The sequence below is a fragment of the Barbus barbus genome (genome assembly GCF_936440315.1).
Source record: "Barbus barbus genome assembly, chromosome: 8".
NCBI lineage: Eukaryota > Metazoa > Chordata > Actinopteri > Cypriniformes > Cyprinidae > Barbus > Barbus barbus.
Window position 1 is genome coordinate 1,481,545 of NC_136736.1, and position 72,089 is coordinate 1,553,633.

General features: G+C 36.9%; 1 protein-coding gene across 1 annotated transcript; it reads right to left on the reverse strand.

The window, feature by feature from the left end:
* Positions 1-4,931: 4,931 nt before the first annotated feature.
* LOC306873399 (uncharacterized protein) lies at positions 4,932-36,957 on the reverse strand. Its single transcript, XM_079422661.1, has 12 exons — positions 36,920-36,957; positions 33,600-33,669; positions 19,859-19,900; positions 9,118-13,143; positions 9,008-9,039; positions 8,827-8,904; positions 8,501-8,690; positions 8,125-8,241; positions 7,805-7,986; positions 7,544-7,705; positions 7,235-7,395; positions 4,932-5,691 (listed from the first exon to the last, which is right to left on the reverse strand). Exons 2-12 carry the CDS (start codon positions 33,619-33,621, stop codon positions 5,544-5,546), a joined length of 5,160 nt encoding a protein of 1,719 aa, XP_079278787.1. The 5' UTR covers positions 33,622-33,669; positions 36,920-36,957; the 3' UTR covers positions 4,932-5,543.
* Between the last annotated feature and the right edge of the window lie 35,132 nt (positions 36,958-72,089).

Here is a 72,089-nt window from a genome sequence, read left to right on the forward strand (position 1 = left end):
CCTCTTTTCTCCATGCAGCTTTGATCCTCTTTTCTGGATTTATTCCAGCAAAGTATCTAAAGAATAAGAGTAGACAAGTTTCAATTCTAAACGTTTTCCAGTGTATGATTTTGATAAGTCATACATACTGCATTTATAATAAGTGGTTTCTAATATGAGGCACATTAAAGGGTTACTCCACCCCAAAACGAAAATCATCACTTACCCCCATGTTGTTCTAAACCTGTAAAAGCTTTGCTTACACACTAAAACCGAATGCTTAGACCAAAGCCGCAATACCTAAACTTCTTGTAGCATACCTTAAACACATTGTAAACTTTGCACTTTGTTTGCAATTCTATAACACACTTATTGCGAAACACTACACACGTTTTCTTACATTAGACACTTTGTTCAAAAACGAAATTACCTGTTATCATTGGGAAAACAAAATACAAAACTCATCTGTCAATTGTAGGCACTTACATACACACCTGAAAACACTTGCACAGAAAACAGAACACCAATCGGTCTGAGCCTTAGCACTACAAATAGGCCTCAGGTAAGCCATTTTGAGAACCTTGCAAGCATGGAGGCAATGAGAGTCAGAGTAAGAGGAGGACAAAGAGAGAGAGGAGTCGGACGTGGAAGAGGACGAGGACAAAGACGAGGACCAGTATCAGATGACATCAGGGGTACTCAGGTGGACCATGTAATAAATCATGGCCTGTCCATGAGGGAGGCTGGGCAAAGAGTCCACAATAACCTCAGTTGCTACACAGTAGCATCGATAATAAGGACATTCCGACTGGAGAACAGGTATATCTTCAATTTTCTACTCCAGATTGTACCTACTGTATGTGCCACATGATTTTGTATCATATTACAGTATTACTGTACTAACTGTACTATACAAAAATGGGTAGTGCTGTGAAGTATATGTAAAGGAATACCATTGTGATGTTACAGTACTGTGTACAGTTTGAAAGTACAGTATGTGAAAAGGAACCTAACCAATGACATCTTGTGGTGGCATTTCCTACAGAATGTTTGGACACCCTCCTCAAGGTGGAAGGGAACGGCTCTTCACTCAACAACAAGAGCTTGCCATCATTGAAATGGTGCGAGAAAAGAATGCAATCTGACTTTGTGATTTGCAACAACGCATAATTGCAAATAGAAATGTATTCAACAATATCAACAGGGTCAGCATTTCTACACTAAGTTGCATCCTACAGAAACATAACTTCAGAATGAAGCAGCTATACAGGGTGCCATTTGAGAGGAACAGTGTCAGGGTCAAGGATCTGCGCCATGATTATTTGCAGGTATGTGTCACTTTACTTTACATACTATATATTGTGATGTGGGAATGAGGGTTTATGCTGCCACCTGCCTTGCCTGTAGCTTGTAGTTTTTGTCTATACTGACCCAACCCAGCCCCTACTTGTGTGAAAATATAGACATTGTAGGTACTGTATGTGTTTGCAGGAACACTATTCAATATTTTCTGTTACAGACAGTTCTGGATTTTGATGCCAGCGAACTGCCACATGAGTTCAACTATGTGGATGAGGCATGCTTCAATCTGGCCAAAACCAGGCATCGGGGCCGTAACATAGTTGGACAAAGGGCTATTGTAAATGTCCCTGGGCAGCGTGGGGGAAATATTACCTTTTGTGAGACAAATAGTTTCCAAAGAGTCCTGCATCACCATGCCCCTCTAGGTCCCTACAATACAAGACAGATCATTGCATTTCTAGATGTACTACATGCAGTTGTGCAGGACAGACCAGCCCAGGTTTGTTGTCATCTGGAATAATGTTAATTTCCACCGGGCTGCTCTGGTCCGAGATTGCTTCAACAACCATAACCATTTTACACTTTTATACCTGCCCCCTTACAGCCCCTTTCTAAATGCAATTGAGGAATTATTTTCTGCGTGGCGGTGGAAAGTATATGATTGTCAACCACACGCAATGGAAGAGGCATGCGGAGACATTGAGGTGGGATCAATTCAAGGGTGGATTCAGCACACAAGGCGATTATTTTCTTGTGGCCAGATCCGATCCATAAGCCCCCCAGCCCCCCACCACACGCACACACGCACACACACACACACACAAACATACACATACACACACACACACACACAAAACAAGTATATATATATATTTTCCTCCGATACCAATTTATCCAGTAATTGTTTTGTTTTTTTACTTTTGTTTTGTTGCTAAATTTGATGATTTGTGATTCTGTTTTTCTTTATTTGTGTAAGAATGTTTGTTTTTTGTAAAAACTCTTATTTGATTACAGCAGAAATTCTACTCTTGAATTTTACAGAAGAATGAATCTGAGAAAATGACAATAAAAATAGAAACACAAAGACTGCAGTGTTTTATATAAAGCCCATCAGTGTGTTGCTGGTGATCTGAAAGAGTAATTCAAATGGTGCTTGTGTGTATGGTTTTGTTGCAAGAATTTCATTTTTAGAAAGGAGTGTTAAGTTTTGATTGCAGTGTTCCATTTTGGCAAAGATGTGAGTTGTTAATCTCCAAGTGCTATGTCTGATTGGCTTGTGTGTAGAGTTTTGAAATAATGAGCCAAATTCTGCAAAAAGTGTGTAAGCAAAAGCTGTAACACAATCAACACACAATTATGCATGTGTTAACACTAAGTAGCAAAATTGATGACACACATCAGAATCACAGGTATAAAAAAGGGCCACAGGTGATCATTTGCTTTGGAAAATGGACCCTAACGGTGAAAGAGCAGAAAGAGGTGGGAGACAGAGAGGAAGAGGAAGAGGAAGGGGCCAAAGAACATTTGTTCCTGACGAAATACGGGCAACACTAGTTGATCATGTGCAAGGGATGACCATGAGGGAAGCTGGCCAACAAGTTCAGCCGAATGTGAGCCGATTTACAGTCGTGTCTATCATTCAGTCATTTAGAGAAGAAAACAGGCACCTGATATTTGCCAAAGTCACTGTGCAGTAATCTACAGGGTTTTTATACTATTTAGACATACAGTTACAATAGAATTTAGATAAGAAATCCTTCATTGTTCTTCTGTGTACAGAACTGTATCATGCTGTAAATCCTTAAACTTATAACTGTCAAATTTATTTGTTGCTCAGTATTAGTTGTTCTTCTATGTGTTGTATTTTTGCAGAACAGAGAGGCGACTGTCTGGGGGGAGGCAGACAACGTTTTCTGACAGAGAACCGCGAAACTGCAATTGTAAATATGGTCATTGCTAATAATGCAATTAGACTGCGTGAAATTCACAGAAGAATTATTGAAGATCAACAAGCCTTCTCAGAAATTGATCGTATAAATATTTCTACAATTGACTGTATCCTGCATCGTAACAGACTTCGAATGAAACAGGTATATAGGGTGCCTTTTGAAAGGAATTCAGAGCAAGTCAAGAATCAGCGAGTGCAGTATGTACAGGTACTAAGTGTAACTCACTAATGTGTTATTTAGTGCTGTAATTTGATAATGTACTCTTACAGGTCAAGTTATTCTTATTACTTACTGTACACATGTACTCAAAACATATTTTTGCAGAACATGTTTGAGTTTGATGGCAGAGACACCCTGCATGAGGAGTGTGGAACATTATTGGACGTCGTGCCATTGTGGAGGTCCCTGGTCAGCGTGGGGGCAATGTGACACTGTGCGCTGCCATCAGTCACCATGGGGTTCTCCACCATCAGGCAACCTTGGGCCCTTACAACACACAACATCTCTTGGATTTGAGCCCTGTTCCTGCCCAGAGATGTGATGCTGAGGATGCTGATCAGTGTTTTTCTTTTTTTCTTTTGGAGTGTGTACTGTATCTGACAGTAAACAGTTTTTGTTGCATACTGAGTAGAGTTCTTTACACTTTTTTTTTTTTTTGGAAAGTGTTTATAAATATTATAGTCCTGTAATAAAAAATAAAAACCATTCTAAATGCTTCTCCTTTTATTTTATTGTACCTCCACCCTTCCACTGATTCCTGATTACCAGTAAGAGGTTTTAGTAACAATGTTTTGAATAGATTTCACTGGTGATTTCTAGGAAGTGGAGTAGTCTGTGTATTTGGCAGGTGTGTGCATCATCTGAGGCCAAAGTTTGATTTTGACTGAAGATAATTTGTTTTTGACTATAACTATTTGGTTTTGACCTGGATTTTTGAGGTTTGTGCAAGTTGGTGTGTAGTTTTGAGATTGTGTTTATAGTTGTGAGAAAATGGTGAATTGTTTCATGAATTGTGTGTTAGCAATTGAGAAAAACTGTAATAAACAAAAATATAATTGTGCAAGATTTACAAATTCATAACTTTACATTTAAACAACCATGATGACATACAATGTTAATTCATTTCCCTTTACCATGCACACAAAATATTTATTAGGCAATATTTGCATTTGCATTTGCACATGTAAAGCATTTGCAAATATTTACTTGAAATAAGTAATGTTTGATTATTATTCTTATAGGAATCTGTAAAAATAAGCTTTTCACCCTGAAACAAGAAAATTGTTCATATTTTTTTTAAGACTAAATAAAATAGATTATGAGGTTTACATCAATAGTATTACAACAATAAAATAAGACACTCACATAACATACTTTTACAGAGGAACAGTCATCTAATGAACAGTTGTCTGAGCTTGATAAAATAAAATATAATTGTTTTTTTTTTTACAGTTAAAGCACATACAGTTAAATATAAACATCATTATGCCATCCACCAAAAAAAAAAAAAAAAAAAAATATATATATATATATATATATATATATATATATACTGAATTCGATTAAAATAGTTACTTATTTTTCATCAGTAATATTGACAGCTGTAATATTAAGAAACCTGTATAACATATTTTAATATCATTTGCAGAAAGAAGCTGAGACTAGAGGCCAATTCACACTGAAAGTAAGAGAAACATTTTTCTGGTATTGTCTGATCACTGTGTGTTACCACGTTGGCAGCTGTTGGTGTTGGTCGGCTCTTTTGTCACCGACTGAACATGCTGAATTGATGTCTCACAGTTTGCGGAACACAGTATTCACAGTATTCATAAAACACTAGCCACAAAAGTACCCAGATGACCTAATACTTTCGCAAAGAATCTGAAATTCTAATGGACACTTTACTGTCCACAAACCATGGAAGGAGTTATGAATAGCAGGCAAATGATACAACTCACTGCTAAAATGGCAAAAAAAAAAATTTACAGTCATGAAGTTCTCAAATGTACTACCTACTCAGACCTACTCTGTGAAATATTCTGTCTCTGCCTGAAAATATCATTTTCACATGGTCTGTGAGAGATGTGGGGAGTGAAGGTTCAGTCAAGAATATACTTTATAGCAGATCTAAAATAGTTTGGAGTTTAGGAAAAGTATATCTGCATTTAAAAATAATAAATTTCACCTTTTGTAACACAAATATAAAAGTGGACAAATCGTCAGTTATTTTAGTTATTTTCAATAATAGGTCACTTATTTTTTTTAAAGAAAATCATTCATTAAAATCATTCATATGGACCATTTTCACCCCCTTTATGCATTTGTGTTGTTTTTTTGGTTCATGCATTCTAGGGTTAACATGATGTTGTGGTTCTCTGTGTTTTTCTGGGAGACTTTTGATGTTGTTGGATTTGAGTACACAGCATGGACATTTGAAGAACTTTGTGTACTGCTGCGTAACCTGGACAGGAATGAGATGAGAGGAGCTGAGTGATGTCATGATCAGTTTAACCTCTGAAACTTATGAACCTCAGTGTTTTTTTTTTTTTTTTTTGTATAAACAGAAAAAGTGTTTAAGAGTTTAATTTCTTAAGTAAACACCAGCACAACCAGGGTTTATCATAGCAAAGGCAACATATCATTGGAATTCTGTGAGGGTAGGATGGGCGCACTGGAGACTTGGGTAAAGTTGGTTTTATATTCACACATTCACAATATTCACACATTTCCATGTTCAATAACTTTCAAATTATATGTGCAATAAAGTTATGTTTTGCTAATTCTAATCAGCGACATCATTGTGAACCTCTAAATTTTTTTCACAAAATGGACAAGTATTGTTTTAATGTCATATTTACTTGCAAATGTCCACTGAATGTCCAGTGTAGTGTGGTTAACAAAGTAATTGAATACAGAAGTGCGAATGTGCCAATATAAAACCAACTTTACCCAAGTGCACCGGAGTTGATGGCGCTTGGAAGAAATCCTGACACTCTAAAAATGCTGGGTTATTTTTTTTTTACCCAAATGCTGAGTTCAGCCTGTTGGGTCATTTTATTGGGTTATTTATAATATTTTTACCCAGGTGCTCTGCTCTGATTTATTTTAAAAATGCTTGTTTAACAAATGCGTGCAATATTGTAAGCTATGCTGTATTCACCCAAATAAATTATATTTGTCTTGTTTTTTTGTCCAAGAGTGTTCTTGCCTAATAGTAAATGTTTATCTTTTGATCATTGCTGTTGCCTATAGTAATTCTGTGTGTGATTTTTAATTTCCAGCCCATTTTAAGCCTGCAATATAATAATGTTTAAACAATAAATTAAACAACCCAGCATGGTGGGTAAAAACGTTTAACCCAACCAGCTGGGTCAAAATAACCCAGCATGTGTTCTGTCCAATATTTACCCAGCGCTGGGTTGCCAAATAACCCAAGTTGGGTTGTTTTTAACCAAGCATTTTTTAGAGTGTAGAATTAATTCTGACTATGGCTTGTCCTGAAAAACGAAGACAGTTTGACGTTCATCGTAGATAAGTCACACTGCAAGACAAAACTTTCTGACACTGCTAGAACTTCTTTGGCGGTCAAATTTGATGAAAACAGCCATTAATTGGCTGTCAATGAACATGTCAAACCAGCGGTCAATGACTACTGATTTTAGCCTAGGATTATAAGAATCTTTAAGATTTTCAAAATTTGTCTCAGACGATCAAATTGTGGCCAAAATCGCACAGTGCACTGGGTTTAACAGATTAAACAAACTTCCTCTGACATTCATCGCTAAAAGTCACAGATTACCAAAATGAGAACAGGACCTCAGTGTATCCAGGAGAAACCAAGAACTACAAACTGAGAAAGTTTTTAAATAGTATTTCAGGTGTTAACTGTATAATTTGTATGTAACGTTACATTTTTATGAGATAGCACAAATGTTACATAGGCCCTGAGCTATTTTATTTCCTAAACCAATAATAGTAATAATAATAATAATAAAAACCCTCACTCTTCCCTGCTGTAGCCTTCAGGAACCAGCCAGATGCAACCACGTATACAGTCCAACACAGGACTCCACTTATATAGGACATAGGTCAACAGGGCCAAACTGAAGACCACCAGCCCCACGATCACACACCCCAAAATCACCAGATCCATCTGTGAGTCGCTCTGAGAAAACATGTCAGAGAATATGAGTGCCAAGTCTGTGCTGCTTTGTTCACTAGAAATGTTGATCACATACTGTAGATAAGATTTGAATTATGTTAGTGCTTTCAATGCTTCAATATTTTGAGTTTTGACTTGTTCTTTTCCATACCTCTGGTGGGCGGCTGCTGGTTTGAATCAGAGCGAATGTTGACAGATGAACACAGGAACACACAGTGTAGCTGCTGTTGGTCTTTAAAACAGAACAACCATCTACAATCCACTCGCTGATATTCCAGTACACACAGGACAGAGAACCACTGGGATCAAACTCCTGCAAACAGAAGAAGAAAATATTAAAACACTGAATATTAGATGTTTTTAGATGTTAATCAGTGCTCAGGTTGGACAAAAGCACATCTCAGTGTCTCACTCTGATGTGTCTGAAGGTGAAGTTGACTGGTTTGGTGAGTTTAGTGTTGGTGGTTTTGGGAAGAGTAGCTGAGATCACAGTGGACATCATGGTTTTAATCGTGTCATTTGATGTGTTGAAGAAGTCTGGCTTCAGTAGTTTCTCCATCGTGTTGTAGCTCATGAAAGCCACAGCAGCTGATCCTTTGAGACAGAAATAGAAGGTTACATGCATTAATATGTAAAAACAACAACAACAACGATTTAAAAAGGTCAATGTGGTTTAGTGGTAATGGTACAAAGTCTCATAATTTTTAAATCACACAGAAACTTTTGACATACGTTCATTGTTGTTCTTGGCGATCCCAATGAGATCGATGTCTACAGAAGAATTTGTTGTGTCAAGTCGAGGGATTTTATATAAGGTGACCTGTGGTCCAACCATGAAGACTTGACCCTCTTATTAAACACAAAAGCAAAACCCTGTCATTGATTAATACCATAAATGCACCGACTTTCAAAGTACTGATCTTTGACATCAACACATAAAGATACAGTGAGTGTTTCCTGCTCTCTTATAAACGTTTACAACTGTACAAAATGAAATACATAATGCAATTGCATTTTTGCTGTCTAACTGCTCTCTAGACTAAATACAGTCACTGATATCATATATTATCAGAATTTTATTACTGATAATAATGGTGTCTTCACTTACCTACAGCAGCAAGAGTAAAACTGACACTGTCACTCGTGTCTGTCGGCTTCACTAATGTAGAAATGAGTTTCTCACTGGTTTTTAACATGCGGTTTCCATAGGAGGCTAGTTCAGTTGGGTTTGTTGATGATAATGACTTTAAAATCTTCTCTGAAGTGTTGAAGGCCACAGTCAAAATGTTCATCACAGTCTAATTTATTGATCAGATAAATACAATTATTGTACATATAAATGCCCAGAGAGTCAATAAGACAGGACTTCTATGTCAGTCATCTACTCTCTAGAATTGATTAATTTATTTTATCATTTTTCTCTTTAAGACTTACAGCCACAGGAAGCTCTTGAGCTGTAATGTTCTCTATCTGCTCAAGAAGATTTTGAAGACATCCTTCTGAGGTCTGACTCTGAAATCAAAAATTAGCTCAACAAATAATACTGAAGTACGAAGTGAAGTACTTAATATGAAGTACACTCTGTGCACTGCATAAATAGAAATATTCTGCTTACTCTGCATTGATTCGGCAGTGTGATATTGAGACCTAAAATGAGATAACTCATCAATACAACATGAATATAGTAAAATCAAACAACACATTCTAGTTTAGAAACATGCTCACCTGCAGTAGTTGGACTGAGTGTGGTTGTGAAGATGGTAGTCTCACAGAAGCAGGAAGACAAAGTGCTACTAGAGCATGTGCAGGTGTCCTTATTACCAGTGCAGTTACAGTTATTATTCCAGCATTGGTTTTGGTATTGGTTCTGGTTTCTGTATCTCTGGTATTTGAAACTATGCTTTCTTGTGTTGCAGTACATGCGATACTGAGCACCAGTGCAGATGTACGTGGCATTATAAAGCCCACAGTCATAGACCGGACTAACGGCTGCAGGGATAGTGATGTTATTGCCGTAGTTTGTACAGAAGCAGGAGGATGTGGTACTAGAGGAGCATGTGCAGGTGTCCTTATTACCAATGCAATAACAATTGTTATTTAAACAGTGGTAATGATTTATAAGGTAATGGAAATCATGTAGACTTGTGTTACAGTACATGCGGTACTGAGCACCAGTGCAGATGTATGTGTCGTTATAAAGCACACAGTCATAGACTGGACTAACTGCTGTAGTGAGAGCAGAGATATTGCCATAAGTCTCACAGAAGCAGGAGGACAAAGTGCTATTAAAGCATGTACATGTGTCCTTGTTACCAGTGCAGTTACAGTTATTGTTACTGCATTGGTATTGGTATTCTATTTGGTTTCTATATCTCTGGTATTTGAAACTATGCATTGTTGTGTTGCAGTACATGCGGTACTGAGCACCAGTGCAGATGTATGTGTCGTTATAAAGCCCACAGTCATAGACTGGACTAACTGCTGAAGGTATAGTAATGCTATTGCTAGAATTTGTACAGAAGCAGGAGGATGACGTACTAGAGGAGCATGTACAGGTGTCCTTATTACCTATGCAGTAACAGTTATTATTTAAACAGTGGTAATGATTTATAAGGTAATGGAAATCATGTACACTTGTGTTGCAGTACATGCGGTACTTAGCACCAGTGCAGATGTATGTGTCGTTATAAAGCACACAGTCATAGACTGGACTAACTGCTGTAGTGAGAGCAAGCATATTGCCATAAGTCTCACAGAAGCAGGACGACAAAGTGCTACTAAAGCATGTACAAGTGTCCTTGTTACTAGTGCAGTTACAGTTATTGTTCAAACACTGGTATTGGTCTTGGTTCTGGTATCTCCGGTAGTAGAAATCATGCATACTTGTGTTGCAGTACATGTGGTACTGAGCACCGGTGCAGATGTGCGTATCATTAAAAAGCACACATTGAGAGACTCGCAATGGACTAATTGCTGAAGGTATTGTGATGTTACTGCTGTAACTCTCACAGAAGCAGGAAGACAAAGTGCTGTTAGAGCACATACAGGTGTCCTTATTACCAGTGCAGTTACAGTTGGTATCCCAACATCGGTACTCATATTGGTTTGGGGATCTGTATCTCTGGTAGCTGAAACTGTGCATTTTTGTGTTGCAATACATACGGTACTGAGAACCAGTGCAGATGTATGTGTTGTTATAAAGCTCACAGCCATAAGCTGGACTAACTTCTCTCATGAGAGCAATCGTATTGCCATAAGTCTCACAGAAGCAGGAAGACAAAGTGCTACTAGAGCATGTGCAGGTGTCCTTATTACCAGTGCAGTTACAGTTATTATTACTGCATTGGTATTGGTATTGGTTTTGGTTTCTATATCTCTGGTATTTGAAACTATGCTTTCTTATGTTGCAGTACATTCGGTACTGAGCACCAGTGCAGATGTACGTGGCATTATGAAGCACACAGTCATAGACCGGACTAACGGTTGCAGGGATAGTGATGTTATTGCCGTAGTTTGTACAGAAGCAGGAGGATAAAGTACTAGAGGAGCACGTACAGGTGTCCTTATTACCAATGCAATAACAATTGTTATTTAAACAGTGGTAATGATTTATATAGTAATGGAAATCATGTAGACTTGTGTTGCAGTACATGTGGTACTGAGCACCAGTGCAGATGTATGATGTGTCATAAAGAACACATTCATAGACTGGACTAACTGCTGTAGTGAGAGCAGAGATATTGCCATAAGTCTCACAGAAGCAGGAGGACAAAGTGCTACTAAAGCATGTACATGTGTCCTTGTTACCAGTGCAGTTACAGTTATTGTTTATACATTGGTATTGGTCTTGGTTCTGGTATCTCCGGTAGTAGAAATCATGCATTCTTGTGTTGCAGTACATGCGGTACTGAGCACCAGTGCAGATGTACGTATCATTAAAAAGCACACATTGAGACATTCTCAATGGACTAACAGCTGTAGGGATAGTGATGTTACTGCTGTAAGTCTCACAGAAGCAGGAAGACAAAGTGCTGTTAGAGCACATACAGGTGTCCTTATTACCAGTGCAGTTACAGTTGGTATCCCAACATCGGTACTGGTATTGGTTTGTGTATCTGTATCTCTGGTAGCCGAAACTGTGCATTTTTGTGTTACAGTACATACGGTACTGAGAACCAGTGCAGATGTATGTGTTGTTATAAATCTCACAGCCATAAACTGGACTAACTTCTCTCATGAGAGCAATCGTATTGCCATAAGTCTCACAGAAGCAGGAAGACAAAGTGCTACTAGAGCATGTGCAGGTGTCCTTATTACCAGTGCAGTTACAGTTATTATTCCAGCATTGGTTTTGGTATTGGTTCTGGTCTCTGTATCTCTGGTATTTGAAACTATGCTTTCTTGTGTTGCAGTACATGCGGTACTGAGCACCAGTGCAGATGTATGTGTCGTTATAAAGCACACAGTCATAGACCGGACTAACTGCTGCAGGGATAGTGATGTTATTGCCGTAGTTTGTACAGAAGCAGGAGGATGAGGTACTAGAGGAGCATGTACAGGTGTCCTTATTACCAATGCAATAACAATTGTTATTTAAACAGTGGTAATGATTTATAAGGTAATGGAAATCATGTACACTTGTGTTACAGTACATGCGGTACTGAGCACCAGTGCAGATGTATGTGTCGTTATAAAGCACACAGTCATAGACTGGACTAACTGCTGTAGTGAGAGCAAATATATTAATATAAGTCTCACAGAAGCAGGAGGACAAAGTGCTACTAAAGCATGTACAAGTGTCCTTATTGCCAAAGCAGTTACAGTTATTGTTAACACACTGGTATTGATATTGGTTTCTGTATCTCTGATAGGAGAAATCATGCATTTGTGTGTTGCAGTACATGCGGTACTGAGCACCGCTGCAGATGTATGTATCATTAAAAAGAATACAGTCCAGGTCTGTGACTGGACTAATTGCTGCAGGGATAGTGGTGTTGTTTCCATAATTCTCACAAAAGCAGGAGGACAAAGTGTGTCTAGAGCATGTACATGTGTCCTTATTACCAGTGCAGTTACAGTTATTATTAATGCATTGGTATTGGTATTCGTTTGGGTTTCTATATCTCTGAAAACTGAAACTATGCATTTTTGTGTTGCAGTACATTCGGTACTGAGCACCAGTACAGATGTATGTGTCGTTATAAAGCCCACAGTCATAGACCGGACTAACTGCTGCAGGGATAGTGATGCTATTACTATAAGTCTCAAAGAAGCAGGAGGACGAAGTTCTACGAGAGCATGTACAGGTGTCCTTACTGCCAATGCAATAACAGTTATTATTTAAACAATGGTAATGGTACCTGTTGTAATGGAAATCATGTACAGTTGTGTTGCAATACATGTGGTACTGAGTACCAGTGCAGATGTACAGGTCATTATAACGCACACATTCATAGACTGGCTTAACTGCAGTAGGGATAGTGATGTTATTTCTGAAGTTCTCACAGAAGCAGGATGATGTATTATAGTAGCATGCACAGGTGTCCATATTACCAACACAGATACAGTCATTACTCAAGCATTGGTATTGGAATTGGTTTTGGTATCTCTGGTAGTAGAAATGATGCATTCTTGTGTTGCAGTGCATGCGGTATTGAGCACCAGTGCAGATGTAACTTTCATTATAAAGCACACAGCCATAAGCTGATCTAACTGCTGCCCTTGGTTCAGCAGTAGTGGTGGATATTATACCTGAGGATTAGAAAGATGTGATCAAAATCAGAAAAAAAAAAAAAAAACAACCGGGTGAATTTCCTCCATAGTTTAGCACATTTAAATTAAAGGGATAGTTCACCCAAAAATGAAAATTACCCCATATTTAACTCACCCTCAGGCCATCCTAGGTGCATATGAATTTCTTCTTTCAGACAAATGCAATTGGAGTTATATATATATATATATATATATATATATATATATATATATATATATATATATATATATATATATATATATATATATATATAAAGTTCCAAGCTTTATAATGGCAGTGGATGATGGTTGATATTCAATAATCCAACAGAAGTCCAATAAAGTGCATCCATCCATCATAAAAAGTGCTCCACATGGCTTCAGGAGGTTAACAAAGGCCTCATGAAGTGAATCGATGCATTTTTGTAAGAAAAATATCCATATTTAAAATGTTATAAACCGTAATCTCTAGCTTCCGCTAACTGTCCGCACGACTATGCATATGTAAGTTTAGCGTAAGCTTTGTTGAGACGTGATGAATGCGGAAGCTCAGAGGAGAGCACAAAACAAATCACCGAACATGAATTAGAAGTGCAATACAAGGATTTGTAAAGAAAATATCAGAGGATTTCAATATCAGTTCAATATATTGCTCCTGTAAACAACATCTTGAGAAACTACACTGTTAAAAAATGCTGGGAAAAAAAGACAAATTTTGACAGTAAAATACTGTTTTCCATTAAATTCTGCATTCTATGTAATATTTGTCTTTTTCAAGAAAGTAGTCTATTGCAATAAACCAGGGGTGCCCAATCCTGCTCCTGGTGAAAGACTGTCCTGCAAAGTTCAGCTCCAACTCTAATCAAACACACCTGCCTTTAATTTTGAAGCAATCCTGAAGACCTTAATTAGTTGCTTCAGGTGTGTTTGATTAGAGTTGGAGCTGAACTTTGCAGGACAGTCGATTGCCAGGAACAGGATTTGGTACCTCTGCAATACACTGTGAATTTACAGCCCTCAAAGTCGACACTCAGCGACTGTCTCAAATTGCATATTACTCCCTCATTTACTATTCTCTACATGAGTTTACTAATATAGTCCACCTGACAGAAAGAATCCAGACACTGATGAGCACCTGCTGTTAACAAGCAGATTCACTGAAAGAAATACAAGAACAGAAACAAAACAAACATAAGACCTACAACTGACTTCAGCCACAGCCTTAGATGAAATCAACTTACGTTTTAAACAACTCCACAAACAGCATTACCAGCGTCACCTACTACTAACCAGACTGACTTTATTTCTGTCAGAGAAGTTCTAATTGAGAATTACAGAGGTTTGGATGTTGATATTTTATTGTATTGTTTGATGTTACGATTGTGGAGATATTCTCACTGCCTTAAGCTTCGGATGTCACAGATCACATGGTTATGACAAAACGAATCAAGCTCTGGTGCAATGCTTCACTGTGAGATGTTTTGGTTTTTGATAAAAAAAATTAAGCCTCTGTGCCAAACGTCACATCATTCTTAGTAAAAGTAATTTTTTGATTTGATTGTTTCACTATTACACATTAAGTGTTTGCAGTTTTATATATATATATATATATATTAGTGGAATCAAATTAAATAAGTTCACAGTACTAACACCGTAAAAATACTACTTTTTAAACTTGAATGGTTTGAAGCAGTCAGTCTCCCAATTGAAATGAGCATATTCTCACCGGAAATTACGCTACACCTCCTGCGTCATCTGGAACGCCACTCTCTCATGTACGTGCTTATGAAAGTTCGCAAAGCTAGAGATTATGTTTTATAAAGTTTTAAATATGGATGTTTTATAAAATATTCTTACAAAAATGCATTGATTCACTTCGGGAGGCCTTTATTAACCTTTATTTATTATTTAGCACTTTTTATTATGGATAGGCACAGTTTATTAGACTTCTATTGGACATTTTTTAAGTAATACTCTGATCATATACACAGGATAGCTTGAGGGTGAGTAAATTATGGTGTAATTTCCATTTTTGGGTGAACTATCCCTTTAATGTGAAACACTTGTGTCTTACAATGGCACACATTTCTTTAAAGAGTTAGCAAAACTTCACTGTTCATTTGTTTTGATACATTGCATCTATCTTTTAAAATGTACTAAACATTTTGTCATGACATGGTAGGTCATTCAGTGTCACTGCTCTGAAATTATGGAATTCGCTACCCTTTACACTTTGTAACTTATCTTCTTTGTCTACCTTCAAGACTCAGCTAAAAACATATCTGTTTAATTTGCATTTTGGATAATGGGGCTATATTTGGGCTATATGTTTGTATTGTGTTTTGGGTATGTAAATGTTTTGTATAGCACTATGAAAAGTGACCTTGAGCAATGGAAAGGCGCTATATAAATAAAACTTCTTCTTCTATTTTCTAAATATTTCATTTATACATGTATGTATTTTGCAAGTGAGATTAACTTGTGTTAACTTGCATTCCTAATAGAGACAACTGTGAAGATTTTTGGCAATGACTAAGTACTGAGGAACGAATGTAACCAATTGTATAACATATTTTATAAAGTTCACAGGATCAACAGCAGAGCATGTGAGCGAAGAGGAGCGATGTGATGCTCAGCTCAATATTCCGCTTTGTGGGCGTGTGCTCATGGTCTAAACAAACGCTCTGCTAATGTTCCGCTCACGCTTACCGGTAAACCAAATCCTGCTCAGATCACGCTCTGACATATAATTTCTTCAGTAAGCCTAATAATTTTTTTTCCTGTTGATAATGAAATTCTTGAATAAATGTCTCAATTAAAGCCGTAGTCTGATAAGCAGAGCCGATCCTCCCAATAAGCAAAGTACGCAATCCGCGTAGGACCCCCGAAACACCAGGGGGCCCCCTTGCTCTCAAACATGATTTAATTTTAGTTTAGTTTTTGAATTTGGCCAGCGGTTATGAAAACATGAATGTTCATTTATTTTAATGCGGTGCACTGTTGCCCTTTCTATGTAAAAATCTGTCAAACCATGTAATGTGAATGTCATACAGTCTCTTGCTCGAGAATTAAAAAAAATAATGATTTGAAAGCGTACCAAATCACAGAAGAGACACTGTTTCTCAAGTGCTTTCCATGAGCACGATTCGAGACAGAGTGAACACGGACAAAGGCGTTTCATTCATTCATAACTCGCCCACCACCTCCATCTCCCCATATACTTTATTTCCATGAAAACACAGCTTCAGTTATTGTGCAACAGAACATTCCCCTGCAAACAAGCCTGCACTGGCCCATTACGGGCAGCCCTCACTTAGTCTCCAGCAAGCCTAAGCGCTGTTTTATTGAAAATAATAAAGTTTGAAGTCACCTTTATGGAGGTAAGCTCTTGCTTTAGTTGGGTTGCTGACCCTTGACTTTTTAACTTAAGTTTTTTTTTGGCTGTTGTAACTGTGTGTTTCTGAAGCAATTTGTTATAGCAAAAGTTGTGAGAAGACAAGCTGATCAAATGGTGATGGTTACTTATCGATGATTCAGTCATCATGCAGTGTCCTGATTCACTGATCTCATCCAGAGGCTTATCGCAGAGAACATTATTTAGGTTTAATAATTTCACTTTATAGTAACCCTAAAATACCACAGCTTGAAATTCTGTTCTGCTTTATTTTGAATGTTTTTAGTTATTATGCAGAAGTTCTTTGAAATAGAGCATGTAGACTCACACAGATATCAAGATTCAGCATATGCACCTCAACAATGGTGACAATCAACAAAAAGCTTGTTGTGTGATGTTCAGAGTTGATCTGAATATTTTGTTGACTGTCACCATTGTTGAGGTTCATTCCCTGAATCTTGATATCTGTCTACATGAACCCATCCAAATAATTTTGGCATAATGACGTGTAATACTTTCAAAATATTAAAGCAGGACAGCTTCATGAAGTTGTATTCTAGGGCCACTGCAATGTGAAATTAAATCTAAATAATGTTCTCAGAGATCAAGCCACTATGTGATGACAAAATCATCAAATCAGCTTTTCTTCTTGTAACTTTTGCTATATTCAGAAACACACAGTTACAGCAACCAAAACAACACTTAAGTTAAACAGTCAAGCGTCAAGACCCCAACTAAAGCAAGCGCTTACCTCCATAACGGTGACTTCAGACTTCATTATTTTCAATAAAACAGCGCTTAGGCTTCCTGGAGACTAAGTGAGGGCTGCCTGTGCAGGGCCAGTGCTAAGGGACCAACGTTTTGCCAATGAGCAAATTATCAGGGGCCCTACGCTGGCAGCCCGTAATGGGCCAGTGCAGGCCTGTTTGCAGGGTCAAAATGCACACAAGATGAAATGCACATTAAATTTCACAAAATACATCTTGCTTATCAGGCCCATGAAAATCAAACACAAGATGAAATGCATTTATAACAAATAATTATTTAGTGGTGTTAATAAAATAAATCAAAACTGCGGGGAAATGCGGTCTATTAAAATGTCTGTCAATCTTTACAGGATTTTAGAATTTAGAATCAGAATCAGAATCAGAATGAGCTTTATTGGCCAAATATGTTTACACATACAAGGAATTTGTTATAGTGACAGACATTTAGGCTACTTTTAGAAACATTAGCTTAGACCAGTGGTTCCCAACCTTTTTTTCAGGGGACCCCTATTTTAACATTTAATTTTTCCACCAACCCAACCCAATATATATATATAGTAACAGTTCCCCCCAAAATAAAAATTATGTAGTCTGTCTGTCAATTCTGTCATAATGTTTTATTTTTATACTATCATTTACTCAAAAGTTGTTTTAAACCTGAATGAGTTTCTTTCTTCTGCTGAACATAAATGCTATTTTGAAGAAGGTGGAAAACCAAACAGTTGCTGGTCCCCGTTGACTTCCATATAATGTTTTTCATACTATCAAATTCAATGTGGACAAGTAACTGTTTGGTTACCCTCATTCTTCAAAATATCTTCTTTTGTGTTCAGCACAAGATATAAATTAATACAGGTTTGGGACAACATGTGAGTGAGTAAATAATGACAGAAATTAAATTGTAGGGTGAACTATCCCTTTAATGACAGTGTAAGACCTGCACGCATCTACAGACACGTATCCATTTTTCTCTCAATAGTTTACTTTCATTTTAGACATAACCAACTGAGTCTATATGTATACCTTCTGTGTTTTGACAGTATTAGCGCAAAAGATTTTAGTGCGTGCACTTCTGGTGTATGCTTTCTGAAATAGCGGATGTCAGACCTGCGCGCAAATGAAACATTTAACTGGCAAGGCTTGTATACAAATAATGTATTTTTGCGATCACAAATAAGTGCAGTGTCCTGTCAGAGTAACTCTATCGCTGTATGTCGTGTTGTACAGTATATAGAGACGGCGGCGCAGAACTGTAATTGATAGAATATGTTATTTTGCTCGATACTACGATATTACTTCAAAAGCAGACCGTGGAGAGATTTTTTATCATCCAAGATCAAAAATCATCACATTGCACACCCCAAATTCGTATAATTTCCCTCTGTAAAACCTTTCACTGCTTCCTGCCTGTTACGTGTATCTGTGTGACATTTCTATTCTAAGCCTATAGGTGGCATTGTGGGGGATTCCCATTCTGCAAGAGTCACATGACTGGCATGAAATAGGCTGCAAGACTACAATGGCGGTCTCTCTCTTTCTGTGGCTCCGCTTCCCATTGCTCTCGCAAGCGTCTCTCATAGCCTCTTTGAGGCTATATTTTTGCATTTTCGTTATGCTTGGGTTTAACTTGTAAATTTGTGTTTTGATATGTGATATTCTTTTTACTTATCAGTAGCGAGTAGTGTATTTATTTATTAGTTCACGTTTTGTTTATTTAGTAAGAACTGAGCGAGGGAAGCAGGTGTCCGGAAGACTCACCTATTCTTATTTTAATTTCGGGAGTCAGGTAAGAGCTTTGTTCCGAGAACAGGTGTAGTTAGGAGTCTGTTTTATTAGCTTTCCTACCCATGAGCTGACAATTTTTTTCTTTGTTATTATTTATTAGATTATGTCTATAAATGTTCTTTGTGAACAGTTGTATATTTTCTGAACGTTTTAGTTGAATACCATAAATTAATTAAAAAATAGGTGTCTTGAAATTCACATCAGGTGTTGTGATTCTTTTTAAATGTTCGGCCTGTGTCCTTTATTTAATTGTTTGAGTTAATGAGCCTTAAAATGGTTACGGGCCTTAACACCACCATGTTTTCAAACAAAACAAAACCTACGCTGCATGCTGCGACTGTGTGAGATTGTTACTACCTTTGCTTAATGTTGGACAGTATTTAGGTGAGTTTTTATAATCCTGGTAAACAAATGGTTTTAATGATAATACAGAATATTAAACGGTAGCACTAGCCTAACTGTTGGAAACTTCATCTTGTGGTCAAACTAGAGTGAGCTTGGCGACCCCTTGTAAATCATTAGCGACCCCTAGTGGGGGTCGCGACCCCCAGGTTGGGAACCACTGTCTTAGACAAACTGGGCTATTGCTTAGCCTATTCCACAGATTCTCACACTAGGAAATTACCAAAGGGCATTTTGGGTTGAGCGATTGGAGTGGAATCTTATGAAAGGCGCTCTCCGCTCCAAAGGAAATATGACCGCTACGCTCCTCTCACATGCTCTGATCAACAGACATATATCTGAAGAAAACACATCAGTTTACACTTACACAGGATTAAAGAGATGACGGTCAACAGATGCCATGCAACACCTGGCATGAAAAAAGGACAAATATTAAAATGTTTGTTTTTCCTACTATTATAATTAATTCATATTACACACAACTATTTTTCAACAATTTATTTTTAGGACTGACTCTTAGACATTAACTTTATATGTGCACCAAAAATGCTATTATTTCCAATAATCAGAGTAAGGACTTAATTACAGTAAAATGTTTAGATGACATCAAGCAAACACTCCCATTTACATGCAATTTTCATTATTCTGATCATGCACCGAGAAGTGTGGTTATTTTTACTTTCATTATTTTACAACAACCCACAGCACCAATGATGAACTCACTTACAGTAGGGAAGTTACTGTCCACTGTTTTAATATACTTATATCAAAAACAAAACACATTTCTATATGGTCATATTGAAAGGTTATATGGCAGTGTGATGAACATCGCAATGCCTCTGAAACTGGGTTGCAGTCCTATTCTTTGGGTAGCCTCTGGATGAAGATATGGAGTTAAGACTGCGCAGTGAGTTTTGTTGATAGAGTTTAGTCATTCGGAGTGGAGGAAAATTGGAAAAATACCACAGAGATTATTCTTGAAGTTGTGTGAACAACGCACATAATCTGTATACGTCTGAGCAAATATGCACAGGCACGTTTGTACTGGCATTTGTATGAAATGGAAGCAGCTTATTGTGAAGTTAAACCTCCATCAGGTGCTTTTTGAGGCTTTAAGGCAGGAGTGGGGAACGTTGATACTGGAGGGCCGATGTCCCTGCAGAGTTTACCTCCAGCCCTGGAAAAAAACAAAAAAACCTACCCGTATGCTGAAGACCTTGATTAGCTTGCTCAGGTGTGTTTGTTTAAGGTTGGAGCTAAACTCTGCAGGGACATTGGCCCTCCAGGATAAACTTTCCCCATCCCTGCTTCAAGGGAAAATAACAACTAGGTTTTTTTTGCATAATTTTCAAATGAAGTACGTTTTGTTTTAGTGTATAAAAATAGAATTAGAATTAATTTTGCTTAAAGTTGCCTTGTGTTTGATGCGAAATAAACCCAAAACTTAAGTAAAAAGAAAAAAAAAATCAGTTTGTATATAAAAAATGAATTCATTTAGCAACCCATTCATCACGTGAGATGTCAAGTTTTGAGTCTTCATACGTATGGGATACATATGGTGATGCACACATCAATACAGTGTAATTTTTGTCACACTGTACAACAATAATTACTATTATATTGTAAGGGGTAGGTTTAGGGTCGGGTTGAAGTAGACGTTAATAAAATGCAATCTAAAAGGTAGACAATTTAATTTCATTGTTCGTTTCCAGTCAGAGCTGTATCCCTTCTAGCCACAACTGTCTTGTACCGGGAAATTACCTCTTCTCATTACTGATTCCCAATGGGTTTAGAGGACAATTACTCCTTGTCGCCCCCTGTTGTTTCAAATAATAGTACAACGGTGAACGTGACAAGTATAAATGCCTCGTCCTTTTGGGGAGGTGCTCGCACAGTCAGCGGAGGCTCGCAATGTGGTGCTAGGCGAAAGTATAAACAAGACTTGACTCTAGTGGTTGAACGGATCGTTTGATCCATGATCCTTACAGACCAAGGCCCACATTTGGCACACATGTGATCCACGTATTAATTGCAAAATGTAACCATAATAGAATGAAAGTTTATCATTTGTACGTGTTTACACTCACAAAGAAAAGGTAAAAAGGAACTTGATTCGGTGCTCACACGTTGTTTTCTATATGCACAGCCGCACACACATGAAGCACACACACGCAGAGAGGCACATTTCAGACTGCGTGCGAACAAGAAACTAAGGCTGCATTGCAAGTCTTAATGCACGAATCCGATCTTTTGACCATATTCGATTTTTTGGCCCATCTGTTTACATTCACTTTAGACATGACTGGTATCCGATATCTGTGTTTACATTAATTCCTGCAGTGATCACTTTACTATGCACATGGTAGGCCCTCAAGTTTTAAATGACCGTGTTATTAAAATTATTTGTATGATTCACGTTGAATGGCCATTATTATTTGCCAGCATGGACAACGGCTGTCATGGATGTTTTGCAGCACAAAATCTGACAGAACGGATAAAGACCAGAAAATAACTAATTTTAATTTGTTAGACTATTTCATCTACTGCTCATTAGAGGTAGAATTATTAGTCCCACTTTATATTAGATGGCCTTAACTACTATGTACTTACATCAAAAAAATAAGTACATTGTACTTATTGTGGTCATATTGTATTGCCAACACTGATCTCCATGATGGTTGCATCATTTTAACCAATAAAACATCAACATCTGATCCTCTGTAATTCTCAATAACAGCAGGTGTTTATCACTAATGCACCATCATCATTTAATTAGTCACTTAATAATCTAATTAACTTTAACTCTTTGAAGACTTGGGATTTGACTTGAGACTTGCTTGTGACTTGAAATGAATGTCTTGGTTCCTCCTCTGGAGAAATCAGTTCATGGGTGGAATAAACATATAGCCAGTGTTGGGGGTAACACATTACAAGTAACGCGAGTTACGTAATAATATTACTTTTTTCAAGTAACTAGTAAAGTAACGCATTACTTTTTAATTTACAAGAAAATATCTGAGTTACTTTTTGGCAGCGGCTATTTGCACTAAGTGTAAATAGCGATGGATTCTATTTACACTGTTAAAATAGTAAGATGTTCTGCTATTTATACTACTTATTGCAAATAGTGGCAATTATCTGCACCTCAGTATTGTAGTACATTATAAAACAGTACGCAATAATAACGTACTGAGTGTAAATTATAGTTTTAATTCAAATTTATTAAATGGATGCCACCTTATTGGGACAATAAAGCCCTCCCTACACCTACCCTAACCCTACCCGATACTTTATTTTCAACTTTTTGATTATTTCCTTAATTTTTATTGAAAATAAATGTCTTTCTGATGCGATATGAGATTTGAAAAGGGAGGAAAAAAATGTTTGGCAAAAGGTGGGCTCGAACTCAGGTCGATCGCGTCAAAAAGCATGTGCCTTACCATCTACGCCACTGAAACTGATGTTGAGTTAATTTCTTTTTTTATTGTTGACTAACCCAATCACACGTTAGTGGGCGGAGTTAGTGTAAATAGCCTTTGCCAACAAGATGGGCTATTTGCACTAAGGGTAAATAGACACTCCGTTACTTTTTCCCCATTTATTGACTGACAGTGTGAATGTGCATTAATTCATCCCATTCATGGGTGGAATAAATATATGGCAGGACTTTTACTTTCTGACCCCTGGACTATCCAGCTCTGTCTGTAATAGATCTGCTTGTTTTACACTCTTTGGCCACCAGGTGGTATTGTGAGCAAATTAAGCCTCCAGAAATGAACCCTTTTGTGAACCACTTGGCTAAAATGAACCACTTCATGAAGCTTAATTTCACCATCACTAATTGTTGGTACATTTTACCAGTATTTACCATACTTTCAAAACAAAAATTAAAATATGAAAAATAATGCAATATGAAAATAATTTAAGAAAAAAAGGTTTGTTTGTTTTTGTTTTCTCAGTAAAACACAATATTTGGTTTTCAAAAAGCCTTTTTTCCAAAAGGTACATCTGGAAAAAGGGGGGTCGTCTTATAATCAGGGTCGTCTTATATTTGGGTCAATACGGTAATTACATATAGGTATGTTTAAAAATAGAAGTACAATGTAAGAACATGTATGTATACAATAATCGCATTGTATCAAATTATTAATTTAAATGTAAGTACATAGTAGTTAAGGCCACCTAATAAAAAAGTTGGTTTGAATTATTTAGTGAAATAAAGATTATATTTATTGAAATTAATTCGAATGAATTACGAGAAAGAGAGAGAGAGAGAGAGTGAATGAACGCATGCACCCACGTGCGAACGGAGCGAGTTATTGTGAAGCATTGCAGATGTGTATCTTTATACTGCATCCTTGGATCAGGTCTTAAAGGGACAGCACCCTAAATACCTGCTGTTGTCATTAATGCTCATCAAACAACAAAACACAGCTTTGATTGTTTAATCCTTATTTAATTTATAATTTGAACACTGAGCTGTGTTATTTTACACTTTACACTTTTCACATTTCTGTACCTGAGTACTACCAACCTTATTTTATTTGTGACATTGTCCTGTTGTATTTATCTATGCTTGTAATTTGTATATTTGCTCATATTTTTACTGGCTGTTCACTTGTCTCTTTAATAATGCTTGAACTTTCTTAGTTAGGTTAGTTGTTTTATGATGTGGTGTCAAATAAGTATTTATCTTTAAGTAATAAAGTTACCAAAGTTACCTTGAAATACATATGTTTTTTTTTTTTTCCTGTTTTTCTTTTCTAGCTGATTTGAAAAGCATTTTAATGCCACGTTAAAAATAAACAACAACAAAATAAAATCTATGATTACGCGATTAAAGTCGTAATATTTTGAGAAAAAAAAACAAAACTAAATTACATGAATAAAGTCTCAGCAATATGAGAATAAAGTCAAAATATTTTGGGAATAAAGTAAAAATTCCGAGAATAAAGACGAAACATTTCAAGAATAAAGTAAAAATTCCGAGAATAAAGACGAAACATTTCAAGAATAAAGTCAAAATATTTCAAGAATAAAGTCAAAATTTTTCAAGAATAAAGTTAAAATTATGAGAATTAATGCAACACTATGTAACATTTGCTCACAGTGTGGTTGATAAGTGCAACTGTCTGTTACCAGTGTCGTAATACTCTCGCTGTATAAGCTTCCCCGTGGGCAGCACACGTGAATTTGTTGACTAAGCTGACAGAGCCGACGAATGCAGGAACCTCGTTTGGAAACCATGTCCACCAACCAGGTAAAGTACCCCATGTTACACTATGTTCTACAAATATCATTACTTAGTTTTATTTATTGTTACTCCAGTATTGAAAACTACAATGACAAAAAGAATGGTAGTATATTACCCTAGTTTTTGTTTGTTTGTTTGTTTTTTTTTTGCTCACATACTTCATATGTAGCATTGTTTGCAAAGGGTGTAATTTGTATAATAGAATAAAATGTTGTTTGCACAATGAAGCCATAATATCCATAATAATTATCTATACATTGGACATTGTCATACGTTTATAAGGCTGTAAAGTAGCAAAGCCTCTTTATTTGAATAACCGTTCAGACATTAAGTAGACTGGGGAATTAGTTTTTGGATCTTAGGTGTCGAAACAGACATTAGACAGCCAGTTTTGTTCTGTTTCCAATGCGGGCCCCACATGGGTCAGCCCAGATGAAATAATGAAATGAACACTGCTCAGTATGCATATTACAGAGTGCTAAAAATAAGACTGAAGCAGCACTGCAGTTCATTAGATAATTAAGTGTGATCATTAGTGACGAACCCCTGCTTAAGAAAAAAGAGACGAGCAGAAACACAACAGCTACTATTTACTTCCAGCCATAGCCTACAAAACAACTGCAAATAAAAGACGTTAAAAATCTCAAGATCTCGGCAGAGGAGGATTAAACAACTCCACAAACAGCATAACTAGCATCATTTATTACTAACCAGACTGAAGGTTTTTTTTTTTTTTTTCTGTCAGACGTATAGAGAAGCTCTTGTTGAGAATACAAAGGTTCAGATGTTGTTTTATTGAAAGAAAGAGTTTGGTTTGAAGTCATCATTATGGTGAATAACGTTTGCCTTAATAGAGCTCTTGACTCTTATGCTGCACTTTATGTTTGTTTGTTGCAACAATTTATTTACAAAAACATGTTGTTTACAAAGAAAACTATAATCAAATCATCAGTTGATATTGGTTGTTTATTGATGGTCATATAGCTTTTAACATTTATAAAGTGGTCTTTCTCATAGAGCTCATCACTGTTTGGAAGTGGCTTGTTATTATCAACATATTCAATTTTCTTATTACTAATCCTGAGAAAAAAAAACAAACTGGATATTCTGAACCTGGAGTTTTAACTGTCACCTCTGTCAAACACACAGACATCAAGAATAAGTGTATGAATCTCAACGACGGTGACATATTGCATGCTGGGAGCATGACTTTTGTGTGCTGCACCCAGAATGCATTGCAGCATGAATCATGTCACGGTTGTTGAGATTCATGCACTGATTCTTGATGTCTGTGTGTGTGTTGATATGACACATGATTTCAAAACATTTTGTGAAATATATATTTTCTTATATTCTAATGCACTGCTGAATGTATACAAGCACAGTCACATATCAAGTGTTATGTAAATTTACTATCACATTACCCACACCATTATACAGCAGTCTCTAGAATCAGGCCATTACATGATGATCATCAGTTTTTTTTTTCTTGTCTTGCCAAAACAACCAAATAAAAACTAAAGTTAAAATTTTAAGGGCCAATCACCCAACTAAAACAAACCCTATTCTCCATAATGGTGACAAATGCACTTTTCAATAAAACCAACATCTGAACCTCTGTAATTCTCAAAACCTTTTGTAGAAGTCTGACAGAAATCAGTTATTATGTAATAATAGTGGTTAGTAATGAGTGAATCTGGTAATGCTGTTTGTGGAGTTGTTTAAAACTCCTCTGCTGAGACCTTGACATATTTAATGTCTTTTATTTGCAGTTCTTTTGCAGGCTGTGGCTGGAAGTCTAGACTAGCATTTGTGTTTCTCCTCGTCTCTTTCTTCTTAAGCAGGTGTTCATTACTAATGCTCAACAGTGTTGGGAAGAAACTAGTTACATGTAACGGAATTATGTAATTTAATTACAAAATAAAAGTAACTGTAATTAATTACAGTTACTAAGAAAAAATGTGTAATTAAATAACAGTTACTTATGAAAATGTTAAGTATTACAAAGGGGGTTACATCTGATTGTGTCACACACACTCCCACATACAGCTTTAATTGACTTATTTCATAAATTGCAGTGACTGCTCTAAAATATGAAACACCAATGTTTCAGAAGTTTATAACATGCTTATCCGATAACTCTTATATTTCCTTTATGGATTTATGTAAATGCTTTATCTTTTTTAAGATTAACTGTTTTTTTCAAAGGCATTGTTAGATTCCAGTGTTTCCTGTCATAGCTATGCAAGAATGACTTTGAAGCACAGCCACCACAAAATCAGACTTACTTCAAAGGCGACAGGATGCCCATCTTCCACAAGTTGGTATGATTCTTTAGGGTCTTCTTGAAATGGTCTCAGTGGTCGTGTAAAACAACACCCTTTTTACCTTGTCAAAAACAGCTTTGTTCACAACGACTCATTTTGGTGCATATCTCTTTACATGCTAATTAGCTCTGCTCACCCCGCCCCTGTGGAAGAGCAAAGGCGATTCGCAAATAATCATAAAAAATATAAAGTATGAGCAGGGGCATAGTTTGTGGGGGGGAAGAAACAAGTAGCAAGTACAACCCCCCCAATATTCATACTATGGTTAATGGAAACCTAGAATCAGGCTATTAATTAACTATTTAAATCGCTCCTTCGGCGCTTTTATGAGCGCCATCTTGACGTACGAACCAAACGAACCAGTTTTGAAGCGCAGTTGTTTTAATTGTGCATGAGCGCCGCGCCAATCAGCTTATACTCTTATTATACTCTTATTATACTTTGCGCATTCACCAGCGCGCTCAAAGTGTGATAAGATCTGTGTGAGCCATTCCTATCACGAAGCTGGAGGTAAAATGTGCGATCTATTTGAATTCGGTTGAGATATTGCCACTCTGAAATGCTATGGAGAAAGTCGAACATTATCTAAAAAAGACTGATGAAAAGAGGACACAACAATCTTGCACCAACACATAGGCCTATGTTAAAATATATACTAATGACAACCTTTACTAGAATTCATAATGTTTTATTGTAGGCTTGTTTATGGTCGTATATTTTGTCTAACTTCTTGTAGAATTTATAATAGATAATCTGTTATGGGAATAGATTTTCCCTATAGATTTATACAGTAGGCTATTACAACTGTGGTATATTGTAACTATTGTTGCTAAATGTGCAGGCTGTTGTTTTTCATAACAAATGCTATATAGATTATTTAAAAAAAACATAAAAGAAGTCATCATTGGCCTGGTAGTGCCATAAATGCTGCAATTAAGAACTATGCTACATTTTTTATAAGAGCATGTAAGTCAGAATCGAGAGCCATGTATAACCTGGCCTTCACATATTTCAAGAGATGGCATAGATTAAATCATTAAGAGCCTGATCAGCTGGGGTAAGAAATAAACACCAATATAAGAAAATGCTAAATTGACTTCCCATTACATGATGAATTAGATCATTATGTCAAACTATAGCCTATAAGTAATGTAAAATACTTTATATAGGCTATATATAAACAAGTAGGCTAATTGTTAACTAGGCTATTATTGAAGTTATGTTATTAACTTTGAATGTGTGGATAATAGTACAAAATACCTTTTTGCAAAAATAAATATATAAACAAACAAACAAATAAATAAACCAAATGAGGGAGCATGATGCGGGACTCCACTAAAACAGCTCTCACTTCAACCCCCCAATATTCAAACCAAAACTGCGCCCTTGAGTGTGAGACACACTTTTTCTGGAGGTGCAGCTGAATCATGAACAATGGGTACTGATCCATCCTTCAGTTTTAACTTTTTAACAAAACCTGCCTTGAATTGTCCCTCATTTAGAAAGCAGTCTGGAACAAAATGATTTGCACAGCCAGACATAAACAAACTTAGTGAAAGTAAAGTGAAGTGACGTGTGGCCAGATATGGTGACCCATACTTTGCGCTTTGCATTTAACCCATCCAAGTACACACATACAGCAGTGAACACACACCCGGAGCAGTGGGAAGCCATATTGCTGTGGTGCCCGGGGAGCAGCTGGGGGTTCGGTGTCTTGCTCAAGCGTCTCACCTCAGTCATGGTATTGAAGGTGGAAGAGTTCATTTTTATCATTGTAGGCTGGTTTTGCCCACACATTGCTAAGACACATTTATATGCAAATGAAGATATTTTGCATCCAATGTCTCCTTTAAAATTAAATTATTATAATCTTAATTCAAGTGATGAAGGATTTCAAAAGTCTGACAGTAATCAGTGTTGAGCACTACTATAAGGTTAACCCTGCCTGGTTTGCATGTTTGAAAATAATTAACAGTTGAAAACATTAGAAATGTAGAAAAGTAACCAAAAAGTAATCAAATGTAATCAGTTACATTACTTTAATAAAGTAATTGAAAAGTTACACTACTTATTACATTTTAAGTAGGGCAACTTTTAATCTGTACCCTATTACATTTCCAAAGTAACCTTCCCAACACTGATGCTCAAACAGTACTAGATTAATCACTTAATTATCTAATGAACTGCAGTGTTGCTTCATTCTTATTTTTAGCACTCTGTAGTATGCATACTGAGCTGTGTTCATTTCATTGTCTCATCCGGGCTGACCCATGTGGGGCCCTCATGGAAACCGAGGACAAAACTGGCTGGGCCCCAGTTTGATAGCCCAGGTGCCACCCATCTGGGCCCCACATGTGTTTGCTGGCTGGGATGGTACACATGGTTACAACCAGTGTCCGAAAACTGTTCACAATTTTGGGACCACCGAGTTTAACCCCGTCCGATATTGATTTGTGTTTGGGCTCGTGTCCGATCACTCTCTTTCTCTCTTTTCTTTGCTTCCTTCAACAAAAACCTCTTTGGTTTCTTTGCAGGCTCTGCCATGGCGTTGAGACTTGCATATTAGATAGTTTTGTCTTATAATTAGCTTTTGGTTAACCCCACTCAGGCTACGAGTAAAATATGTGACGTATACCGTAATGCAGGTCACACTCTTTCACTGGCAGAGGAGGGGCGGGGCTGTGTGTATGGACCTGAACACGAAACTTACAGAGTGTGGTTTTAGCACTAGGAGGCTGCTCAGGAAGCAGCGCCAGAAGAATTCATCCAGTTAAGAGTTGTTCTACCACTAAAATAATTTTATAGAGATTATCTTAAGGTCAAAAGCTACATAGTGTTGCTTTAAGTCGTAACATTTACAAGATTAAAGTTATTATATTTTGAGAGTATATTGTTATGATACTGTATAATATATTAGGGGTGTGCAGCAGAGCCATTATTTGTATCTGTATCTTGGCAGGAACACGCTGTCGTATACGTCGATCCAGAGCATCCCAAACATGCTCAATGGGTGGCATGTCTGGTGAGTATGCTGGACATACAAGAACTGGAATGTTTTCAGCTTCCAGGAATTGTGTACAGATCCTTGCAACATGGGGCCGTGCATTATCATGCTGCAACATGAGGTGATGGTCGTGGATGAATGGCACAACAATGGGCCTCAGGATCTCGTCACGGTATCTCTGTGCATTCAAAATGCCATCAATAAAATGCACCTGTGCCATGGGCCACTCGATCCACAACGTTGACATCAGCAAGCCGCTCACCCACGCTGTCTGCAATCTGCCTTGTACAGTGAAAACCGGGATTCATCCGTGAAGAGAACACCTCTCCAAAGTGCCAGACACCATCGAATGTGAGCATTTGCCCACTCAAGTCGGTTACGACGGCGAACTGCAGTCAGGTCGAGACCCTGATGAGGACGACGTGCTTCCCTGAGACAGTTCTGACAGTTTGTGCAGAAATTCTTTGGTTATGCAAACCGATTGTTGCAGCAGCTGTCCGGGTGCACTTCTTCACCAGCACTGACAGGCAGCAATCAAAAAAGGAGCGTGCGGATAATTTATTGCTGAGAAGACCACATTCGTTAGACAAACGCATTGATCACCATGATATTATCTGTACGAAAAAAGATAATAATCTGTCAAACGCTATCAAAGCGGTACTAGCCATTATTACTGCACAAATCTTAACAACCGCAGACCTCACTAATGTAGTGCTGTTCCAGCAAACATATGATTGTGTCTGCTGAATATTTTTTCTGTTATTCGGATAAATCTGTTATTCGTTTTGAAGCCATTATCTGTGCCTTTCCAAATAAGGTATTCGGCTTCGGGCACATCCCTATAATATATATTATCGGGTTTGGGGAGTAACGGAATACATGTAATGGCTTTACGTAATCAGGATACAAAAATCTAGTAACTGTAATCCATTACAGTTACATCACAAAACAAAGTATTCAGATTACAGTTACATTTCAGGATTACATTTGCTTCATTTAAAATTAAATAAATGAGATTTTGAAATAACTCTATATTTAGCGCTGCTTCATCAATGTTGACACATGTGAGTCACCTGCTGGTGTGTGCGCAAATAACACCCGTCTACAATTATTCTCCTCAAACGTGGGATGCTACAGTTAATTACGATGCTTCTTGCTGGGAAAAATGTTTTCATGTCTGGAAATTTCACAGTTATTTTGTCTCCAAAATTGATAGAGGAAATAACATAGTTGTACAGCGTAAGCTATGTATGAAGACTCTTGCTTTAACGAAGGCTACTCAACCAACTTGAACAGGTACAATATTGGTACAATAGCATGGAAATAATCATGTTAGCTAAAATGTTGTGATTGTTAGTGATTTAAAATTCCATGGTGTGCATGACTGCAGTTGTGTGCAAGTTTGCTAGGCGGAAAAGTCCCCACGGATCAGTGAATGAAATAAAGAAAGATCATAGCATTTCACATTTGGTGTAAATTTTTTCATGTGTATAAACTATATTTATTTTTACTTGTAGGCTACATGTAAAAGAAATAATAACATAATAATAATAATAAAAATAAAACTGTAAAACTAAACTGTATAGCCACTAGATGTCTGCATAGCCTTTTATATATAAAAAAAATATACGGGCTGTAATATCTAGATGGTGAAATAAGACACTATTTTTAATAGTTTCAAATAGTTTTTACTATAGTTTTTATTAGTTTTAATTTTAAAGTCATAGTTAAGTAAAAGTAGTCTACTTAGATGTTGCTTTTGACTTTATTTACATATGTAACTAAAAGGAATCTAAAATTAATCAGATTATATTACTTTCATATTGTGGTACTTGGATTACGTTACTGAATACTTTTTTGATGAAGTAATTTGTGACTGTAATGGAATACATTTTAAAAGCTGCATAGCAAAGTTCAAGTTTGGTAAACTCTGACCTGCAAATTCACGTCACGTGATAGCATGTGACCAACAGCAGATCGATATGCTATAGCGTGTCCTCGTAACTGAACTAAAAGTACATAAAACTAAAACTAAGTAAATTTTATGATTTAAATTTTAGGTGTATTACTATTTGTTGCGTGTTGAATTTAAGTTTTTAAAAAGACGCTGCAGAGCATGATGACATAACATGACTGTTGTGGCATGCAATGGAATTTTGCACACTCAGTCTAGTGTGACCGCAGCTTTATTCGCTAAATATTTAGACTTTATACTTTAAATATTTAAACTTTATTCTCGTAATTTTGACTTTATTCTCAAAATATTACAACTTTAATCACATAAGTTTATGTTTTTAATTTATTTATTTTTTATCATGATTTGTGATCCGTTGAACCACTGCTTGACTCTGTATTGCTTCAAGTTCATCATTCTGCACACAGGATGATCATAAGCTCTTTGTGCCACTCTGTATTGGAGTCTTTCATATTAATAATTTTACTCAATGAAAGATTATTAATAGCCTTTCTTGTTCTGTTATGTTGCTGCCTCTTTACTGTGATATACATTTAAAAGAAATATATTTTAATTTTATAGTATATTTTTAATATATTTACTTGTTTTTCATGAATGTATTTTACAACAATACAAAGAGCAAGGTTTAACATTTTACCAGATTTATTCCTTACTCACTTTATTTGTTTCCCATTAAATAATGCTAATTCACTAAATATTTAGATAAATATTAAATATTGTGCACTTGTGATTTTTTTTTTTTTTTTTGGTGCTGAAATAACCACTAACCTAATTTAAAATTGAATTTTTTGTATTAGAATAAGATTATATACAAAAATACTATTTATTATTACTATTTACTATATACTATTTAAATTTGTTATTTATTTTTTTATTTTTTTATAATGAGGTTGTCTATATCACACAAAGAGTGATGATCAGATCAACACACAGAGGTATAGACATTCTACATTGATAAAAAAAAAAAAAAAACCTGCACTGGTATCTTAGTATAGGTATCGGATCGGATCGGTTCTGAAAAATGGTTTTGGTGCATCCCTAATTAAAATACCTCAGTTTTTTTATCTACAAGCCAATCAAAATTGAATTGCAGATAAAATATCAAATTCCACATTACTGCAAAATAACAGCACCAACAGGATACGATCCTTGTAGGGCTGCTTAAAAGGTTATTTAAAATATGATTTTAATCAAAATTATCCGATTATATTACTCAAAGATGTATTTTGAATACATTATATTATGAATACATTATATATTGAAGAAACATAGACCATTATAGCAAATAAAACAATTGGACCTAGCAACAAGACTGAAACGATGCAATGTTACTGATAAACTGAATGTAGACTGTTGAATAAGTTTGACTTGATGAGGAGGATGGAGCAATAATCATGAATGATATTGAGATGAAACTGTTATGAACTATAGACTATAAATGGATAATATTCACATGGTTTTAACAAAAAAAAAGTGAGCTGAAATGCACAAAATGCACAATATAATTTTCTAAAAAAAAAAAAAAAAAAGGACAGGAAAAATACTTACTTTTAAAAACAATGAACACCATGATGGAATCGGATGTGTTTTTCAACCAACCAGATCAGGCATAGATATTCTGGAATAAATTAAGAAAAAAAAGAATTAAAAATAGCCACGATGAGGAGAGCGGGGAAAGTAATAGCATGGCATGAAATTACTATCATACTCTGCATAACCAGTTCCCAACTTGTTGCTTCCCGCTCATTAAAAATATTTCTCTGAGCCAACCATTCCCATGTTTGGTATCCCACCAGATATGTTCAACACAGACTGCAACCTGTGCCAACCCTGGATTGCCAAAATGTACATTTTGCCTCATACACACTTGCTTTTGGGAGACTACCAGAGGTGTAAAGCGTACCGGAAAAACATACTTGAGAAAAAGTACACATACCTTACAGTGAAAATTACTCCACTACAAGTTACAAGTCACCAATTACAAAACAACTTGAGTAAAATTCTTAGAGTATCTGATTTTAACAATACTTAAGTATTTTACTTATACTAAATATAGGCTCAAAGATGCACTAGTCAAAGAGACATGCCAGTCAAAAACTGTAACGTTGTGGAAAAGCTGGAGAAAACAGGCAGAGGAAAGGATCTATGTGCAGGCATTTCATGGAAAAAAAACTAGAACAGACAATAAGCCAAATACCAAAGGGTACAAAGAAGAGAATGGCAGGTAAACAGACAACCATTACATTCAGCAACTCCCAAAGAACTAAAGAAACACTAGGGATATATATATATATAGACAGGAGGCTAACAACCTGAACAAGATAAGATACAAACTGACTACAAACACCACACGAGACAGGAAGTGACAACAGTCTAAGACAAGGCACAGAGAACATGTAACGCAAACAAGAAAAAGCATATTTGTGAGGAGAGCAATCACGTTTATTTTCTAAAACTGACCACCTCAAAATTGCAATAAATATATAAATTAAAAAATCTAATTAAAAAGTCAAAGTCTTGCACTGGATGTGCTGGTTTCGGCCTCATTGCCATCTGCAGTCATATAAAACACCTGTGATTCACAACTACTTGCTAAGGAGCTCGCATTCAAAGTAGCCTTGTTGGCAAGTTTGTAATTAATTACATTTATTACAATTACTTTGTAATTAATTACATTTACAGTAATTAATTACATTTACTCCAATACTTTACACCTCTTGAGTCTACAGATTTGTTTGCCACACACGCACACACACACACAAAAGAAACAATTTTCACTCAGAAAAATGCAAGAAAATTTCAGTTAATTACAAAGAAATAGCAAGAAACCTCTCTGCTTCTCTGTTCTGTAAACAGTCTGTAAACATTTTAAAATTGAAATCCCTTTGATTCTGTTAATTCCCTTTTTGTTAATTACACATAAATCACACCTTAGTAGACACGATGAAGTATATTTCTTTTGAAAAGGCTAATAGTTCATCCACAGGATGAATATCAGTGACAGATAATCTTAAAAATAAAAGTTTTTCTGAGGAGTTCAGATTTTATCCTAAATTGCATGAAACATACAGTGTACAAAATAGTGTTGTCAAAAATATGGATATTTCGATAAATATCGATACTGAAATATCTGAACGGTACCAATATTAATTTCCCGAAGTATGGATACACCGATACTAGCCGAGCTGTCACTTTCACTTCTCTCCAAAGGCGCGTGGACAAGCACCACACGTGACCGCACTCGTCTCCTTCGCTCTGGTTAAATAGCACAAGTGAAGTGAATAGAAAGATGACTGCTCTGGTTGTTAAAGAACACAGCAGGAGCGCTATCTGTAGGGATCTATGATCTCCGCGATGCAGAGAACGCCACAGAATCCAGTCATAAAAACGGAATTTACAGTTTAACGCGGAATGTCACGGAATTTGTCAAAGTTTGGATTAATTAATCAAAAGTAGGTCATTGCACTTAAATCAAATCGCGATATGGACTAGTATCTGTAAATATTAAGCTGCAAAAGTGGATTTAAATATGAATCCTGCATGTTCTGCGCGTCTCTGTGTGAATGTGCTGCACCTGCGGTTGTGTTTACTAATGTGGCGCTCGCGGTGATTTCAGCGTCTGCCGTCTCAATGAGGACATAAATACATCAACAATATCTCCAGAACTGATCTGAAAGGCACTTTACCAGCATTTTACCATTTAATTTGAGTAAAACTAGCGTCATATCACACACACACAGAACTTTAGAAGTATTCACGGCAACCCGTCAAAATAAAAGTTCGGTTTAACTTGGCCTATTAAAGACCGTGTGCCAGAAATAGACTATATTACTATTATTTAGTAGAATGTACATAATACTACTACTTACTACTACTGTTAATTTTTTTTTAAAGAAATAATCACAAAATATTTTTATTTTAATAGTAAATCCCCTTCATTTGCCAAAAATGTAAATGTTTAATTTTCATTAATTCAAATGTAAATTAATTAAAATTGTTTTATGCCTTCATCTGATATCCAGTAAAATTTAAATACACAACACAGAATTTCTGAGGGGGAAAACACATTTCATAAGGCTACTGTAAGAAAAAAATAAACATAGTTTGTATGCATTCAAATAATAGACATGCTAAAACACAGAATTTGGTAACAATAAAACATAAGGTGAGAAAAAAAATAAACATTTCATACGGCCCTAAATGTGTCATTTTTGTTACACTTTTAATAAATTAAATGTTAAATTGTATAATTTTCATGATTTTAATGAATTAGACATGCTTTTAGATTAATAGCATTTAATTTGACCATTAAAATAAAGAGTCCAGAAAAATTCAAACAGAAAAAATTGAATGTAGAAAAAAATAAAACGGAATTTGGGGAAAAATAAAAGGGATTTCATAGGGCCCTATATCTGGAAATATTTTGGTTATGAAGCAAATGAGAATATCAACAAATAGAACTTTGGATTTGAATTAGTACATGTATTAGTAAACGTTAGTTTCAATTAACATTTAACTAAAATTAATAAAAGATTAATAAATAAATCAACAAATGCAGTACCTCAAGACATTTTTTTGTTCATGTAAAATATACCGCATGTTCTCGACTTGTTACATTTATCTTTAAATTAAAAAAAATTACCCCCTTAATATTGTGGCAGTTTTTCTCACCGTGGTATCGAATATCGATATTTTTCAAGGTATCGTATCGAAGTTAGAAATTCCAGTATCGTGACAACACTAGTACAAAATAGTGTAAATGTTAATAAAATAAATGTACAAATAGCTATTTAAGATAAAAAAAATTATTGATTAATAGTAACACTAAAGCATTTAATTTTTATTTAAGGATGTAAAGAGGGTCTTACCTGATATGAGTTGTACATGTTGTGATATTCACCCAACTAGATTGATTAAATATGTGACTCAGAATTTTATATGGTTATCTACTCATCTAATGAGGAAACATATTAAACATAATTTTGTCTCTTCCAGCTAAAATTCAAATTTATATTAAAATTTATACACAAAGACAGCACACACACCAAGTCATATTTACATATCATACATATTTACATATCAAAACAATGCAAAGTTAACTTTTTAAAGTCAACAACACCTCCCTATGTATTGACAGAAAAACAGAAAATGTGCTCACAGATAGCTCATAGAATTCATAGAGCTTAAATAAAAATAAAAATAAAAATAAAAACTCCAGCTTGATAAATATTCATGCCTAGTGTAAATAGATAGGAATCCATTGTTCATAAATTGTAAAATGCTTATATTCTGTCTTAGTTTAAATAGGCCCAGGACAACATTCAGAGAGTTTAAAGAAGAACATCAACCAACCAACCAACCAAAATAGGGCTGAAACTTAATTACATATATTTATAATCAACAAAACTAATTAATCTCTCAAATTACAAACCCATAAACAAGGTTCAAACTATCCAAAAAATAAATAAATAAACAACATATAATAAAACAATTACATGACTCCTTCTTAAAAAGATTACCACAGTAATCAGTCATAAAGTGCCCCTATCACTCATACACTTATCGCACTCCCTCAGAAAAGCACAAAATACCATACACTGCAAAGTGGATCATCTCCTGCTATTCTTACAATAAACAATGAACTCTCAACAATAAAACCTGCAACGGACTTCAGCCACAGCCTCAAATGAAATCAACTGAAATAAAAGAAGACTTTAAATCTCTCAAGATCTCAGCAGAGGATGATTAAACTACTCCAATGCATGCTGGGAGCTGTCTAAATGACACTGTAGTTAATAATTTTATGCTAACAATACATTTTCATAATACCTGATTGTCACAGTAGTATCACATGGTCAGTAGTATAATATTTAACCCTTGCATTATGTTCCGATTTTGATTTTCGAGCTGTCAGAAATGCCAGTTAGTCTGTGATTTTATTCCTGATATTTTGTGACTTTTTTTCTCATTTAGGGCCATGAACATGCATGCAAAGTGATGATACACTGTGTTTTGAAGTGCACACAAATAATTATCTGACAATTTTGATGTTCGCGGGTCAATTTGACCCACATTCTTTTTTGTTTCAAGGCAACTGTACAGACCCAAATTAAATATATTTATTGGGTATATGTTGTTATATATTTTAAATTTTTACATTTAGTCATTTGGCAGATGCTTTCATCCAAAGCGACTTACAATTGGGGAATACAAGAAGCGATTCACCTTGAAGAGGCAATTAGACAGAGGAAGTGCTCATAACACCAAGTCTCAATCATTGTTCAAATAAGTACAAGCTAGTAAGGGAAGGAAAGAAAGATAGAGGGAAAGATTGTTTTTTTTATGTTGGTGTTTATCCTGGAAAGTGAAAATTTAGCTTTTCCACATTATTTTCAGTGCTGAAAAATACCTTCTCAGACTCAGATGGTAAAAGTGAGCTATCATTTCTATTTCCATTGTATATGAAATACTATTTATCTTATAATTTTCTTCCAGAAATATCCTAACTTTTTCTCATATAGGGCCATGAACATGTCTAAATAACAAGTTGTGTTCCAAATTTAAAGGTGATATATATATATATAAAAGAGGTTCCTATGCAATTTTGTTTAGGCGTTATACCAAAAACTAGCCACCGGTTGCCATTCAAACTCATTCACATTGATTTTTGATTTAAATTTTTTTATGCAATTGTTATGTAACATTTTTCTCTCAATTTTACTTCTGTCACAAAATAACTACAAAATATTGAATCTTGAGACTCAGACCTTTCCAACGGTAAGTATTTTGACAAAATTATAAAAGGTTTGGATTCTAAAAGACATTTTGTAAAAGGACCCCCCCCCCCCCCACACACACACACACAAACACACACTAAAGGGGAGGAGCCTGCTAAAATATTTTAAAGTACCACTTCCATGGCAAAGCAATGTCCAATTTCAAAATGGTTTTCACAGGATGAATTTTGAGATTTTAAGCTTTCAAATGTTACATAATTTATGATTACTAAAACATGTTATAGGGAAAAATGAAACAAAAAATAGTTTGTGACAAAGGTTAGAACTCCTACTATGATCAGTGTTGTGCAAGTTACTTCCAAACTGTAATACATTATAGATTAGTTGTTACTGTTATTTAAAAGTAATTTTGTACCTTACAATATTACTGTCTCAGAATTGTAATGCGTGTTGGCACCGATAACCTTGTGGGCAGCGCGCCGAACTGGCTGTCTGGTGCAGTCTCAACAACCTGGAGCTTAACACGCTCAAAACTGTGGAGATGATCGTGGACTTTAAGAGAAACCCCCCTGCACTCCCCCCACTCACCATCATGAACAGCACTGTGACTGCAGTGGAGTCATTCAGGTTCCTGGGCACCACCATCTCTCAGGACCTGAAGTGGGATATTCACATAGACTCCATTGTCAGGAAGGCCCAGCAGAGGTTGTACTTTCTTCGCCAGCTGAGGAAGTTCAACCTGCTACAGGACTTACTGAAACAGTTCTACTCCGTCATCATTGAATCCATCCTCTGCACTTCAATAACTGTCTGGTTCAGCTCAGCTACCAAATCTGACCTCAGAAGACTACGGAGGGTAGTCCGGACTGCTGAGCGAATCATTGGTGCAACCCTCCCCACTCTCCAAGAACTGTACTTATCCAGAGTGAGCAAAAGGGCTGGTAAAATCACTCTGGACCCCTCACATCCAGCACACTCCCTCTTTGAACTGTTACCGTCTGGTCGACGCTACAGAGCTCTGAGCACCAGAACGACCAGACACAGAAACAGTTTCTTCCCTCAGTCAATACATCTCATGAACACTCAATAATAAACGTGGAACACACAACTATAATACATTATCCATTCACCACACTCACTTATTTTATTTTTATTTTCTCATTTCTAATTTGCACATACTTGACCTGTATATATAGTTGTCTATATTTTATATATATATATATATATATATATATATATATATATATATATATATATATATATATATATATATATATATATGTATTTTTTTTTTTTTTTTTGCTGCTTTGTACATTGGTTATTGACTATTTCTTGTTATTTTGTTTTTATTACCTGTGTCCTGTCCTGTTACTGTCTTTCTGTTGCACTGTGGAGCTTCTGTCACTATAACAAATTCCTTGTATGTGTAAACATACTTGACCAATAAAGCTCAATCTTCTCTTCTTCTTCTCATATGGTGCAGTTGCGCTTTGGGTGTCCTGAGACCGAATCCCACCTCGTGGACCTTTCCCGTTCCCACCCCCCATCTCTCTCTCCCACTCACTTCACAAAAACGGCCAAAAAAAAGGCATCCAGGCATCTCGCGAATGTTCAGTCTTCTGCCATCTTCACCCATTAGCCGCTTTTCCACTGGCCAGTGCAAGTCGGGCGGGGCTAATACATACCTGTCAAGTATCCCGTTTTGGCCGGGAAATTCCCGTAATTTCTTTCCCGCCGTCCTCCCGTATTAGTATTTTCCCATAAATCTCCCGTATTTTAACCTGCTTAATTAAAAAAAAAAAAAAACGTCCCCCCCAAAAAAATCTGAGCTCTGTCACTAGCCTCGCGATAACTGCCACCTGCAGTAGCCTACTACAGGTTAGTGTGTGAGGTCAGATGATGAGTTGATGAGTGACGACGCGGGAAAAAAAGAAGAAAAAACAGACAGATGATGGACGCCAGGACAGAAGGAAGGCACTCCTGCCAAAAAAACAAAACCCTCGTGTAAATACCGCGATCAATGGGACAACGGATTTATTTTTCTGAAGAAGAGCAGGGTGGGGGACAGTCACGCGTTTTGTAAGATTTGTAAGTGAAGTGACATTCAGCCAAGTATGGTGACCCATACTCGGAATTCGTGCTCTGCATTTAACCCATCCAACGTGCACACACACACACCGTGAACATACACCCGGAGCAGTGGGCAGCCATTTATGCTGCGGTGCCCGGGGAGCAGTTGGGGGTTCGGTGCCTTGCTCAAGGGCACCTCAGTCGTGGTATTGAGGGTGGAGAGAGTGCTGGACATTCAGCACATTAAGAATCGACAGATTTTGGGGCCTGGTAGGAAAGGACATAAGGTTCAGTGAGCTGCCAAAACTTATGAAGGCTTTACTATGCATTCCCCATAGCAATGCAAGTTCAGAAAGGGTGTTTAGCATGGTACGAAAGATTGTTACAGAGAATAGGATGTCGTTAGACAAGAGAACTGTTTGCGCTGTACTCTCATGTAAAATTAACCATTCTGGCTCAGCCCACAAATACACTCCTTCCAAAACAGTCTTAAAGAATGCAAAGTCTGCAACAAATGAGTACAATAAGTCACTAAAAGAGTAAAGAAAAGTTATGTCAAATGAAAAGAAAAACTGTAAAAAAAAAAGCAATATGAAATGAATGAGTGTGTGAATGTGAAATGAAAATGAAATGTAAATGTAAAGACAAGCAATGTTAAATCAACAGAAAATATGCAAATAAGCCTTTAAATAAATGCTCTTCATATATACCCTTTTGTGTTTTCATTTAGACTATGAATGTTCACAGCATGTCAATGTCAACAAAGGTAGGCCTATCATTGGCTTTATGCACATCTGCACTACTTCCTGAACTTCAGGCAGCTCCTTTGTTTCCTGTCTGCCATTATTGGACAAACGTGGGTTCGGGAGGCTCGAATGACATTGGTTCCCACCAACAGAGGGACTGAAGAGCGATAGTCAGAATCAGGAACAACAAAGGTAGGTACTGCCTTAAATTCTTTCCCCAGCACTTGCAGGTCGATGTGCAGGACACCATGGTAGGGTACGATCTGACCTGCTGCACCCTCTATTGGTATTGTAGAAGACTGTAGCTTCTGCTTCTGTAAGTCTGGGTGGCTCTGCCAGTAGTTGTGCATGATACTGTTGATCTGTGAGCTGGAGTCAATGACAGCCTTGCATGCCTTGATATTGACTTCCACTTCCCCTTCGTTCCTGGGACCCACTAGGGGTGTCTCCCCTCTGTCAATGTGAATCCTCTTCATGGGTGGGTGGGGCCCTGTGGGGCCCTTGCTGTGTACCCATGGATGCCCCAGCTGCCATGGGAACTAAGCGTTTAAATTTTGAGCAGAGTGCATGTGTCCATCAGAAGGGGTCTTAGGCTGCTGGGCTTCAGCTAGGCTTGGATCCGTAAGCACTGCACTGCACACTCTGGCTGTGTGGCCTGGCTCTCCACACCGGTAACAGTCAAAGCTTAGACTCTGGCTTGCTTTTCCCTTTGCTGGCTGGACTGCTAATGGGGAGGCCATTCTCATTTCTAGTTGGGACAGCTTAGCCATTTGTTCTTCCTGAATGAGGGCTAATTCTTAACCATTTCTGTCAACTATGACATTTCAGATGTGTGCTTTGGCCTATCCTGAGCATATGTTTTCATTGCTTTACACTGGGTCTGGAACTTCTTAGTTTCTCTGGCTAAATTTCGGAGCTCTGCCTGCAGTTCTCTGAAGCTCAAGAGCCTGGGTGCCATTGGTGCGATTCTTGTGTACACCTCCTCATCGGTACGGCCCCTCATGAACTGCCGGGTTAGTTTGCTATCTTGATCCAGGAAGGGCTTACCTCCTCTTTGCTTCTCCTCAACCGTCCGTAACTTTGCCTCCAGTGCTATAGCATAAGAAGAGGCAGACTCCCCGGAATTCTGTCTCCGCTCATAGAAGTCAGCCAGAGAGTCTAGGGAGCCTTGTGTGTCGCTGTATTCGGCCCTCAGTTCCTCAAATGCTTTCTCAGGGGTCTGATCATGGGGAGGTAGTTAAGGATGAGATTTCGGGCTTCACCACCCAGGTGTCGCACAACAGTGGAGAAGCGAAGGTGCATTGGGAGCTCTATTGCCTCCAAGAGGTACTGCAAGTCGCGAATCCAGTCTTCCACCAGTATCCTACAGTCTGGATTTCCCGTGAAGACTTGAACATTTTTCACCTGATGAGTTTGCATGAAACCGCCATGGGCTGCTGTGGGAAGGCACTGATTGGCGACTGGACGAGCAGGAGGGCTGAACTGTGTCACTTGTGGGTGGGCCGATTGGCTGGCAGATGTAGGTTGAGGGGCAGCTTGAGAGAGAGCATCAACATGCACGTTAAGGTGGGAAGGGGGAATCAGTGTCTGTTGAGAAGACAGTTCAAGAGGAGCATCAGCGGTTGCCTTGCCTAACGCTACCTGAGGGCTATGTAGCAGATGGGGGCAATGTGGTGGATCCACTATAGCCTAGAACTTGAGTGGTGTGAAATATGGCTTTGGGGTAATACACTTGAAGGGCCTGCCCAGCGGTTACGTGCTTAACTGTAATATTCGCCGCTGGCGGCCTCTGAAGATGCGGTGCATGCATAGAAGGGGGATACGAATAACTAGAGTAAGCCTGGAGGCTGGGCCTAGTAGGCTGGGTTGGATATGGTGATGCAACTTAAAAGGGGTCTGGGCGACTGCTGCTCAGCTGGCATCTCAACAAAACTATGATGTGTAGAGCTTTGCCAAAGCGTGGATCCTGAGGGCCCATGGTCACTGCGTTTGCGAACAGAGGCATCAACCGACCTATCTACCTGGCCACCTATTCTTGCATCTGGGCTGTTGTTGAAACAGAGTGGCGGTACCTGCCCTGAGGCCCCAGTGCCTGGCAGCCTTGATGCATGGGCTGGCATCACGTACTGGTCAGCATAGAGCAAGTTCGTTGGTGGTGGTAGAGTATGTTATTCTAAGGGCAATGGTCAGAGGTGGAAAGTCCAGGGGAAAAAGAGTAAAAGTCCTGCCATATTTTTGTTCCACCCATGAACTCAGCAGCTGATTTCACCAGAAGAAGAACCAAGTCATTCCTTTCAAGTCACAAGCAAGTCTCATGTCAAATCCCAAGTTCTCAAAGAGTTAAAGTTAATGAGATAATTAAGTGACTAATTAAATGATGACTGAGCTTTAGTAATGAACACCTGATGTTAACAATCAACATCACTGAAGAAAAGAGAAACACAAGAACTACAAATGAGTTCAGCCACAACCTTGGATGAAATCAACTGGAAGAACAAAAAAAAAAAAAAAACTTTGCCACCATAATTGTGGTCAGTGTTTGCTGAGTTAAACCTTGAAGTAGCAGAATAACTTGATGAATGACTGTTCTAAGTTTAAATCTCTCTGGTTTTAGTGTTTGTAATGTTTTTTGGTTTATTAACAACATTTAACTATAAAGAAAATTAAAAAAACGCATTTGTTTTAACTCATATTCACTGGGAATAAAAAAATATATAATAATAAAAATAGTAAAAATTCACTCAGTTGATGCAGAGACGTATAGACTGGGAGAATTCCCCATCTCCCCCCGCACTCTGAATATCACGCAGCCTATCATAACGTAACTACGTGTAAATGTTATTTGGTGAGGTTTACTTGGAAAATCAGCTGTTTTTTTAACATTTGAACAACTAGTATCAACCTGAAACGATAGAAGAAGGATTGGAGATGATTTTTAATTTACAAATAGTGTGTCCTAAAAGCGTTGAGGTATGGAAGCCACCTTGTCATGGTTTCCACCACAGAATAAAAAATTAAAAAGGTAATTAACTTTTTATATCACAATTCTGACTTTTTTTCTCATAATTGTGTGATACAGCCTCACAATTCTAACCTTTTTTCTCAGAACTGAGAGATATAAACTCACAATTCTGACTTTTTTTCTTGCAATTCTGACGTTTTTCTCAGAAGTGTGAGATATAAATTTGCAATTCTGAGAACATATTAGTCTTTTTTTCCCCCTCAAAGTTGGACTTTAACTCGCAATTGCAAGTGTAGCCTATATCACGCAATTCTGACTTTATAACTCGTAATTGTCACAATTGCGAGAAAAAATGTCAGAATTGCGAGTTTTTATCTCGCAATTGTGACTTTATAAATCGTAATTCTGACTTTATAACTCGCAATTGTGAGTTTATATCATGCAATTCTGTGAAAAAAGTCAGAATTGTGAGATAAAAAGTCGCAATAACCTTTTTTTATTTTTAATTCAGTGGCGGAAACGGATAATGAGGAGAAGAGGGAGGGGGGGTCTTAATCTTAGCACTCCGCATACCTGGTTAAAAAAATCACCGCTCGCCACTGCATTGCACATATACATGTTGTCAACAAAATAAAACAGTATTTTGACAAAATATAACAATATAATATAACAGTTAATGCAAATAAATACTCAGCATATTTGCAACATTCCATCATGCAAATACTTCATGAAAAAATGAAAATGTATGTAAATATTGTGTGAAATAAACTTCTTTTGGTACAATCATGCTGTATCACTGAATAAGTCTGCACCATATGCTAATAGACCACATAAGTCTAACGAATACTATAATTTAGACTGATACTCAATTGAATTCACACATAAAACTAATTATTTAACCATTAAGTGTACAAACATACCTTTAAAGAAGAGTAGTATGAGGCAAAATTAGTACAACCACACCGAAAGGCCTACTCTCTCACTCCTGCATGGAAAAACACACATGGGGATGAAGTGCTAAAACATATCACGATTAAAAGCAGCACTTTCAAACAGAATTTACTAATTACACAGATACACATCATAAAATAAATATTAACAAAGGTTTAATACAATATACACAGTGAAAAAGTTACAAAAAGAGAGTAAATAGGACATATATGAGAGAGTGAAAGATATCCGTGCTTCCCATCTGCATTCTTAGTGACTCCTGTTTCACACATACTCTGTTTGCAGTGCGTTTGCAGTGCATTTTTTTTTCCGCACCCATTTTAACGGATTAAGGCATTCACACTGCACGCGGTTGCGGTCCGGCAGTGCGTTCCAGGAGAGGTGCTCTGCAGCAGTGCAGCGATCATTTCCGCACCGAGTCTATTTTTGCTGTGCTGCACGCGCTGAATTAAAGTGACAGCGCTTTGTTCATGGTAAAAATGAACATGGATTGACATGGAAATGTAGTAATGTAGTAAGAGCCTTACTGGCGAAAGCGACAGTACGGGCTCTAGTCTCGCCTTCTGGGACCTGAAAAATTACAGCACCCAATGCCGCCAGCGAAGCATCTGTTGATAGAAGGAACGGGCGATTGATTTCCGAATGTGCGAGCACCACAGACTCCAAAAGGGCAGACTTCAGCTGTTTGAAGGAATCACGCTGTTCTTTCTTGCAGTTGCTTGGGCTTAGCTTCTAAAGTCAGACAACTTTGTTCCATTGTTCTTTTCCCCTTTTGGTGCAGCAGTCAATGCGAATAAGGGCTTGGCTATGCTAGAACAATTCTGTATGAAGCGCTGATAAAACATAACCATCCCAAGAAATGACTTTATCTTTTTTTCTGAGATGGTGTAGCCCCATCTTTCATCATAAGCTCTCTTTCAGTCATTGGTGTAATGGCCTGCACTGCAGTCTTTAGTTCAGCCACCTGTAGTCAACACAGATGCGTAGATCTCATCTTTTCTTCCAGATGAGCACCAACGGAGAGCCCCATTCACTGGCAGATTTAAGGATAATCTCATGCTCTTCCATCTCTGGAAGAACCTGTCTGAGTTTGTGGTAATGTGCTGTCACATGTCACATCACTCATGTAGGAGTACACATTTCATCCCAAGCCGAGGATGAAAAATCATGATTTACCAAAAACTTTCATAATAAAATTTATTCTAAATATAGGAACAACTGAAAGCATATACACACAAAAAGCACATACTCTGGCCAGACTTAGTAATCGTTGTTAAGAAGATATTGCTACTCTAATTATTTATTACATATAATTTATATAGTTACATTTAAATGAATATTTTATGTTAAAATATCTCATTATACAGTGTAAAAGTAAGGAAAGCTGTTTTACAATTGAGCTATGAGGTTTCTCTGAATAGGAGTACTGTAATAGAGCTCTGTAAATTGGGTCTACATAAAAGGTGTTTGTTGTGTTTGAACTAGTTTTGAGGACGATGCACTTGGCATTGCTCAGAATCTGACAAGAGTTTGATGAGAGTAATGAAAGGCTGTAAAGCAGGGGTGTCCAAGCCTGTTCCTGGAGGGCCACAATCCTCCAGAGTTTAGCTTTAACCCTAATTAAACACTCCTGAATCAAATCATCAAGGTCTTCAGACTCACTAGAAACTTCCAGGCAGATGTGCTTGTGCTAGTTGGAACTGAAATCTGTGTTTTCTCTTTTGTCACATAGTCTTCAGATATTTATAGAGAGGTTATCGCTCCATCATCTTGATATAGAAATTAGATCCCACGTCCACTGTATTCACTCCTCATATTCAAATTTACATTCAAATTCAAATTCAAATGCAAATTCAAATTCAAACTTATGAATATGTTGAAAATATCCCCTTGTAATTCCCCCTTTATTGTTTTGAAAGTGCATGAGATGACACAAGATGTTTTCCTCTTAAGCCCGAAAAACACTGCACAATTTTCAGCTGTCCCAGATGACAGTCGTGGCGATTTCTGTGATCGTGGCTCCTAATCGGTGGTTTTGTGTCATACACTGACAGAGGTTCACAGACAGTCATTATCACGGTCTTGCGACCAAAGTTGGCCACGATACAGCATGATCATCGTACAGTGTTTGCTGTTACGAACCACGTTTACTAACTAGCCAATAAAAATGTGACATGGCGCTAAAACATAAAACTGCTTACCTCAAGCTCTTATCCCTTCCTCTTTCGCCACTTCCACTTTTTTCAGCACACATAAAAACTACAACTGCTAGAGTGTGATTTATCGTGCTCTTTTTGTTTACCACTAGTGCATGCTGATGACTAGTGTTGTATCCATATCCAGAGTCCGAGTGCAGTGTGGAGTCCTAGTTTTTAATCAGTTGAACAGAGGTGGGACTATCAAAGAGTTAAAGAGTTAAAGTTAATGAGATAATTAAGTGACTAATTAAATGATGATTGTGCAATAGTGATGAACACCTGCTGTTATTCAAAATTTCAGAAGATCAGATGTTGATGTTTTATTGGTTAAAGTGATGCCACCATCATGAAGATCATTGTTTGCTTTAGTTGTGCTCTTGACCCTTGACCCTTAACCCTGTGTTAGATCTCTTTGTGTAGCAATGCGTGTGGTGTTGTAAAGCAGAGAGATCAGTGGTGGATAGTGAACAGCTGTTTTCATATGATGAGCTATTCATCACGGGCTGGCCTGGTTACAATCAAAATAACTTTTTTTGTATGTTTTTGCATAATCAACCCTATGAAACTACTGCATGCAAATGAAGTGTTGTTCTAATAGAAATTAATTAATTTAATTAATTTTTAATCTATGTAATGCAAATAAAAATAAAATAACTAGTTAGACACACAGGCATCAAGAACCAGCATATGAATCTCAACAATGGAGACAATCAACAAAATGCTTCATGCTGCAATGCATGCTGGGTAGCACCATAGTAAAAACTCCTATCATGCATTGCAGTAGGACAATTTGTCACCACTGTTGATGAACAAATGATAAGTGTTCATATCTAAAATCCTGAACTGCTACAGTTCTTTTTTTTATATATTGAAGCATTACGGTTGCATTTGTTTAAAATGACTTTTTATTTATTTAATTATTATAATTTTTTGCTGTTCAGTAATAGCAGAATGTCAGTCAATAAACCATTCATGATGTTTGGTTTCTAAATGAAGCAAATTACTTTAAATTAGTAAAAGGGTCAAGAGCCCACCTAAAGCAAACACTGATCTCCATGATGGTGGCACCATTTTAACCAATAAAACATCAACATCTGATCCTCTGTGATTCTCAATAAGTCAAGTCAAATCAAGTCACCTTTTTTTATATAGCGCTTTTAAAAAGCACTGAACAGTATCAAATTGGAGGATAGAGTGTCAGTAATGTATAAAAATAAGATTAAACACTCAATTTTCAGTTAAAGGCATTTCATTATTGAATTCAGAGATGTCATTGTCTAGCTCAGTTTAGTTTAAATATTATCTGTGCAATCAAATCGACGATAATCACTAGAAATTAAGTGTCCCCAACTGAGCAAGCCAGAGGCGACAGCGGCAAGCAACCAAAACTCCCTCTGTGACAGAATGGAGAAAACAACCTTGGGAGAAACCAGGCTCAGTCGGGGGGCCAGTTCTCCTCTGGCCAGGATATTATTGTTTATTTATTGTTTACTATTGTTTTAATTAATAATAAATAAATGTATTATGTTATTTCTATTATATTTCTATTTTATATTGTTGCAATTTCTAACAATAATAGTATTATTCATCTGTATCTGATTTCGAATGAGCAGAAATCTGTAAGAAATGCATCGATCCATAGGTAAAAATAACTGACGAAAATATACTGTTATTTTCATCACAAACAAAATTTGCACTGCAAAAAGCAGCAATTATACCTTTTAATTCTGACAACCATGTTATTAGCTCATGTGGTAGGAAAAAAAGTTTGCACACTACAGTATTCCAATAAGCCATGTTGAAAATCTCCTGTTATTGAATTTTTTTAATACACATTATAAACAGAACTGTGATATTTCAAACCTACTGAAATACTTTTCATGAGATAGCGAAGGCAGAGCGGTGTTTATGATATAATGTTATGCGGAGTGGAGTGGGAGCGGGAAATGGTGAACCTGGAGTGGAGCTGGAGCGGAGTGATTATTAAATGCTCAGACCACGGAGGGGAAATTGTTGGCACTCCACTCCGCTCACATAGGCTACTCTGCCGGACACCGCCACACACATGTGGCATTTTGTTAAAGACTGTCCTACTACAGGATTTAACACAGAGTAACAGCTCAGTACCAGTTACAAAAGACACTGTAACAATCTGTCAGGCAATTGTAGTTGTATTTTTTATCAATTAATTTCTTAAATTATCCTTTGACTTTGTTCTGGCCCGCCATCTAGTGGTGAAATTGTTTTTTGGGCCCAATGCCAAACTTACTTGCTGACCCCTGCTCTAAGAATTTTACTCAAGTTGTTTTGTAATTGGTGACTTGTAACTTGTAGTGGAGTAATTTTCACTGTAAGGTATGTGTACTTTTTCTCAAGTATGTTTTTCCGGTACGCTTTACACCTCTGGTAGTCTCCCAAAAGCAAGTGTGTATGAGGCAAAATGTACATTTTGGCAATCCAGGGTTGGCACAGGTTGCAGTCTGTGTTAAACATATCTGGTGGGATACCAAACATGGGAATGGTTGGCTCAGAGAAATATTTTTAATGAGCGGGAAGCAACAAGTTGGGAACTGGTTATGCAGAGTATGATAGTAATTTCACCCCCCTGTAGCTCATTTGTTGTCTCATGCCATGCTATTACTTTCCCCGCTCTCCTCACCATGGCTATTTTTTATTTTCTTAAATTTATTTCAGAAAATCTATGCCTGATCTGATTTGCTGAAAAAAACATCAGATTCCATCATGGTGTTCATTGTTTTTAAAAGTAAGTATTTTTTCCAGTCCGTCTTTTTTTTGTTTGTTTTTTTTTTAAACAAAAATATATTGTATTTTTAGATTTTTATGTGCATTTCAGTTCACTTTTTTTGTTAAAACCATGTGAATATTATCCATTTATAGTCTATAGTTCCTAACAGTTTCATCTCAATATCATTCATGATTATTGCTCCATCCTCCTCATCAAGTCAAACTTATTCAACAGTCTACATTCAGTTTATCAGTAACATTGCATCGTTTCAGTCTTGTTGCTAGGTCCAATTGTTTTATTTGCTATAATGGTCTATGTTTCTTCAATATATAATGTATTCATTATATAATGTATTCAAAATACATCTTTGAGTAATATAATCGGATAATTTTTATTAAAATCATATTTTAAATAACCTTTTAAGCAGCCCTACAAGGATCGTATCCTGTTGGTGCTGTTATTTTGCAGTAATGTAGAATTTGATATTTTACTGACAATTCAATTTTGATTGGCTTGTAGATTTAAAAAAACAAAACCAAAAAAAAAAACAAGGTATTTTAGTTATAGATGCACCAATACCATTTTTTCAGAACCGATCCGATACCTATACTAAACCGATACCAGTGCAGGATTTTTTTTTATCAATGTAAAATGTCTATACCTCTGTGTGTTGATCTGAACATCACTCTTTGTTTGATCTACTAAATATAGACAACTGGTGGTGATGGCACAGTGGATAAGACACATGCCTTTGGTGTGAGAGACCCGGGTTCGAATCCACTGTGAGACACCAATGTGTCCCTGAGCAAGACACTTAACCCCTAGTTGCTCCAGAGGCGTGCGACCTCTGACATATATAGCAATTGTAAGTCGCTTTGGATAAAAAGCGTCAGCTAAATGAATAAATGTAAATGTAAACTTCATTATAAAAATAACAAATTTAAATATATATAATCTTAATCTAATACAAAAATACTAATTGAAATTAGGTTAGTGGACAATTCAGCACCAAAACTTCAAAAAAATCCTGAGTGCACAATATATATATATTTTTTTTAACAATCTAAATATTTAGTGAATTAAAAATATTTAGTGGGAATCAAATAAAGTGAATAAGGAATAAATCTGGTAAAACGTTAAACATTGCTCTTTTGTTGTAAAATACATTCATGAAAAACAAGTAAATATATTAAATATATACTATAAAATTAAAATACATTTCTTTTAAATGTATATCACAGTAAAGAGGCAGCAACATAACAGAACAAGAAAGGCTATTAATAATATATCATTGCATAAAATTATTAATATGAAAAGACTTCAATACAGAGCAGCACAAAGAGCTTATGACCCAGCTGACAATTTTGAGTGCTAAGAATGTTTTAAAAACATTTTTTTGGTTATGGGAACGTTCTATATGTCCAGTTTTCTTAATGTAATTGGAACTTTTTTTTAAGGTTAGTATCGATGTTCCTGAAACATTCTTACAACTTAATTTTCATTAATTACTCAGCATTCTAGGAAGTGTTGTGTCCGAGTCCACTGTTGAGTCCTAGTTTTTAATCAATTGAGCAGAGGTGGGACTTTCAAAGAGTTAAAGTTAATGAGATAATTAAGAGACTAATTGAATGATGATGGTGCATTAGTAATGAACACCTGCTGTTATTGAGAATTACAGAGGATCAGATGTTGATGTTTTATTGGTTAAAACATCAACACGCCGCTGTGTTCGGACGCCGTTCGGGTCGCTCCACCGAGATTTTGCTTCAACTTTCTTTTTTACTTAGTTTTACTTTCTCTTTTTACACATCTCACGTCGGCACTGATCACCTACAACATAGAAACACTTTTGGACATTGGAAACCGCTACACCAACCTGTTTCAGGACACTTTATCCACGAATCCTGCGTGGCCTCTGGAGATTCTTCGGAACGCGGAGATAAACAACACCCCCCCGAGGCGACGGATCAAGAAACACCGCGGGAAGCGCGCTGGAATTCGAGTCAGACTCAGGAAAAGGGCTCACAGTCCTCCTCTCCCAAGCATTCTCCTCGCTAATGTCCAATCCTTGGAGAATAAGATGGACGATCTTAGAGCCAGGATTAGTTTCCAACGGGACATTAGGGACTGTAACATGCTTTGTTTGTCAGAAACGTGGCTTTCGTCCTCGGTCCCGGACACTGCTGTAATGCCGAGTGATAACTTCTCTGTCTTTCGGACGGACAGAACAGCAGAGGCCGGTAAATCCAGGGGTGGAGGAGTATGTTTCATGATCAACAAGAAATGGTGTGATCCCAGGAATATCTCCATTCTGTCACGTTCCTGCTCGCCTCATCTGGAACATATTTCCATTATTTGCCGCCCATTTGATCTGCCCCGGGAGTTTTCATCGATCATTGTTACTGCTGTGTACATTCCACCACAGGCGGACACCGGCTTGGCTTTGTCTAAGCTTCACGATGTGCTCAGCGGCTACATTAACAAACATCCTGACGCTGCCTTCATCATCGCGGGGGACTTTAACCCTCTGGGGTCTGAGGTCATTTTGGGGCCCTTGAGATGTGTTGACATGCCCTGATATTTGTGCTTATTTCAGCTTCTTAAATCATACTATTGACCAACATGTAATTTTTTTTGTATTCAGCACAAACTGTGCTACAATAATATGTGACCAAGATGGATGTACATGTCTGCATTTCTTAGAAAAAAAATATTATGCGTGGTTAGTAAGTTTTGGGGAAAATAATGTAGCTGAAATAAGGCCATAAAAGCCACACTAAATCGTCCTGAATAAGACTTTTGAGTAATCAGTCTTCTAAGCTAGAATATTTACTTCACAATTATGTGAAAATCATTCAGCTTACTCATTCACAGAAAACAATATATTGATTTAAATTTTTAAAGACATGTTTTGTGATCTAAAGCGTATATGCGAGGGAGTGGTAATAGCCTTGAATATTAAGTGATTCTCACCTGAGAGACAAAGGGCCCTCCCCTAAAGCTGCTAATGGCCCATCAGTGTGACTGTGACTGAGGCAGGTAAGAGAGTGTGAGGAGACTGAAAAAATTGGGTTTTTTAAATGATTTGTATTTTATTTACAACACAGTATAATCAAAACATACATAATGAAAGTCAAAGACACATTATTGTGCACACTGATCTAACCACAGAGATGTGAACAGACTTTGAGTTATTCCAGCAACAGATTCTGTTCAACAAGTGAAACAAATACCTGATATTTACTTATTTCCATGGATTCAAGAAGAAAAAAACACAATCAGTAGCCAAGGATCTTGTTTTACCATAGAATATCAGTGTAGTTGACCATCTGATGTTGGTACAGCGCTCTCAGAGGAAAACATCTTGAAGAAAGTCATCAGGATTCATCTGTGGTTCAGGTACCTGATCCAAAAAAATACAAACAACCAAAAAAAAAAAACATTTGTGAGCATAGACTCATGCATGCTTTGTACTATCATACACAAAAAAAATCATTTTATATCTGAGAAACTAATTATTATTGTTTAGTACGTTATTAAAATCTATTTTTGAACAGAGTAGGCTATTAATAATAAACATGTTGTAAACAGACTCGTAGTATTCATCATGTTACAATGTACTCTCATATTACTTGTATTGTTTTATACAGAGCATGAAAACAACAGTTTGGGGAAAAAAACAACTATGATTGTGTAGTCATATAGCCTAGTATGCATGATTTTATAGAAGCTGTTATGATTCTGCAGCACTAGACTCAAGTATGCTGTGGACTACAAAAGGATGTACTTTGTACTATAAAAAATTATATTTTATATCTGAGAAACTATTATTGTTTAGCACGCTATTATAATATATTTTTGAACAGAGAAGACTATTAATAATAAACATGTTGTAAACATACTTAGACTCGTAGCATTCATCATGTTACAATGTACTCTCATATTACTTTTATTGTTTTACATCATCGTGCCATAAGAAATTTAAATACAATGAAGTGCCCATCATATTCAAACACTGTAGTCTGGAATTACAGTTTGGGACAAAACAACTATGATTTTGTAGGCATACAGCCTAGTATGTATGGTTTTATAGAAGCTGTTATGATTCTGCAGCCATAGACTCACGTATGCTGTGAACCACAAAAGGATGTACTTTGTACCATAAAAAAGGATATTTTATATCTGAGAAACTAATTGTTATTGTTTAGCACGCTATTAAATCTATTTGTGAACATTAAATATTCTTCTAAACATTCTTAGATGCGTAGCATTCATCATGTTGTCGGTTGGGAAAACCCAACTAAACGCGTTCAAGTTTGTCACAATAACAGGCTAACTAATGCAAAAAAGCATTACTTACTCAGATCGATCTTCTGTATGAACTCTTGCACTTATTCTGAGGTGAATCCAGCCTTTACTCAGCGCGTCTCCTTCCAGAAACGAGCAGCAACAGAGTCTCGTGACTGTGTGTTTGTTGTTGGGCGTCTCCAAGCGCGCGCGCGTCACGTGGTTATTTACATGTGAACACGAGGGGGCGGGATCACATTAGAAATAATGAGTTAGACTGGACAGACTGAACATCGTGTCGGTTTCATACTGATTACTTTATCACAGAACATTTGTTTTCGATAACACTTACTTTGTTTGAAAGCAGACACTTTAGGCTTTCTATAGATATAACTCTCATGTTTCTGTGTTGAGTATTCGCTGAGTTACACTTCATTTTAGTGACGCGTTACTATAAATATATCGCGGAGACGGAGAAGACAGAGAGCGCATCCTGTTGGTTTTCTTTTTTTTCCAAAACCACAAAGTTTTGTTGTAATCGTGAGTGTACTCAAAAAAAAGTAGACACTTAACAGTTTCGATTGATGTATAACACTTATTTGTGTGACCAAAATCAACAGAGTACTTTTAATGTCTTTTGCACTTATCGTAAAAAAACCGAGTTCGTATCGCCGGCGATACGGCGGGCCCCAGAGGGTTAACAAAGCCAACCTCAAGCAGGTCATGCCGAACTTTTATCAACATGTATCCTGTCCAACTAGAGGACCAAACACACTGGATCATTGCTACACTCAGTTCAAGGATGCCTACAAAGCCCGCTCACTACCGGCTTTTGGCAAATCGGACCATGCCGCCATTTTTCTCACACCGAGATACAAACAAAGGCTCGTTCAGGAACCTCCGGTGCAGAGAGTAGTGACGCGCTGGTCCTCCCACTCAGAGGCTATGCTGCAGGCGGCGCTTGATGACGTCGACTGGGACATGTTCCGGGCGAGTTCTTCTGACGTCAGCGAGTTCACGGATGTAGCATTAAGCTTCGTAAACACGCTAACCGAGCAAGCTACAGAAACAATAACGATAAGGACATTCTCCAATCAGAAACCGTGGGTGGACAGATCAATCCGTGCCGCGGTTAACACACGCACCGCCGCTTACAATGAGGCTCTTCTGTCTGGGAATACGAGCGAGTACAAAGCATCGTGCTATGCTCTCCGACGCGCAGTAAGAGCCGCCAAACACAGATACAGAGAGAGAATTGAGTCTCATTTCCAGCTCAACGACTCTCGACGGATGTGGCAGGGACTGAGGACCATCTGTGACTTCGGAAACAAATCCTCCGCGGAGGTGTGAGCAGATCCGTTGCTGGCCGACGAGTTAAACATCTTCTACGGCCGCTTCGATGGCAACGGCGGCGGCGCGTTTCTGCCGACCAGCGCGTTTCTGCCGACCAGCGCGTCAGGAAGCAACAGGCAGAGCAGCGATGATCCTGTAATCACCGTGTCAGAGGATGAGGTTCGGAGGGCGCTAAAGAAAGTGAACGTCAGGAAAGCAGCCGGACCTGATGGGATAACCGGCCGTGTTCTGAGGTCCTGCGCTGATCAGCTCGCTGGTTTGTTCACTTCCATCTTTAATGAGTCCCTTGCTACCGCCGTGGTTCCCACCTCATTCAAAAAATCCATCATTATCCCTGTGCCAAAGAACAATAAACCCTCTTGCCTGAATGACTATCGCCCTGTTGCCCTCACATCTATAGTCATGAAGGTTTTTGAGAGACTTGTAAAGAGCCACATTTGCTCCTCCATCCCTGATACTCTGGACCCTCTTCAGTTTGCCTATCGCCCAAACAGATCCACGGACGATGCCATTTCTCACGTTCTCCACTCTTCCCTCACACACTTGGATAGCAACAATGGAAATTATGTAAGGCTGCTATTCATTGACTATAGCTCAGCTTTCAACACTATAGTCCCCATCAAGCTGGCATCTAAACTCACAGACCTCGGCCTAAACTCCTCACTCTGTGACTGGATTCAAGACTTCCTCACCGGCAGACCTCAAGTGGTGAAAGTTGGCCAGTTCACCTCAAACTCCATCACTCTGAACATAGGAGCCCCACAGGGCTGTGTCCTGAGTCCCCTGCTCTACTCTCTCCACATCTATTGTCAAATTCGCTGATGATACTGTGGTTCTGGGCCTCATCTCCAACAACGATGAGACCGCATACTTGGATGAGGTAGAGAGACTCACATCATGGTGCCAGGACAACTGTCTCTCTCTGAATGTGAGCAAAACTAAAGAGCTGATCATGGACTTTAGGAAGAGACAGCAGCAGCCCTACACACCTCTTATGATCAGTGGGACCCCTGTGGAGAGGGTGAGCAGCTTCAAGTACCTCGGTGTAAACATCTCCGAGAACCTGACTTGGACTACACACATCCAAACACAGGTTAAGAAAGCCAGGCAAAGACTGTACCATCTGCGACAGCTGAGGAAATTCAGGGTCTCACCAGCAATCCTGAAAACTTTCTATTCAGGGACCATAGAAAGTGTATTGACTCAGTGCATCTCAGTGTGGTATGGAAACAGCTCCAATCAGGACTGCAAAGCACTACAGAGAGTTGTGCGCTTAGCTGAGCGCATCTCAGGGTCTGCTCTCCCCTCTCTGCAGGACATCTACCTCAAACGCTGCAAAAATAGAGCTGTCAAAATCATCAAGGACTCAAATCACCCTGGTAACCATCTATTCACTTTGCTTCCATCTGGTAAGCGCTTCCGTATGTAACATTAAGAGTTACTTGACACAGGGACAGGTCACTCTAGGCACCCGATATTGGACCAGTGACTAGGTTCGTTACAGGAGGGTAAGTGATCAAGGCACACAAGGACACAGATGATAGCTGAAAATGACTCAAATGTATTTTGTTGGTGCAAAATTAATAATAATGAGAAAAACAAATGTAATACAACCACAACAACAATTGAAGAAAAATTAATAAAAACAAATGAAATAATTGTTCTCTTCAATCCCTTGTTGTTCTTTTTGGTATTTTTCCTTTTGAGCTCTGCTCGCTATTTAAATAGGTTTATAAAAAGCTTTCTTTTCTATTTGTTTCTAGGTATTCAACTTATATTTCAGTTGTTTAGTTTCTACTTTGGTTTATAGATATTTAGTTTTACTAACTGTTAGTTTAATAAAAGCTTTTCTTATCTTTAGGTTTTTATATCTTTATATAAAAACTCATAGAAAATATGAACCCAAATTAAAACAATGGAAATAAGAAATCACAATAGTTCAATTTGAAACAATTTGAAAACAATTCCAACAATATAACAGTCAATAACTTCTCAGTCTGTGTATAAATGAATGTCTCTTTGTCATCCAAAGTGGAAAAATATGTTAGTGTGTGCAAAAGTCTCTTGGTGTAGATGAAAACTTTGTTTCAACAGTCAATGGTGCAAAATGATCGCTTAAGGAAAAGTCCGATCCTACCGATCAGAATATATGCAATGAACTGGATTCCACCTGATCAGTAGAAGCACTAATCCATTGGAACGCACAGGATTACTCCGTCCGCACTTCTCAAATTCACAGAGGTTCAGTTGGGAGGCTCGCCATCTCATGGTATGAAGGGTTTGATCCAATCACACCAAAAAAACCTGACCTGTTCATACAAACAGCGTCTTAAGTTTCAAAAGCATTTACACACCATTTCCTTTAGAACAAAACAATATACACACACTACACATTCATCAATCATCTATCAATCTATATGAAAATAGTATTCAAAAACCCTTTTCTCTCATATTCAGCATATATAAAACATACCAGAATTACAAACATAAAACACTTCAGAAATTCAATAAACAATTATAACATTCAGTTTTCAGTAAGTTGAACAAATATTACTTAGAAACTCACCAAATCCGGGGTTCATATGCTTTTAACCCACATTGGATTTCACAGGGGTTCTCAATCAACAATCATCAGCGGCAATGTCAACAATCACGTTCTAAAAATAACCCAATATATTTAAATAATAGGTCTGCAACATATTATACATCATATTATTTGAATATTAGAAAGGATTATTTAGATATTTGCCTCAGATTCATCTTAGTTTTTTTTTCTCTCTCGCGATCAGCAATGTGTGTGTCTCTCGTTGCTTTCGCGTCTCGTCTCGATGACGTCACGCGCAATCTCCGTCAATATGTTAATTAGGCATTTAGTCATTTTATCAATTTATAATTTTAAACTGCAATGACTTTATTCAGCTTTTTGTTTAATACTTTCAGTATTTTATTAGAAATATAATTATTTGAAAATTATATTATTTTCTTTCTGTTTCTTAAATAGCTGAATTCTTACTTGTGTTACACGTAGCCTGATGGCAAAAACTGAGAGACTTAGGAGGAGCTTCTTCCCCCAGGCCATCAGGCTCCTAAACTCTAACTCTGTGTCATAACATCACTTGACTCCATGTAAATATCACCATATCAATAAGCTATTCATAATTTTTCTCTACCTCATATTGCTGCTATTATATACCCTGTTCAACTTTTTTGCACATTATTTTTGCACATTCCTCTTGTACTATTTAAGTCAACAACATACTGACCTGCACATTATATTTATATTTTTTATCTTATCTTTTTATTTTATTCTTTTATTTTATCTTATTTTTTTCTACTCTTCTTCTCTTAATATTTGTATACTTTATAATTGCACTGTCCTTGGAGCGGACCTGACCTACATTTCACTGCTGGTTATACCCTGTATAATTGTGTATGTGACAAATATATCTTGAATCTTGAATCTTAAAATTATGCCACCATCATGGAGATCATTGTTTGATTTAGAAAGTCCCACCTCTGCTCAATTGATTAAAAACTAGGACTCGACACTGGACTCGGATCCAACACTGGTTTCACCCATTATTCTGAGAACGTTTAAAAAACCTTCTACAGACAACGTTTAAATAACATTTGTGTCTAAACATTTGAGAACATTATTGAAAACCAAATAACTTTGAACAAACGTTATATTAACATTACTGGAGGAATGTTTGTTTATAACCTCGAGAGAACCATGAGAGAATGTTAGCCAAGTTCTGAGAACATTCCCTGCTTGCTGGGATCATGCGAGTATCATCTGCCTGCCACTCACAACTCCTCCCATAGTCTGTGGACAGTAAATTGTCCTTTAGATGTGAACTTCAGAAGTAGTAGGTCATCCAGGTACTTTTCTGCCTGATGTTTTATGAATATTGCAAATTCAGACATGCTACTTATTTCAAATACTGCTTTTCAGCTATGTAATAGGGAGATATACACATGTATTCAGGCACAGAGTTGGTGTCTGAGGCTAATTCTTAGCTCAGAGCAACAAACTCACCAAAGATTTTAAGTAATGCATGAAGTTTCAAAGAAATAAGTATAGTCGACAAAACTGGATCCAAAAATACTGTCCAAATTCCATGGGTAATGAATACTGTTCAATATGACCCTCTTTATGCACTCTCGAGGTACCAAGACTTTTTTCTTTTTCTATTTTGTGATTAAGAAATATAAAACTGACATTGAGTCAAGGTTTTTTTTTTTTTTTATAATTCATGGAATATCAAATATATGTTTTCATCGATACAACATTTAAACAGATCACAGTGTGCCAGATCGATTTAACCCCCTTAATGCATTCAAGGGTTCAGGAAATATAAAGCAAAATTATTATACAGGTTTTATATAACCGAATCAATGTTTTTGGATATTAAATGTCATAAGACCAATTCACTCCGACAGACACTGCAATGTGGACAATCACCAAGATTATTGTACCTCAATTCCTCAGGTCCATGACCCGACCAACACCAACAGATCCCAACAGAGGAAACACTGATCAGACAAAACCAATGAACATTTCTCTTGCTGTCTGTTGGTTCAGTGTGAATTGGCCTATAGTATAAACTACAATTATATATATATGCTGTTAACACTAACATGTAACCTTATCATCTTTTTTTTTTCTTTTATTTCTATATATATATATATATATCAAATTAAAAAAACGAAGGATTTTATGGTGGTGGGTGAAAAGCTTATTTTTCAGATTCCTCAGAATAATCAAACTTAAATGATTTCAAGTAAATGTTGGCAAGTGGGAAATGTAAAAGCTATATCCTGTGTGCATGGTAAAGGGAATTGTGCAGTTGGTTAGTGGTAAAGTTGTGATTTTATAAATCTCAGAAAGCTAACCGTTTCTTCTGTAAGGACTCATTTTACAATATATTACTTTATTCATATGCCTTTTACAACATATAAATATTTTTTTAGGTGGAAATGGCACAGGTTTTATGGGTATTGTGATATATATTTAAAACTTAAATTAATCTGTATTTTAAATTAATCTCAATTAAAGTTAATCTGTATTTTCATGTGGCTGAGTTTTTTTTTTTTTTTTACATGAATAGATTTGCCTGTATAATTTTAATGTATTTGTGTTGCAAATATCTTAATAAACAAAGTAATACACAATACTAACTGCATTTATAAACTTTTTTTTTTTATTATGTTCCACAAAAGAAAAAAGGCTCCATAATAGACTGACCCTGATTTCAGCGGAATAGCAGTTTGAAATATGAAATAATAAATCATCTTCCACCTAATTTCTGTATTTAAACCCAGTTTGAGTGACGGATGACACTCGAAATGTCCATTTTAGCGAGGAAGTGCTGCATCACTCCATTTACTTGATTTGATCTCGAGGAAAAAGATGTAATATTGAGATTAAATGTTTGTCATGCCAGCAAACACCCACATGCACGCGCACAAACACACACACACACGTTTGTTTCTGTGAATTGTGGGGACTTTCCATAGACTTCTATTACTTTTATACTGACCAAATAATAATTTTTTAAGCCCTAACCCAACTCTAACTCTAAACCTACCTCTTACAGAAAACCTGTTTGCATTGTTACTGTCACACCTTATGGAGTGTTTGTTGTGTTTTCTCCCTCTTGTGCCCATATTTGGTTGTTCCTGTTCCTGCTCTCGTTTCGTCATTATTAGTTCATCTTCCTCACCTGTTTGTCCCTTGTTAATCACCCTACTAGGTTCCCTCTCTGTACCGGTCCTTGTCAGTTATTAGATTGTTTCATGCAGCTTGTGTTTCCCTGTGTGGATTAATCTTCATCTTCTTGGATTGTGATTAAACGTTATATTGAACTATCGTCGTCTTCATGAGTGTCTCATCTACAAGTGCGTGTCAGTTACACTTTCAGATAAACATAATTTACTATTTTAATATCCCCCCCCCCCCCCTCGTGGGGTACGCAGGCCCACAAAATGTACAAAAATACAGGTTTTACTGTCCTTGCAGGTACATTTGGTCCTCACAATGTAGCATAAACAAGTACTCTCACACACACACACACACACACACACACACACATATTTTATGGAGTTCCTTACAACTTTACCTCTCTATTAAATGTGTACATAAAATAGGTTTCAGAGAATGTTCCCATTATGTTCATATTAATTATTATATATAACTGACATTTTCTTAACAGACAAATCATTGATTTGTCATAATTTACAGAATAATTTAAGATAAAACTGTAATTAAGTTACAATTCACATTGCATTTTTAAAGATGCTTATATTTTGTACTTATTATTTGTTCCAAGTTACTCATAAATAGCCAGTTCCAAAAGTTAGTATCACTCATTAGACACAGACTTTGCACATTTTAATTGAAGTTGAACAGTCTGGAAAGAAGATTACCTTTTAGCAATGATAGAGAATATTACAGTTTAAATTTTTTTTCAACTGCTTACACACAAAATCTTTACTTGTCACACCAGAACCACAAACCAAATCTGCAAAACCATACACTATGCACTTTATGCAAAGAAAATCTGATATGAAGTTGCTTAGCTCAGTTCAGCTCTAAATCCACCCCGTAGCCAATTCTAAATATTTGATGCTACAACTAACCCTAACCCACACCCTAATCTTAACCAATGAAATTGGCTTCAGGGCGGGATTTATGCTAAATTGATTTGGAGAAAAAAAAAAAATCACATTCAATTTCTGTAGTATTTGCTTACTTGAATACTACATTTAGACCGACAGAAAAACTTAAAGCACTGTTCATTTAATTTGTATCTTTGTTCTATTGCAGGGGTTCTCATCTCTCATATCCATTTTCTTGCAGAATTTTGCTCCAACTTTGATCATGTTCTCCTGCCTGTAACTTTCTAGTGATCCTTAGAAAGACCTTGATAAGCTTGTTCAGCTGTGTTTGATTAAGGTAGGAGCCAAACCCTGCAGTAAATTGGATCTCACGGGCCAGAGTTAAAAATCCCTGTTCTATTCTATTCATTTGTGCTATTGCTGGTATTCTATTTGTTCTTGATGTATTACTGTGTTTACTTCCTAGTTAGAATCCATTAAATTACCAATGAATCCTTATCAATATTGAAATTGTGGCGTTTCCATTTTGAAAATATTGTCATCAATGGTATTGTTTTTAATTGCATTTATTAAACACAATTGACTCATTTACTCGTTTAAAATAACTGTACCTAGAACGGAGATGGTATTCCTTTGCATTCATTTAAGTTTTACGTACAGATGACAACGTTGTCAAAATGACCCCTTTAGTTAGGCTCTTGACTCTTGACTTTGTGTTAGTTTTTTTTTCTCTCTCTCTCTCTTTCTCTTTCTCTGGCTGTTGTAACCATGTGTTCCTCAAACATATTTGTTACAACTCAAAAGTCCAGAGAAAATGATCAGTAGTTGGTTGTTTATATATATATATAATGGCAGTCATCTATTACTGAACTGATCTCATTGAGTGTGAGATCTGCAATGCGACCAGATTGTATTGCAGCATGAATCATGTCACCGTTGTTGAGATTCATGCACTGATTCTTGATGTCTGAGTCTGTTAAACTAAAGTGAAATTCTTATCACATCGGCTATTCAATTGCCAGTCCGCCGATCATCTGGCCTGAGGAAGAGTACGCAGGTTGTACATTCGTACTCTTAATTAGTACTTGCACTATTTAGTTTGTCCACAAAGTGGCAACACTGGCCCAGGCCAACCAAAAAGGAGAGACACAAAACAGTAGATGGCAGCACTGACAAGGGCTTATGTAAATGATTTGTGAGATATCCACAATTCTAACATTAGTTTAAACAAGTTTAAAGACAGTGTCATCAATTAGAAGCTCTGGCGAAAAATAGTCAGTCTCTAGAATCAGGCCGTTACATGATGTCTACATCTTCTTCATCAATTTTTTTCTTGCTTGTCATGCCATAACAAACAGTTAAAACAGCCAGAGAAAACCTAGTGTTAACATTTTAAGGGCCAACCACCCAACTAAAACAAAAGCTATTCTCCATAATGGTGACAAATATACTTTTCAATAAAACCAACATCTGAACCTCTGTAATTCTCAAAAATGTTTGTAGACGTCTGACAGAAATAATGTCAGTCTGGTTAGAACTGGGTGAAGCTGGTGATGCTGTTTGTGGAGTTTATTCGTCCTCTACTGAGATCTTGAGAGATTTAATGTCTTTTATTTGCAGTTGTTTTGCAAACTGTGGCTGGAAGTCAATAGTAGTCACATAATTATCTAACGAATTGCAGTGTTGCTTCAGTCTTATTTTTAACACTGTAGTATGCATACTGAGCTGTGTTCATTTCATTGTTTCATCTGGGCTGACCCATGTGGGGCCCGCATTGGAAACTGAGGACAAAACTGGCTGGGCCCCAATTAGACAGTCCAGGTGCCACCCGTCTAGGCCCCACATGTGTTTTCTGGCTGGGAGGTGAATCCCAATGTCTTGTGACTTCATGAAATGTCCTTAGAAGTTGTTTATAAAAGGCCTCCCATTTTCCCCATTTTTCTTCTTTGGGATTCTCTGCTGTCTTCTATGCTTCATCTGAAACACACCAGGGGCCTCATTTATAAAGTGTGCGTACGCTCAGATTTGATAATACACAGCAGAATCCCCGGTGTTAAAGTAACACTGCTGGGTGTCTATATGGGTCCATCCAACAGTGTTAAAAGCAGAGGTGGGACTTTCAAGTCACAAGCAAGTCTTCAAGTCATATCCCAAGTCATCAAAGAGTTAAAGTTAATGAGATAATTAATTGACTAATTAAATGATGATTGAGCATTAGTGATGAATACCTGATGTTAACAATCAACATCATTGAAGAAAAGAAAAACACAAGAACTACAACTGACTTCAGCCACAGCCTTGGATGAAATCATCTGAAAACACACACACACAATGCCACCATAATTGATGTCAAGGTTTGCTTTAGTTGGTCTCTTGACCGTTTCACCAATTCAAATTAATCTGATTCTGAGTAATTGCAATATTGTTTCATAGCAAACATTTGTGTATTGCTGAATCAAACTTTAGTAGATTAACTTCTGTTTTCTGCTTATAACTGATGGTGAATGAACATCATGAAGTAGTCTCTCTTTTCGGTTTATTGACCGACATTCAGATATTACTGAATGCCACCATAACAAATGCCCCCATAACGCTTCAATATTGAAAAGAATAAGGGAAAAAATAAAAAGTTTTTATTGAGTAAGGCTTTTAGACATGAACACTTATCATACAATCCTCAACAGTGCATGATGGGAGTTTTTACTATGTTGTTACCCAGCATGCATTGCAGCATTAAGCATTTTGTTGATTGTCACCATTGTTGAGATTCATATGCTGGTTCTTGATGTCTGTGTGTGTCTAAAGAGTACCTGAGTTCTATTTTTTATATGCATTACAAATGATTGAAATTCATTCACAGTATCTAGAGCACCACTTTTTTTTTTTTTTACTTGCTGTGGTTTCAAAGGGTTGATTATAAAAAACCTAAACATATCAATAAAACAAAAGTTATTTCGCCAAGTCATGATGCCTGTCTCATCATATGACAGCCGTTAATAGCTGTTCACTGCATGGCACTAATCGCTCTGCTTTACAACATCACATGCATTGCTACAAAGAGAGAAATATAACGCGTCAAGAACCCAACTAAAGCAAACACTTATCTCCATGATGCATAATTTTAACCAATAAAACATCGGATCCTCTGTAATTCTCAATAAAAGCAGGTGTTCATTACTAATGCACCATCATCATTTAATTAGTCACTTAATTATCTCATTAACCTGTTAACCTTCGCCCCCCCCATTGTTGGCCTCACAGGTGATAATAACCTACCTAAATTAAAACGGTAACAGTTCCTGACAAAGTGTGCTACACAAACAAATTAGGTATCTTTGGAAAGAAGACACTCTAGGCTTTACTATCCATCATCCAGAGTTGATAATGCTCAAAAAGATAAAAAGTTATAGACACTGACGTGCCTTGAAAAATATTTTTCCACACTGAATGTTTTTTTATTTCATATACAAATACATGAAATAAGTCCTGGAGCAATCCAGAAAAGTAATGGATTGAAAGCCACGTGTTACATGAGTTTATATGTCAAATTTGAAGACGATACCATGAAAAATGAGATTCCTGCAATATTTTTCTGAAACTATTTATAGTCCCCCCACCCCCCTGTTTGAGGAAAAATAAACACCAAATGTATTGCAGAATTATACAAGCTATTTTAGTCATTATACATGTTCCTGCATAGTTTTTCAACTATAAAATAATAGACAGATTTATTTGAGCACAAAAAAAATACAAAAATAATTATTTGAGTAATAAACAAGGAAAGCAAATAGAAAAAAATTGCTTTGTATATAGTATAAGTATATATTCTAATTGCCAGACATGAAGTGATATTGCCAGACATGGTCATACGGTCAGTAATCACACGCTGATGTGCTTCCATACAGATGATAATCATACAGATGGGCCATATAATCAATAATAGCTGATCATTGAATCACAATGATAGCCGTCATAGAGTCGGTAATAAACACGCTGATGTGCATCCATACATATGATAATCATGCAGATACGGCCACATTCCCCACACACATATATAAAAAATTTTGAAGAAAAAAAAAAGAATGTTTTTTATGTAAAAGGCAGATCGCTAAGTTACGCCTCGCTCAGATGACAGCTGCGTCACAGCGTGCGTCACGCTTTCAAGAGAGAGAGCGCCAAATTCAAATAAACTATATTCCGCTTTTCTGAGACTTTTTTTCCGTGGACGGTCTCATTCTGTTTGTAATACTGTATGCTACAGCACCGTGTTGTTTTTTTACCACCAAGACGCTGTTTTTGAGCGTAATTTATTCCATAACGGACGCGAACAATAACTCTCTGAAGAAATTAAACGTAAACAAAGGAATATTCATCCTTATTACAATGTTATTGTTTCGCTGGACTAAAAGTGCTCGCTGGGACGTTGTTCTGTGGACCCTTACCTCTCTAACTAAACTGGGATTTCAGCAGTGGACGCGTTTGTGGCTCGTTATTACAATGATAAAGGTACGTACGGCTTTTTTATTCTGCATGTTTTGATGTGTACTGCTTACACAAATGTAGCAAATACATTCCTTATAAGCTTTCCATCGAAAAACAGCGATCTGTCGTCGATGCTTGAGGCTTAGACCTTCAGAATGATGTATATCAAACATATGTTTGTCAAGATTAACTTTGTCCCGTTTCATTTATTCTATTAGAAAACAATGACACATGCAAACAAAGAGCGTTCAGTGCGCCGTCGCTCTGGCAAAGGTTAACAGGTTAACTTTAACTCTTTGAGTACTTGGGGTATTGAAGACTTACTTGTGACTTGAAAGTCCCACCTCTGGTTAAAAGTAACACTGACAGTGTTTCCCACAGGTTTGAACGCAATGTGTGGTGGTCAGCCCGGGGGGGGGGTTAGATGTTTGTCCGGGGGGGGTTGCAGATGAAAAGAACGATTGGATAGGGGATACGATTGGATATTTAGGAATTAGAGATTTCCTAATTCCTGAAGGTTAATAATTAAAAAAAACTGTTAATAATTGGTTACACAGAACTTTATTACATTAATTCTCTCCTCCTCTCCTACTCTTTCTTCAATGCCTAACAAATCTATTTCTTTCTCTCCCTGACCTTGTCTTTCTGCTTGAGCAGCACTAGTTGAAGCCTGAAAATATTGTAAACAATAACATAACTAATTACACTGGTCGGACTAAGCTCTGTTTCAGACTGATACCTCCGGTTCAGGATGGTCCTCATCCTCAACACGTGCCTTTTTCAGTCGTGGAAAATACTTTTCAATACTCATCTGGATTGAAGCAGCAAACATTCGGTGTAAGAGTAAAGAAACAACATAATTTATAATACGTTTATTTGATTCACAGCTGCTACATATAGTGTTTTGACCTCGACAACCCAACTAGGCTAGCCTACATTTTACCGCAAACTTGCGACTAGTTAACTTTCTAAAGAAGGCGCAATCGCGTTTGCTAAGGGTCGGGACTTACAGTAACATCAACACACTGAAACTATTGTATTCAGAATATAAAATATTTTATAGCACTTTTTAATCTGTGATTGTGTGTTAAAAATGTTCACGAGATACCAACCTTTCGCCAGCCGTCTTCTCTCCACAGATGATCCAGACAGATGTGGTGTGCACGGAGGGGAGGGGCTGTGTGTGTGTGTGTGTGTGAGGGAGAGACGCGTGAGTGACAGAGAGATGAAGAGAGAGCAGGGAAAGGAAATGCAGTTGAACGAATTCGCTGCGTGTTTTAAATAGCGTACAAAAGAATAACGAAACGCAATATGTGACGGTCGGTATTGATTTTTTTTTTTTTTGGTCGGTGTTGAATCTGTGGCGGTCGGAATTTAATCTGCGGCGCACCGCCACAGATTCGTCTATGTGTGGGAAACACTGACTGAAGTGGTGTTAAAATTAATAAGGTAATTAAGAGATTAATTGAGTGATGATAGGCCATTATTGAACACACCTGATGTTAACAAGCAGAATCACCAAAGAAGAAAATCACAATGTTTAAGTTACCATTATAGTAGTCAGTGTTTACTTTAGTTGCGCTTCTGACACTTCACTTTACAGTATTAGCTTTTCTATGGCTGCTGTGACTTTGTTTTTCTAAAGCACGTTTGTTACAGCAAAAATTACTATAAACTCTGATCAGATAAACCTGGTTACTTATGTGATCAGGCTACCACATAATTATTAGCTCGTTAGATCAGAATTTTTGTGAAAAAATGTGCTTTAGAAACACACAATTATAGCAGCCAGAGAAAAAAAAAAAGAAATTGTTAAAAAGTGCAAACACTGATCTCCGTGATGGTGACATAATTTTAACCAATAAAACATCAACATCTAATCCTCTGTAATTCTCAGCAAAAAATTATCTGTAAAAAACAGCAGGTGTTTATTACTATTGCACAGTCATCATTTAACTGGTCACTTAATTATCTCATTAACTTTAACTCTTTGAGGACTTGGGACTTGACTTGAAAGGAATGTCTTGGTTCCTCCTCTGGTGAAATCAGCTGCTGAGTTCATGAGTGGAATAAACATATGGCATGACTTTTATTTTCTGACCCCTGGACTTCATATCTCTGTCTGTAATATATCTGCTGGTTTTACACTCTTTGGCCACCAGATGGTATTGTGAATAAATTAAATATCCAGAAATTAAGCCGCTTGTTAACCACTTGGCTGAAAGGCTTCATGAGGTTTCATTTGTCATTACTAGTCAGAAGCCCAAATAAAGCAAACACTTATCTCCACAACGGTGAAGTCAAACTTGATTAATTTCAATAAAACATCAACATCTAAACCTCTGTTAATTCTCAATAGGAAGTTTTGTATGAAATAAATAAAGTCAGACTGGTTTGTAATAAGTGAAGATGCTAAGATCTAGAGATATCTGTTGGTGTTTAATATTCTTTTGGGATTTAAAGGGTTTCTGTTGTCTGTGTTTTGTGGGTCACCATTGTGCTGAAAAGTAGAGTCTGTGCTTCAGTCCAGGAGAAGAGCAAGAAACATACTGAATAGCACTTTATTTAAAGGCAGTAACTGTGGAGTTGCTGATGGAGTGATAGCTATTAGTTTTTGCATATGTGTTGTTGTTAGATTATGGTTAACTGCCAAATACATTTTAAAAAATTCATAGACAATGCTTCACACGGATAGTCCAGATGATCTGAAAAGTAGGTAAAAAAAAAAAACGTTTAAGAAAAAATTATGTTGTACCTTAATTTTACAGTTTTTGTTTGGCAACTGCTTCTGCCATTTATTGACTATTAAAAAAAAAAAAAAAAACTTTAACCATTATTTCCATTAATGGTAAACGTTTGGCACCCTGTGCTGCGAAGCATTTCACTGTTTTTTTACATTTGTTTTTTTTACAGTGTATGCCTAAATCCACGCCAGTGCTCATATTTATAAAAACAGTCTTTGACGTGGAAAAGTGCTTAGCGTCACGTCAGGGTTTGAGCAGACGTACGCACTTTTTATTGTCAGAGTATTGCAGGTTTTTGAAAATGTAAGCTGATCTTGCAGCTCTCTGTTCTAAATTATGATGATTGGTGATATTTTATATGTTAATGATATTAATTAGGAGTCGTTTACAAGCCATAGAGCTGAAACCATTCAGTTGCGTGCAAGTTCAAGATCATTTGCGATTCATAATTTCACATCTGAAAGAGACGTGTACGCACATTTTCTGTTCGTACGTTCATTCTATGAATGAAACCTATGCATATTCGAGATATGATCAAATTTAGTTTCTGCGCAAGATTTTATGAATGAGGCCCCAGCTGAGGTAATGACCACACAGCATCCTGGGTGTCAAATTAACACTACTGGGTGTCTATATGTGTCAGCAAAAATCCAGAGTGAAATTAACTCTCCTGGGAGTACATGTGAGACCACACTCAAGAGTGTGAAAATGTTAAAATAAGAGTGTTAAATTAACCCTGAAGCTGAGTTAAAGTTAATGAGGTAATTAAGAGATTCACTGAGTGATGATTGACCATTATTGAAGACACCTGATGTTAACAATAGAATCGCCAAAGAAAAAAAAAATCTATTTAAGTCACCATTGTTGAGATTCATATGCTGGTTCTTGACGTCTGTGTGTGTATAAAATGTACTGGAGTTCAAATTTGTTTATGCATAACATAAATTGACGATTCATTCACTGAAACCATTAGAGAAACACTGTGGTGTCACAGGGTTGATTATGTAAAACTGAAACACACAAATGAAAAAAGAAAACAGAAGTTGTTTTGGATATAATCAAACCAGCTCATGGAAGCCATCTGACCACTGTAGAGCATTTATCTCTCTGCTTTATAACACCACATGCACTACTTCAGAGAGAGATCTAAGACAGGCGTCACAGATCAAGAGCCCAACTAAAGCAAACACTGATCTCAATGATGGTGACATCATTTTAACCAATAAAACATCAACATCTGATCCTCTGTAATTCTCAATAACAGCAGGTGTTCAGCACTAATGCACCATCATCATTTAATTAGTCACTTCATTATTTCATTAACTTTAACTCTTTGTGGACTTGGGATATGACTTGAAGACTTGCTTTTAACTTGAAAGGAATAATTTGGTTCCTCCTCTGGTGAAATCAGCTTGGTTCTGTTAGATATGTACAAACATGCTTATGTAGAATTAACATAGATTTAAATGATGATGTTTTATTGTTTTGTTTGACGTTACCATCATGGTAACGTCATGGTAAATTAAGGTGATAATATTAGATATTCAAGTATAATATGCTTGCTAGAAAGCAAAAGTCATGCTTATATGAAAATGCCCTGACAAGGAACTGCATATGTGAGTTTTCCATGCATTCATTTGAATTTGTGAAGGAAACAGTGGAATTGAGCACGTATTTCCTTGTCAGAATGATGAACTGATAACTTCTATATAAACATCTCAACACACAGATATTTTTAATAGTTAAGCAGTCAGTTGTGTCGGTGAGGATCACTGTATATCAGCTCAAATCAGGTAAGATCTTTCTGCTCATGATGATGAACAAACAGTCTCTGTAAATCAAACACACTGCAGCATGTGCTGATATGTGTGATTATGGACTGTGATTTGTAGATATAGTTGAGTAATGTGGGCTTTGATCAAGTCGGGTCTCACCATAAGTCCTTTAAATCGCTTCTGTCACCTGTAATATCCAGTGTTGGCGAAATTTACTTTTAAAAGTAGGGCATTTCAATATTGCATTATTACATAAAAAAGTTAATTATGTTAGTTACTTGTTATGTAAAGAAATCACTTTAGTGAAATTAATAAGCCTGAGGCCAAAGGAAGCACGTCTGTCTCTGGACGTACTCCCAATTTCAG

Excerpts from the sequence above, each read along its gene's own strand:
- LOC306873399 (XM_079422661.1), bottom strand. The coding sequence starts at position 33,621 with ATGGTGTTCATTGTTTTTAAAA. Across the intron at positions 8,242-8,500 it reads TTTTACTCTTGCTGCTGTAG|AGGGTCAAGTCTTCATGGTT; the intron begins GTAAGTGAAGAC and ends GTGTTTAATAAG. Across the intron at positions 7,706-7,804 it reads TCACCTTCAGACACATCAGA|GAGTTTGATCCCAGTGGTTC; the intron begins GTGAGACACTGA and ends TTCTGTTTGCAG.